The sequence below is a fragment of the Oncorhynchus nerka genome, linkage group LG16 (assembly GCF_034236695.1).
Source record: "Oncorhynchus nerka isolate Pitt River linkage group LG16, Oner_Uvic_2.0, whole genome shotgun sequence".
NCBI classification, from domain to species: domain Eukaryota; kingdom Metazoa; phylum Chordata; class Actinopteri; order Salmoniformes; family Salmonidae; genus Oncorhynchus; species Oncorhynchus nerka.
Window position 1 is genome coordinate 18,793,485 of NC_088411.1, and position 72,089 is coordinate 18,865,573.

At 42.1% G+C, this 72,089-nt stretch overlaps 2 protein-coding genes across 3 annotated transcripts; both read left to right on the forward strand.

Moving 5' to 3' along the window:
* Nucleotides 1–3,013: 3,013 nt before the first annotated feature.
* abcc3 (ATP-binding cassette, sub-family C (CFTR/MRP), member 3) lies at nt 3,014–58,652 on the forward strand. Of its 2 annotated transcripts, none has more exons than XM_029684952.2 (31): nt 3,014–3,262; nt 24,535–24,711; nt 25,035–25,160; nt 26,803–26,940; nt 27,617–27,742; nt 27,825–27,886; nt 28,156–28,287; nt 32,570–32,809; nt 35,353–35,530; nt 35,624–35,785; nt 37,864–37,956; nt 38,637–38,840; nt 39,036–39,182; nt 39,387–39,474; nt 39,982–40,048; nt 40,135–40,261; nt 40,448–40,624; nt 40,926–41,093; nt 44,529–44,712; nt 45,377–45,485; nt 46,675–46,831; nt 47,097–47,304; nt 47,693–48,003; nt 51,305–51,504; nt 52,959–53,085; nt 53,371–53,472; nt 54,083–54,229; nt 57,105–57,263; nt 57,341–57,507; nt 57,764–57,958; nt 58,127–58,652. In XM_029684952.2, exons 1-31 carry the CDS (start codon nt 3,227–3,229, stop codon nt 58,236–58,238), a joined length of 4,626 nt encoding a protein of 1,541 aa, XP_029540812.1. In that variant the 5' UTR covers nt 3,014–3,226; the 3' UTR covers nt 58,239–58,652. The 2 variants fall into 2 exon arrangements, with proteins under 2 accessions (XP_029540812.1, XP_029540811.1); XM_029684951.2 differs by lacking the exon at nt 47,693–48,003 and adding an exon at nt 48,950–49,263.
* Nucleotides 58,653–66,074: 7,422 nt separating this feature from the next.
* On the forward strand, nt 66,075–69,439 carry LOC115144159 (WAP, Kazal, immunoglobulin, Kunitz and NTR domain-containing protein 2-like). The gene is made up of 2 exons (XM_029684956.2): nt 66,075–66,661; nt 66,979–69,439. The coding sequence occupies exons 1-2, from the start codon at nt 66,464–66,466 to the stop codon at nt 68,509–68,511; spliced, it is 1,731 nt and encodes a 576-aa protein (XP_029540816.2). The 5' UTR covers nt 66,075–66,463; the 3' UTR covers nt 68,512–69,439.
* The last annotated feature ends 2,650 nt before the right edge of the window (nt 69,440–72,089 follow it).

Genomic DNA, 72,089 nt, shown 5'->3' on the forward strand with positions numbered 1-72,089 from the left:
TCAGCAAGGAAGAAGCCACTGATCCAAAACTGCCATAAAAAAGCCAGACTACGGTTTTGCAAATGCACATGGGGACAAAGATCATACTTTTTGGAGAAACGTCCTTTGGTCTGATGAAACAAAAATGGAACTGTTTGGCCATAATGACCATCGTTATGTTTGGAGGAAAAAGGGGGAGGCTTGCAAGGCGAAGAACACCATCCCAACCGTGAAGCACGGGGGTGGCAGCATCATGTTGTGGAGGTGCTTTGCTGTAGGAGGGACTGGTGCACTTCACAAAATAGATGGCACCATGAGGAGGAAAACTACGTGGATATATTGAAGCAATATCTCAAGACATCAGTCAGGAAGTTAAAGCTTGGTCGCAAATGGGTCTTCCAAATGGACATTGACCCCAAGCATACTTCCAAAGTTGTGGCAAAATGGCTTAAGGACAAAAAAGTCAAGGTATTGGAGTGGCCATCACAAAGCCCTGACCTCAATCCTTTTGAAAATATGTGGGCAGAACTGAAAAAGCATGTGCGAGCAAGGAGGCCTACAAACCTGACTCAGTTACACCAGCTCTGTCACGAGGAATGGGCCAAAACACACCAGCCAGCTGGTCTGCGCATGCTTTGAGGACGCGGCTAGGGATGCCGTCTCGGCCGGCAGCCTTGCGAGGCCACGGAGAAGGAGAGCCCACAGGCTTTGGTAGTGGGCCGTGTCAGTGGCACTGTATTGTCCTCAAAGCGAGCAAAGAAGTTGTTTTATTTGTCTGTTAGCAAGATGTCGATGTCCGCGACTGGGCTGGTTTTCTTTTTGTAATCTGTGATTGACTGTAGACCCTGCCACATACACCTCGTGTTTGAGCCGTTGAATTGCGACTCTGCTTTGTCTCTATACTGACGCTTTGCTTGTTTGATTGCCTTGCGGAGGGAATAGCTGCACTGTTTGTATTCAGTCATGTTTCCAGTCGCCTTGCCATGATTAAAAGCGGTGGTTCGCACTTTCAGTTTTGCATATACACACACATTCATTCAAATAAACACATACAAGAACACACACATACATGTAATAGTGCCAGACATGCACACAAACATATACAGTTGGCATTGCTGTTATGATTTTAATTGTCCTTGATGTCCTTTGTTTTAAATGTATTATTTTGTTTTATATATTTTTTTGCATTGTTGTTTACTTCTGTCTTCCTTCTCTTTAGTTCATTCTCTTGGATGTTGGTGCATTGGGGGGTTCCTGGGGGCGAGGAATGGAATTATTTGTGTTTTTAAATTGATTTTTTCTTGGGGGGGCTGTGGGAGGGGTCTTGAATGGTTGAGGGACAGCTATTGGGGAACTGTGTGTGTGTGTGGGGGGGGGTGTAGTTGTTGAGCAGCTTCACTGCAAGTATATTTTGTATGTTTCGGATATATTCATTAAATAACAAAAATTATGAACTCACAGAGTCAGCGCATACATCAACGTTGTGGTCTGAGGCTATCCGGAACACATCCCAGTCCACGTGATCGAAGCAATCCTAAAGCGTGGAATCTGATTGATCAGACCAGCGTTGGACGGACCTGAGCACGGGCATTTCTGGTTTTAGTTTCTGTCTATAGGCTGGGAGCAACAAAATTGAGTCATGGTCAGATTTGCCAAAGGCAGGGCGGGGAAGGGCTTTCTATGCAGTGGTTAGAGTAGCAATGATCCAGAATGCTAGCAGCCCGTGTCGCGCATTCGATATGCTGATAGAATTTAGGAAGTCTCGTTCTCAGCTTTGTTAAAATACACGGGATATACACGAGTGTGACTATAATCGAAGAGAATTCTCTTGGAAGATAATGCGATCGGCATTTGATTGTAAGGAATTCTAGGTCAGGTGAACAAAAGGACTTAAGTTCCTGTATGTTGTTGTGATTACACCATGAGTCGTTAATCATAAGTCATACATCCCCGCCCTTCTTCTTACCAGAGAGATGGTTGTTTCTGTTGGCTCGATACATGAAGAAACCGGGTGGCTGTACCGACTCTGACAACATATCCCGAGTGAGCCATGTTTCCGTAAAACAGAGAATGTTACAATCTCTGATGTCTCTCTGGAAGGCAACTCGTGCTCTAATTTTGTTCACCTTGTTATCTAGAGATTGGACATTGGCAAGTAATATGCTCGGGAGCGGTGGATGGTGTGCTCGCCTTCTGAGTCTGACCAGTAGGCCGCTCCATTTGCCTCTTGCGGCGACCGCGTTGTTTTGGGTCAGCCTCTGGGATAAGATCCCATGTCCAGGGTGGAGGTCCGAACAAAGGATCCGCTTCTGGAAAGACGTATTCCTGGTCGTAATGTTGGTAAGTTGTCATCGCTTTTATATCCAATAGTTCTTGCATCAAGAAGAGTGCATGCATGCGTGTGTATGTGCAGTGGTGTAAAGTAAAAATACTTTCAAGTACTACTTAAGTAGTTTTTTGGGGTGTGTGTACTTTACTATTTATATTTTTGCCAAATTGTACTTTTACTGCACTACATTCCTGAAGAAAATAATGTACTTTTTACTTCATACATTTTCCACGGCACCCATAGGTACTCGTTACATTTTGACAGGAAAATTGTCCAATTCACACACTTGTCAAGAGAACACCCCTGGTCTGCCTCTGATCTGGTGGACTCACTAAACACAAATGCTTTGTTTGTAAATTATGTCTGAGTGTTGGTGTGTGCGTGCCCCTGGCTATCCATCAATAAAATACATTTTAAAATGGTGCTGTCTGGTTTGCTTAATATAAGGAATTTGTCATGGTTTATACTTAAGTATATTTAAAAACAAATACTTTAAGACTTTTACTCAAGTAAGATTTTACTGGGTGACTTTTACTTGAGTCATTTTCTATTAAAGGTATCTTTACTTTTATGCAATTACCTTTTCCACAACCGTGTGTGTGTGTGTGTGTGTGTGTGTGTGTGATGGGAGGGACCTAGGCTACAGCCAGGGAGTGGGCGGACTCGTCATATCATCATAACAACCTCCTTATAATTTTTCCTCTCTCTTACAACTCTCTGGAGGCAGAAGAGGAGAGAGAGGAGGGTTCTTCGAAAGCAGGGACAAACTACTAATCCAGATTGAATAAACTACGAGCTCCACTAGTGTGTTTGTTGAAAGTCTCTGTATGTGCAATAACAAAAGAAGGTAAAAGAGAGGGAGCGACCTGTTAACGCCGGGAAAAAATCATTCGTTCGTTGTACGGAAGCCCCGTGGACATGGAGCGTTTATGCGGACCAAAGCTCCCGTTCTGGGTAAGTAGGGCTTGTCCGTGGCAGTCAGTAGAGTTCGCGGTTGTGATCACCTCGTGCATATCACAAGGATCTGAAACAAGGCCATTGCCTTGGCCTCAGTGTTTTCTCTGTGTTCCTCACATTAGATATAATAATATTTGTTTCACTTTGTATAGTTGACTATTCTAGCAACGTTTCATGGTTCTTGGGTTTTTAGCCTACAGTTAGAGTATAATAGCCCCATGTTGGCGATTTAAACATGACAACGAGCGCAGCTGAAAAATATATATATTATAAGACAAGGAAATAAATATTCGGTCCTGGAGGCTTTCATCAACTCAACCTGGAGCATACCCAGTAAGCAAAAGTATTTTGAAAATACGTATTTTGCAGACATTTACTTTGGTCTTTGTTTCTAGGGCCAAATGTCAACAGTTTTTTTAATGTCCTATTTAAACAGCAGAATTTAGTTAATATTCCAAGTTTGCTGACACAAACAGAACACTTTAACTACAACAACATTTTCAGTAATGGTTACAGAAATGTTTTACTTCCTATGTAGTTGTTGGTCTACCAGAGTTAAATCCATTGACTGTAAATCAGCCTGAATAAAAACGTCTGTTAAATGACCAAAATGTACAAATGAACACTTGCAAAGCACAGGGGTATTATTTAAATTGGATCCGCCCCCAAACAAGACCAAATTTGAACCAAACATATTTGGACCAATTATAGATGTCTGTTAGGTCCATATCAAGGCCTGTCCAGAGCAGACCAAAAAACGGAATATCAAAATGTAATTGTTACAATGTTGATGAACATGTAACCTACCCTTTTAAATCCATTAATCTCTGTGTGAAACCACACAGTGACCTCAGTCAACCTGACCTTTTTAAAGTTCACAGCGCATGAGCACATTAGGTCAACTGTGCTTGTCTGTTTTGGTATTATACTAGGCACCTGATTTCCCTCACTCTGGTGCGTATTCCACAAAAATGCCTTGTTTACGAGGTCACGAGAGGTGAAGACCTCAAGTATTTGTGCTGCCTGACTTTGCTTGGTCTAGGTTACTTAAAAATGTTTGGTAATCCCCCTGAACTCAGGGTCTTAGCTCTCATGGTATGAGAGCAACACATCACTAATAGATCTTCACATTCAAGGACACATCCATCTTACATTTGGTTCCTTAAAATGTTTTGGGTCTTGGCAGTTGGTTGCCAGTGTTCTGCTCCCCAAAGTCAACAGGAGAACAGGCCAACACATTTCTGGTCCAGAGATTGTGGACTTTAGAGGTCTCAGTCAAGGTTAGGACTCTAATACTGTACCTTACAAGTTCAACTAGTTCAACCTAAATACCCCCAGCCTATTTAGACTCTTTATTGGTCTGTGTGTGTCTGACAGGCAGTGGCATTGACGTTTCTTGGACTACTGTGCTGAGGGACAGTTTTTTGCATATGTTGGTAATGCTCCAAAAGGCCATTTTGAAATACCTTGATTGCCTCTTTCACACAACTCAATTCATTATACCCATCAGCTGGGTTATGCTTTATAGGAGTAAGAGAGAGAGAGGCAGACTTTTGTTTATTATCTACTTCACTTGCTTTGGCCATGTTAACATGCCAATAAAGCCCTTGAATTGAATTGACGGACAGGGAGAAGGAGAGTGAAAGCGGGATGGGGTTGGCTGGGAAGTGAGAGAGAGGGATTTAGAGAACATGATTTCGGGCCTCGATCACACATACAGCATCATTGCGTTTAAGTACACCAGATGTACATTCATTTCCAATGGAACGCTGCGTTTGCCTTGCAGCATTGCAGAGCGTTCAGTGTGGTGCATACAGGGCATTTGGGAAGTATTCAGACCCCTTCACCTTTTCCCAATTTTGTTGCTTTACAGCCTTGTTCTAAAATGGATTCAATTGTTTTTTCCCCTCATCAATCTACACACAATACCCCATAATGACAAATTAAACGGGTTAAGACATTTTTGCAAATGTATTAAAAATAAAAAACAGATACTTTATTTACATACGTATTCACACCCTTTGCTACGTTACTCGAAATGAGCTCAGGCGCATCCTGTTCCCATTGATCATCCTTGAGATGTTTCTACAACTTGATGGAATTTACCACAGGGGGACTCCAATTAATTGGACATGATTTGGAAAGGCACACACCTGACAGTGCAAGTCAGAGCAAAAACCAAGCCACGAGGTCTAAGAAAATCCTGTCTCTGAGCTCTACGGACAATTATGTCAAGGCACAGATCTGGGGAAGTGTACCAAAAAAGGTCAGCAGCATTGAATGTCCCCAAGAACACAGTGGCCTCCATCATTCTTAAATGGAAGAAGTTTGGAACCACCAAGACTCGGGCAGGATCTGGACAACCAGTCAAACTGAAAATTCGGTGGAGAGGGGCCTTCTTTAGCCACTCAGTAAAAGGCACATGAAAGCCCGCTTTTTTTGCACACATATCCAGATGATGCTGTGTACCGTTTTGCCCGATAACGCTGTAGGTGTGTTTGAGGCGTTAGATTAACACAGAAGCACACAGGGCATATAATGTTCCCCCTGTCCCGCGCCCCTCCCCTTAGCTTCCTTCTCTCGGCTTTCTCTGCTCTCACTCTCTATCGATCTCAGATCTTAGATGGAGTCCTACAGAGTGTGTAGCATGTGGCATGTGCTCATCATATCAATGATGTTTTCAGCAAACAAACAAGTATGATGTCTGACCAGAGTATGTCTTTCTCTCCCACCACTCTCCCGTTCTCTCTCTCTCTCTTTTGTGTGTGTGTGTGTGTGTGTGTGTGTGTGTGTGTGTGTGTAAAGTCAATATACAGTATGTTACCTCCTTTTTTTCAGTAGACTAACCTAGTTCTTAAGAAACCTTATGCTGTGAGAATAGACAGACGGAGAGGAAAGAAAGAGAAATAGAGTGCATGTGTGTGAGAGGGAGATCTGAAGGGCTTTAGTGCAGTAGTGGCTAAGGCCTAATTTGAAACGAGTTCAAGGTGGTTTTAGGCTCGTAGGCTAGGAAGGATTACAGTAATGTCTTTGACACAGGAGGACAGCGTGTAACTCCACCCCTAAAGCTTTATTTTACAGATGCGCAGTCTGGTTTCAGTTTTTCACCACTTTAATTCCCTATATACTGCAACAGGTGTACTGTTGACATGCGGTAAAGCTAATCCTTTGGTTCACTCCTGTCACAAATCGTAAAATTGTGAGCGTTAAAGTAACTGTCCAGTGAAAATCTCACTTTTAAAAGTTAATATTTTGTTAATTCATACACAGATCATTTGTTGACTCATCCTATACTTGTATTTGAGGGAAAACTTTTTAAAACCCATTTCAAACATACCGTTAAAAAAGTTTGCCATTTCCTCAGGAAGATGATGTGGATGAGCTGGCAGATCAGCGGTATACTCACATTAATATTTTTAATGACCGGTATACGCCCACACCATTCCAACCAGGGTTTTGACTGGCAACATTTTAATTTACCGGAAATTTACCGAACAGATATGCATTGGGTATGTAACCTGATCAAATCAAATTTCACATACACATGGTTAGCAGATGTTAACGTGAGTGTAGCGAAATGCTTGATGCAAATGTTCATTCCATAATGCAGTTAGCGAGTGGTTTCATGTGACAGAGATTAAAATATCCGTTAGATCTCCTCTTTCTACATTTCTATTAGGCAAATTTGAAGCAAGGTAAGGCCTCGTGTATGTATTAAAACGTCCAGGTTTCAAACAATTAATTATGCGTTTCAAAATGCATACTTCCTCCAGCTCATTGGGGCGGCAGGTAGCCAAGTGTTTAGAGCGTTAGACTTGTAACCGAAAGATTGCAAGATCGAATCCCTGAGCTGACAAGGTAAAAATCTGTCATTCTGCCCCTGAACAAGGCAGTTAACCCACTGTTCCTAGGCTGTCATTGAAAATAAGAATTTGTTCTTAACTGACTTGCCTAGTTAAATAAAGGTAAAACTTTAAAAAATGTAATTAAATTACAAAGTGTTCTGGGACGTGTTGATGAAACCTGCCTTCCATCGCGGTTTGATGCCGTGTTCAGAACAACAGGGAACTCGGAAATCTGACTTCTCTATTTTTGGGGGGACAAAAGACAGCCATTACCGGCTCACGGAAACCCTGATTCCAACACAGAAAATCTGCGTTTTAACATAAGTGTTGGGGAAGCTTTTCTGAAAATATAGTTTACCAAGCTACCAATTACTTCACACTTTAAGTAAGCTCTACTAAAGTTACCCTTAAGAAAAATACAGTTTACTAAAGTAACTTTGAAAAAGTAGTTCACAACATCCATACGTTTTTGGAAGGATAACAATTTCACTCGTATTGTAATTAAAGGCCCAATGCTGTCACATTTTATATACACTGCTCAAAAAAATAAAGGGAACACTAGAATAACACATCCTAGATCTGAATGAATGAAATATTCTTATTAAATACTTTTTTCTTTACGCAGTTGAATGTGCTGACAACAAAATCACACATATTATCAATGGAAATCAAATTTATCAACCCATGGAGGTCTGGATTTGGAGTCACACTCAAAATTAAAGTGGAAAACCACACTACAGGCTGATCCAACTTTGATGTAATGTCCTTAAAACAAGTCAAAAGGAGGCTCAGTAGTGTGTGTGGCCTCCACGTGCCTGTATGACCTCCCTACAACGCCTGGGCATGCTCCTGATGAGGTGGCGGATGGTCTCCTGAGGGATCTCCCAAACCCGGACTAAAGCATCCGCCAACTCCTGGACAGTCTGTGGTGCAATGTGGCGTTGGTGGATGGAGCGAGACATGATGTCCCAGATGTGCTCAATTGGATTCAGGTCTGGGGAACGGGCGGCACTCATCCATTTCGTCAGGTATAGCAAGACTGCTGGTCTATTAGGATTATGTATAACGCAATCTTACTGTAATCTTTTGTAATTCTAAAGTGACCCAATTATTCAGTCCTGACTGGCAATTTGTAGTTGTTGAGTTATTGAATAAATATTGTGTCATGAAGGGCCAGTTTCTGGTTTTTAGTCCATAAATAGAGGCTTAATCTGTGTACAGGAAACCGTCCCGAAGAGTACACCATGGACACCTTACTTTGATAAAAATATTTTGTCAAGGATGCATCTTGTCATGTAGACACCGTCTTTGGTTAATTAATGACCAGTGAAACATCCATGGTTGTGTCCAGTAAACCTGGCCTTTATTACACAATGGGGACCAAGAGGTAATATTTCTATCGCTAGGACCCTGTTAATGTTGCTCACATCTATATTTTATTTGTGTTATTTTCATTAATTAATTCATCCATCGTTTCTGTCTTGTGAGGAAGTCAAGCACTGATAATAAAGCACTGATAATAAACTAACAAAGGATGTTTTCTAGAAAGGAAATCAGCCCTGTGCTGGATTAGCTCAATGACTCATCTAATAACTGCCAGCTCCATGCTCCTAACCTTTCCCTTACGTACGGATCTTATTATTATTCAGTCACTGTATGTAATGTAAGTGTGCTATTTTTCCTTTGTCATCTATTGATGTCCAAACGCTAATGTTGTCTATAATTATATTTTCACATTTATTTCCTATTGTTGAGAAATGTCGGCTTTTCAGTCTTGCTGTTTCTGTAACTTTTTTACCCCCTCAGTTTACACTTCCTCACCGTGGCTTATTTTCTTTCCTCAATAGCAATGTTTTCTGAACTCTTGAGATTCTGCTGATCTGGAAAAACCTCAGGAAATGAGATTCGCTGACTGTACGGTCATACTCATACCTCCAGAATGACCACAGTTTCACTGGGGCATCTTCTCATGAAAATCAATATGAAACACACTTACATATGTTTTACTATCCTTGTGGGGACCAAACAGTTGATCCCTATTCAGAATGCTATTTTCCCTAACCCTAAGTCTAACCCTAATTGCCCTTCTAGCAGTTGTGCCTCTTCTCCACGACCCCTACTGCATGCCTGCCGCCAGCTCTCAGACCCAAAACATACAAACAGGCAGCATGGCGACAGGCACTTCCTCTTTTATCAGGGCCTATGTATAGTGGTCCTCCTTAGACATACAGTTGAAGTCGGAAGTTTACTTACACCTTAGCCAAATACATTTAAACTCAGTTTTTCACTATTCCTGACATTTAATCAGAGTAAAAATTCCCTGTCTCAGGTCAGTTAGGATCACCACTTTATTTTAAGAATGTGAAATGTCAGAATAACAGTAGAGTGATTTATTTCCGTTTTTATTTATTTCGTCACATTCCCAGTGGGTCCGAAGTTTTCATAAACTCAATTAATATTTGGTAGCATTGCCTTTAAATTGTTTAACTTGGGTCAAACGTTTCGGGTAGCCTTCCACAAGCTTCCCACAATAAGTTGGGTGAATTTTGGCCCATTCCTCCTGACAGAGCTGTCAGGAGTCAGGTTTGTAGGCCTCCTTGCTCGCATATTCTTTTTCAGTTCTGCCCACAAATTTTCTATAGGATTTAGGTCAGGACTTTACGATGACCACTCCAATACCTTGACTTTGTTGTCCTTAAGCCATTTTGCCACAACCTTGGAAGTATGCTTGGGGTCAATGTCCATTTGGAAGAACCATTTGCGACCAAGCTTTAACTTCCTGACATTTTTTTAAATGATCGAATTTATAAACTAAACTAAAGATGTCTTGAGATGTTGCTTCAATATATCCACATAATTTTCCTCCCTCATGATGCCATCTGTTTTGTGAAGTGCACCACAACATGATGCTGCCACCCCCCGTGCTTCACGGTTGGGATGGTGTTCTAAGTCATGCAAGCATCCCCCTTTTTCCTCCAAACATAACGATGGTCATTAAAACAAAAAAGTACAATCTTTGTCCCCATGTGCAGTTGCAAACCGTAGTCTGGCTTTTTTATGGAGGTTTTGGAGCAGTTGCTTCTTCCTTGCTGAGCGGCCTTTCGGCCTTTCATGTCGATATAGGACTCGTTTTACTGTGGATATAAATACTTTTGTACCTGTTTCCTCCAGCATCTTCACAAGTTCCTTTGCTATTGTTCTGTGATTGATTTGCACTTTTTGCACAAAAGTATGTTCATCTCTCGGAGACAGAACGCGTCTCCTTCCTGAGTGGTATGACGGCTGCATGGTCCCATGGTGTTTACTTGCGTACTATTGTTTGTACAGATGAACGTGGTACCTTCAGGCGTTTGGAAATTGCTCCCAAGGATGAACCAGACTTGTGGAGGTCTACCATTTTTTTCCTGAGGTCTTAGCTGATTCCTTTTGATTTTCCCATGATGTCAAACAAAGAGGCACGGAGTATGAAGGTAGGCCTTGAAATACATCCACAGGTACACCTCCAACTGACTCAAATGATGTCAATTAGCCTATCCGAAGCTTCTAATGCCATGACATAATTTTCTGGAATTTTCCAAGCTGTTTTAAAGGCATAGTCAACTTAGTGTATGTGAACTTCTGACCCACTGGAATTGTGATACAGTGAATTAATTATAAGTGAAATATTCTGTATGTAAACAATTATTTGAGAATTACTTGTGTCATGCACAAAGTAGATGTCCTAACCGACTTGCCAAAACTATAGTTTGTTAACAAGAAATTTGTGGAGTGGTTGAAAAACGAGTTTCAATATCTCCAACCTAAGTGTAAACTTCCGACTTCAACTGTAGATCATGGATCAATTTACCCTAGCCAAGTCTTACCCTTAACCATTAAGGGATGGAATGTAAAACTGACCTTAGGTCAGTGTCTACGGGCAACTCCCGGTACAGTAGTTAATAGCCCATTTCCCCAGCAGAGAGCTCTCTGGTCTAACACGGAACAGATGGTGCCATTAACATTTATTTACAACCTCAGACTATTTCATAACATCCAGCTTCCACTTTTTCAGATGAATGACTTCAGACGAATTCTGTAAGGAACCAGAGTACCACATCCATTGGCGTGTTCTACTTTAAGTAGAAAAGTGAGCTTTAAAGACACAATTCAACATTCTTTGATTCTAAACTCTGAAAAACATAATCTGTGAACTCCACCTGACCGTGGTTGTCAGTGTTTACGGTGTAGTGCTAACCATCTGGTAGGGCTTACAGAACCCCCCACACAACACATCTGATTAACAAAACGTCTCCGATTTACTTACTATCTGGTTATAATGTAGGGAGGGGGGAGCGTGAGTATAGTCTGTACAGACATGCTGGCTCCTTTTAATAACTTTTATGCCAACGTTAAGTTCATACACCAATCATTATGTTCATGCAACATCATACAAAGTAATTAGATGCCTATTGTTCATAACGTATGTTGAATGCTCATTAGATGCTGTAGAGACAATCCCTCTGATTGACAGAACTCATAAGGGGCACATTTAACTTGAGTCGAGACCGAGATGCCGATTAACAAGGCAGCGTATTGCTGTACTTCACGTCAGATTCCAATCACACACATATCAGACAAATCAATGCTTTCTTCCAATGCCAACAAAACAAATACACTGAGTGTACAAAACATGGTATTTGCACGAGACTGACCAGGTGAGTCCAGGTGATAGCTTATTGATTTCACTTGTTAAATCCACTTCAATCAGTGTAGAAGAAGGGGAGGAGACGGGTTAAAGAAGGGTTTTTAAACCTTGACACAATTGAGACATGGATTGTGTGACATCCAGAGGGTGAATGGGCAAGACAAGAGATTTAAGTGGCTTTGAACAGGGTGGTATTGTTCTGAGGGCAAAATGAGAGCAAATCAATATTAGGAATGTGTTCCTAATGTTTTTTGTACACTCTGTGTAGATAGCTCATTACTTTTCGAAGCATCATGGGGAAATTGCACACTTACCATAACCACTGATTAAACTTGACACCCAGAACCAAATCAGCTACTGTTAAAGGGACATTTCTAAATTGTTCCACTTCATATTCGTCATCTCCAACTCCACCCCAACATCGACATCGTGAAAATGGCTTGTTTCTATATTTCGTAGTAAAAAAGATAGAGGAAGATAAGTGTTTCCATTCCAATGACATCATCAACCAATTAGTAGGCAGTTAGTGGGCAATGCCTACTCATAATTGGTAGAAGAAATCGGCACGATGCGCACCGATGATGTCATTAGGAACACTTACAGTATCTCCCTCGATCTTTTTTTTTAATACAAAACATAAACGTGCAATTTTCACAATGTTGATGTTTGGGTGGTGGACATGAATATGTAGTTCAAAATTGAAGGCTTTCGTGACAGATTGGCTATTGAGTAACAGTAGGGAACTTGCCACAACTTGACTGCAGGAATTGCCAGGCATTTCACAATATGATATTATCAAAATACTTAAGTGCCTGTACCATATGTATTGCAATTCGATACTGTGATTTTATTGTGATTCGATGTTCCAAAAATATTGCTCACCATTTGTCTGGGGCAGAGGGATAAGAGATAGCTATGAGAAATCATTTTGATCAGTAGCTAGGTTTCCATCCAATTGGTGACCAGATCTTCATTAGGGCTGGACGATATATCAAATTCATTTGATATATTTGAATGGATGTTTTTGCGCGATATTCCAAATACTTGTATCGTAAGAATCAAGTTTTTGTTATTTTTTCTTTTTATGGGCGTTTATGCCCGCTTGTTCTCATGTTCTATTTGTGGTCTCGTCTCCTTCACTCGTCTGCTATGTGCACCTTCCCATTTTACAGCAGAGATCTGTATATATTGAGAGATGCACGTCTCCTCCCTAATAATGGGAGTCCTTGTCCCAAAGGCGGGAAGACGGGCAATGAGTTTACGTCCAAAATTATCCCATAGAAACGCATTGGCCTTATATCTTGGACAGATTTGAGCTCTTTTAGATCTTTCGTCTCTTCCTCTATGGTTTACACACACACCAGGCCCCTGCCTCTCTCGCCAACAAAGTTGAGAGAGATCACATCTTCCTCTCTGACGAGTGGTTTCAACTCGCTGTTTGTATTTGAGGTTTGAGCCAACAGAATCGGTCAAATGGACACAAACACATTGAGACATTATTTTACTGTAATGGAGGAGAAGTTAACCTTTCCAACGATACCCTTTTATGTGTCAACTACTCAAATTGCACACAGAGCAGAGACACTACTAAAACAAGAGTATCAATGAACATTGATACACAGTTTATCGCTCAGGGCATTGGGATACCACGTACTGCTAGCAGCATTTTAACCAAATACTGTTAGACTAGCTGTCTAGTTTGTGTTTTATAAATGTGCAATAAGCATAAAACACAATTGTATAAGGAATTGGCAACTTGTTTTCAATTGGCAACTGATTTCAACATCTGAACAAAGTGGACAGGCTAACATGCTTTTCAAACAGTCGTAGACAGACAGAAGGGTGTGTTCATAACAATTCAACTGTTCAACCTTGTTAGCTAGAAAATACTGTAGATCCAAGTTGGCTAAACTTGAAATATAAAGATTAACTGGCTAATCACTAGCACATGGGCTTGAGAGATTGTTGATGAAACCTGTGTTAATTTTCTATAGCCTAATGCCTGCTACAAGAAGTTATCATTAGTGAATGTGCATTATGCATGGTTCTAGTTAAATTTATAAGACAAAATGGCATTTTCATAGACAGACTGCCAGATCAGCGATTATTGCAACAAAAGAAATGCAGGTGAAACCTATTTGGATAAAATCATTGAATTATTAGTGGGTCTTATGGTTGTGGGATGCTTATATTAAGCCTAGGTGTAACTTCACAAGCCCTGAATTCATTAGATCATTGCTGGCTGTTTGAAATGCAGTGTATGTGACCTTTAATTGTACAACAATGCTTATTTAGAGAGAACATTAAAAAAAAGAGATACACTACATGGCCAAATTAATCTGGACACCTGCTTGTCGAACATCTCATTCCAAAATCATGGGCATGAATATGGAGTTGGTCCCCCCTTTGCTGCTATATCAGCCTCCACTCTTCTGGGAAGGCTTTCCATTAGATGTTAGAACATTGCTGAGGAGACTTGCTTCCATTCAGACACGCGCATTAGTGAGGTCGGGCACTGAAGGTTGAGGGATTAGCCCTGGTTCGCAGTCGGCGGTCCAATCCCAAAGGTGTTTGATTGGGTTGAGGTTAAGCCTCTGTGCAGGCCTGTCAAGTTCTTCCACACTGATCTCAACAAACCCTTTCTGTGTGGATCTCGCTTTGCTCACGGGGGCATTGTCATGCTGAAACAGGAAAGAGCCTTCCCCCAAACTGTTGCCACAAAGTTGGAAGCACACAATCGTTTAGAATGTCATTGTATGCTGTAGAGTTAATATTTCCCTTCACTGGAACAAAGGGGCCGAGCCCGAACCATGAAAAACAGGCCCAGACCATTATTCCTCAGGTAGCGTTCTCCTGGCATCTGCCAAACTCAGATTTGTCCATCGAACTGCCAGATGGTGAAGGGGGATTCATCACTCCAGAGAACGCGTTTCCAATGCTCCAGAGTCCAATGATGGCAAGCTTTACACCACTCCAGCCGACGCTTGGCATTGCGCATGGTGATCTTAGGTTTGTGTGCGGCTGCTCGGCCATGTAAACCCATTTCATGAAGCTCCGAACGATCAGTTCTTGTGCTGATGTTGCTTTCAGAGGCAGTTTGGAACTCTGTAGCGAGTGTTGTTACTGAGGACAGACAATTTGTTACCCGCTTCAGCACTCGCGGTCTCGTTCTGTGAGCTTGTGTGACCTTCTACTTCGCGGCTGAGCTGTTGTTGCTCCTAGACGTTTCCACTTCACAATAACAGCACTTACAGTTGACAGGGCAGCTCTAGCAGGGCAGAAATTTGAACTGACTTGTTGGAAAAGTACCATCCTATGATGGTGCCATGATGAAAGTCACTGATCTCTTCATTAAGGCCATTCTACTGCCAATGTTTCTCTATGGTGATTGCATAGCTGTGTGCTCGATTTGATACACCTGTCAGCAACGGGTGTGGCTGAAATAGCTGAATCCACTAAATTGTCTCCACATACTTTTGTGTGTGTATATCCTGAATCGCACATGTTTCACATTTTTTAAAAGATATTTAGTCCATGTCGCTCAGCCCTAATCTTAATGCGGATTTTAGAATATGCGCATGATGAAAATATGCACATTTTTGCTTAAGTTTTCATGTACTGAATAAAAATCTAAAGTTCAATGTTTTTCCATCACATTTTCAAATATAGTAATACTTTTGTCACAACTGTTGAATTAAATATAGCATGTGCCTACTCAGGTTTTGGCACGTACACTCCCAAAGTTGGTCCTAGGGCCCCCAATGGAGCACGTTTTGGTTTTGCCCTAACGCTACACAGAGGATTCAAATAGTCAAAGCTTGAGGATGAGTTGGATGTTTGAATCAGCTATCAATTTTGAGCTCTTTTCAAATAACTGTGGTTGTGTCCTGAAATGTATTTTCCACTTCATAGATGTGAAAAAGCTACTCATGATATGTGGTCTCATTCAGGATGTTCACATGAGAAGCACACTGCTCAGTGATCATAGCTATTTCTTCTGGGCTTATATAGTATGCTTAACTTATTTTGTCATGTTTTGAAGATTGTGGTGTCATTGTGAGGTTCAAATACATTTTATCTCTCCATGAAACACCTTTAGTGTACTTATCAAAGGCCCATTATCAGTGTACAGAGGCCCATTATCAGCAACCATCACTTCTGTGTTCCGATGGTGCGTTGAGTTAGCCTTTTTAAAATGATCAACTTCGATTAGCTAACTCAACGTGCCATTGGAACACAGGAGTGATGGTTGCTGATAATGGGCCTCTGTACGCCTATGTAGATATTCCATTAAAAATCTGCCGTTTCCAGCTACAATAGTAATTTACAACATTAACCATGTCTACCCTGTATTTCTGATCAATTTGATGTTATTTTAATGGACAAAAAAATGAGCTTTTCTTTAAAAAACAAGGACATTTCTAAGTGACACCCAAACTTTTGAGAGTGTGTGTGTGTGTGTGTGTGTGTGTGTGTGTGTGTGTGTTACTCCGCAAGCATTTCACAACAAACTCAACACCTGTTGTATTTGGCAATATTTTTTAACCTTTTATTTTACTAGGCAAGTCAGTTAAGAACAAATTCTCATATACAATGACGGCCTAGCCCCGGCCTAACCCGGATGACGCTGGGACAATTGTGCACCGCCCTATGTGGGGTTTTGATTTGGTGTTGAAACCACACAGTGAATATCGGAGATAAAAGCTTTGGGAGATAAGTTTCACATTCCATTTAGATGGCTTGTGTGTTTAGATTTTAAAGTTGAAATCCATTAGTTCTGGAATGCCCTGTACTTTCCAGTCATGGGCCCAAGAGAGAACAGAATACTCATTCATATATTCCTTCCTTTCTAGTACTAGTCTACTGTATCTCTATTCATCATCCCATGACACGATTAACCTGTTGGGGACAAATTAACTACAAATATAACATCTTAATTTGATCACTCTGTTGTCACAGAGAATTTTCCTGCACAACATTAAATGCAAATTGTAGTGTATTTGAGGTTCAAAGTCTTCTAAAGTTTTAAAGTAACTGTCCAGTCAAAATCTCACTTCAAAAGTTCATATTTGGTTAATTCATACCAAAATAATGCTATTGACTCATTCTATACTCATATTTGTGGCCAAAACATAAATAGAACCCCCCCCTCCCACGGTATACGCCCACACCATTCTGTTGTTGGGGTACGCCAACACCATTCCACACAGAAGAGGGGGGGGGGGGGGGGGCAAATCTGTCATCAGCATCTAGGAGACGAGTCCTTCCCCAAACTATTCAGTAAAATTGCATTCTGTCTCTGTCATTCAGTTAAGCCTGTACTTGATTGAACTTTTTTTTATTTTATTCAATGGAAAGAACTATTACACTCATGGGTAAATTATAGGTCATATTTCATAGAAATCTGGAAACACTGGACAGTCCATAGATACAGAACAAAAAGACTGAACGACTGGGTCGTGTCTCTGGCAACAGATAGCATGAACGACCAGCCAGCTTGGGTACCAAACCTAGATTTGTGTCGGGACTATATCTTGTGGAAGGAAGAAATGGTATGAATAAATTCATCAAAATAATGTTTTTAATGAAAACATGTCAACCATTATTTGAATATGTTGGTAACCCGTTGTATATAAGTGATAATGCCCTCAAAGCCGGTGTTTGGAGGATATATTGGCATGGTTTACTGGCCCTCGACTTCAGCTCGGGCCTAATAACACCTGTGCCAATATCCTCCAAACAGCGGCTTCTCGGGCATTATCACTTAAATAATCCACATAATCTTTCACATTTGCTGTTGCTGCAGGATTATTTTACCCATCTCTCTCACGTTTGAGATATTTAGCAGATTCTCTTGTCCAGAGTGACTTACAATAGTGAGTGCATACTACTCTTATCTGTTTCCACCCATTCTAGCCATTTGGGAGATGAGACTCGTGCTCCGTAAAAAGCAATTCTAACCGCTACCCTTTTTTCCTCCCTATCTCCTTTGCTTTACTTGTCAGCCCATGATTTATTTGCATACACTGCCTTTGCAATGCAAAATTATCAATCATGCTCACAGAGGGTGTTCCATACATTAATTTCACTGGAGGGGGATGGGAGAAAATAAGCTAGTTTATAGACTCACCATGACACTGCCAAGCTATAACTCTTGACATTGTGATGTGTTGATGTCAAAGGACTATTAATGTTAATTACTACACAAAAATGTAAAGAGTTTGATTCCAGAAATGGTCCCAATGATATAGTGAGTAACAATGACCGGCCAAACATTTGCATTCATTCTCAAACCAGCCTCGTCACTGGCATCAAAGAAAGGTGACCTTCCTTGGACAAACAGCTAATTATTTACATAATTCAGTATCACCCCCATAATGTAATATTTGTTCTCCTGGACAGGGACGCTAAAGTCATTAGCAGAGCGATGGCTGCTAGCTACCTCCCTCAAACTGGTTAACACAACCCAGCAGGCCTGATTTTTAGATGCAAAACATACAGTAAATACTGACTAGTGCTGCTAACCATCCGCCATCTGTACTGAAGGTTGATGAGACAGGCAGACTCTACAGAAAGGAATGGCTGGTGTGTATCACACACGGACCAGCCAGTTACACACCGCAAACCTACCATCCAATCATAGCTTCTACTCTACACACCACAATCTACCATCTAATCATAGCTTCTACTCTACACACCACAACCTACCATCCAATCATAGCTTCTACTCTACACACCACAACCTACCATCCAATCATAGCTTCTACTCTACTCACCACAATCTACCATCCAATCATAGCTTCTACTCTACACACCACAACCTACCCACAGACCTGGGCATTGTTCTCATCACGTAGAGTGGAAAGGCGAAGGCCATGCTTTGTGACTCGCTGAGAGCAAAGTCAATGCGTTTTTTGTTTTCTAATGCTCAGGGTGTGTGACTGTTCCCTAGTGTCATATTTATTTGAGCCACTGTAGTGATGCAGCTAAATAATGACCACACTGGGGAGGCGCCTAGCCTGATGCAACATACCACGTGGTACAATGGAAAACTAGTAACCTGGTTATACAGAGTTTGGGTTGTTAGCCAGGCTAGGGGGCAAACCTTCACTTTATTTAGTCACACTTCATTCAGTTCAGTCCCTTTTTGATTTACACAACCATACTGTGTATTCCCGTGTCCCGTCACACTAATATGATTCAGTCATGATGCTTTGCTCTTTCATCCTGGCCATTAAGCAGATGGGCCAAATGTAAAGGCCAGTCATTCTATGTATAACTATAGGCCTACTGAAGACCAAAGTGCCACCTCTGTTGTTGTCAACTGATTTATACTGGTTTAATTGGAAGGAATGGTATGGTTCTAACATGTGTCTAACTGTATGTGAGTTCTTTGGCTTTAAAAGGGCATCTGAACAAATTAACCTTAATCAAGTCTGGCAACGTGAATATGTACAAATAAATGATGTCTTGCTTATCATATTCACACATTTTTATAAATGTAGCTGTATAGCTGTGGTCTCACATTATCCATGTTGTTCTGAAGACTATTAGGAGGACACCTGGGATGTTTATGCACGTACATTACAGACATGGAAACTGACAGATGGGATGGATCAGCCCCCCCACATCATACAGACACACGGCATGCACACACGTCCACACATACTCCCCTGATGGGTGCCGACAGGCATAAACATGGGCAGCTGTGTTTATCTAGCCAAGTATCTGGGGTTGGGCCTCTTCTACTCTGTTCCACCACTGCCTGGTCCGGTCCTTAAAAGCACATTCACCACTGGCCGCCTGCCACACTGCCGATATGACGTTTGATACAATATGCTTTCCCCTCATGCCATTGAGATATGGCTGCATCCTTTAGCTATTCATGGTAAATACTTCCATAGATACTCTCACTGGCTTTTGGGATTGTTATCGGGCCTCACAAAACTGGTAGCACTTTAGTTGTGTTAGTGCCATGAAGGCATTATAGCACTGTCATAAGACTGTCATAGCAGCTGTCATTAGGAGTTATAACAGCTAATGTCTGTTTATGAGTATGATGACTTACCGGGTCCGGTAACTTTACTGGGAAATAACCTTATTTGCGTACTGTACATATGCTAACCTGGAATATTATCTATTCTCTTTTGATCCCTAAAATGATTTAAAAGAAGTATGCCCTAACATAAATGTAACTAGCAGTCATTTCTCTTCATTAGGAGTCCCTGGCTTGCTCTCCAGTCTCACTGGCTGGCTAAATGAAAGCTCCAGTGCAGTCATAAATGAGATGGTCCTGTGTTTTGTAAATATTTCCACACTACTGTATGAGGTTGGAATTATATTGTTAAAACGACAATGCCATTTTAGTGTAAGAGCTGTTTGTAATTTCAGCCAGTCTTTTCAGTCTGTTTTGGTGGGATGGCGTTTTGGTCTGCCTGGTATCATCAGGCGGTAAATTAGTTAATACACCAATAAGAAAGAGTTCCAAACCTCTCTGCCAATAATAGCTAGTTTTCAGTTCTCCCCTCCTACTCAGACCACTCCGACAGTCCTATCAAATTCTTGCTTGAGAAATGGCTCTTTGCTCAGAAGCTATTTTGATATTGAGCCGCATTGGACCTTTAACTTAGCTTTATTGATGTAGAATGGAGAAAACTACGACCATAAGCTATAAATATATGCTAAATGGCATATACACAGAGTATACCAAACATTAGGAACACCTTCCTAATAATGAGTTGCACCCCCATGGACTCTATAAGGTGTTGAATGCGTTCCACAGGGATGCTGGTCCATGTTGATTCCAATGCTTCCCACCGTTGTGTCAAGTTGGCTGGATGGCCTTTTGGGTGGTGGACCGTTCTTGATACACACAAACTCTTGACACAGACCGGTGCACCTGGCACCTACTACCATACCCCGTTCTAAGGCACTTAAATATTTTGTCTTGCCCATTCAGCCTCTGAATGGCACACATACACAATCCATGTCTGAATTGTGTCATTGTTTAAAAATCATTCTTTAGCCTGTCTCCTCCCCTTAATCTACATTTACTGAAGTGGATTTAACTAGTGACATCAATAAGGGATCAGACTGACCAGGTGAAAGCTATGTCATGGAAAGATCAAATAACATGTATTAGTCACATGCACCGAATACAACAGGTGTAGACCTTAGTGAAATGCTTACGTACGAGCCCCAAGCCAACAATGCAGTTTAAAAAAAATATGGATAAGAAAAAAAAGTAACACTTAGTTAAAGAGCAGCAGTAAAATAACAATAGCGAGACTATATACAGAGGGGTACTGGTACAGAGTCAATGTGCGGGGGCACCGGTTAGTTGAGGTAATATGTACATGTAGGTAGAGTTATTAAAGTGACGATGCATAGATGATAACAACAGAGAGTAGCAGTGGTGTAAAACGGGAGGCAATGCAAATAGTCTGGGTAGCCATTTGATTAGGTGTTCAGAAGTCTTATGGCTTGGGGGTAGAAGCTGTTCATAAGCCTCATTGACCTAGACTTGTCGCTCCGGTACTGCTTGCCGTGCGGTAGCAGAGAGAACAATCTATGACTAGGGTGGATGGAGTCTGACAATTTTTAGGGCCTTCCTCGGACACCGCCTGGTATAGAGGTCCTGGATTGCAGGAAGCTTGGCCCCTGTGATGTACTGGGACGCACGCACTCCCCTCTGTAGCGCCTTGCGGTCGGAGGCCGAGCAGTTGCCATACCAGGCAGTGATACAACCAGTCAGGATGCTCTCAATGGGGCAGCTGTAGAACCTTTTGAGGATCTGAGGACCCATGCTAAATCTTTTCAGTCTCCTTAGGGGGAATAGGTTTTGTTATGCCCTCTTCACGACTGTCTTAGTGTGCTTGGACCATGTTGGTGATGTGGACACCAAGGAACTTGAAGCTCTCAACCTGCTCCACTGTAGCCCCGTCGATGAGAATAGGGGTGTGCTCGGTCCTCTTTTTCCTTTAGTCCACAGTCATCTCCTTTTGTCCTACCACTGTTGTGTCATCGGCAACTTAATGGAGTTGGACTTGTGCCTGGCCTTGTAGTCATGAGTGAACAAGGAGTACAGGAGGGGACTGAGTTGATCCTGTGTTGAGGATCAGCATGGTGGATGTGTTGTTCCCTGCCCTTACTCCTGGGGATGGCCCATTAGGAAGTCCAGGATCCAGTTGCAGAGGGAAGTGTTTAGTCCCAGGGTCCTTAGCTTATTGATGGGCTTTGATAGCACTATGGTGTTGAACGCTGAGTTGTAGTCAATGAATAGCATTCTCACATAGGTGCTCCTTTTGTCCAGGTGGGAAAGGGCAGTGTGGCGTGTAATAGAGATTGCGTCATCTGTGGATCTGTTTGGGCGGTATGCAAATTTGAGTGGGTCTAGGGTTTCTGGGATAATGGTGTTAATGTGAGCCATGGCCAGCCTTTCAAAGTCTTACTCACATCGGCTGCGGAGAGCATGATCACACAGTCTTCCAGAACAGCTGGTGCCCTCATGCATGTATGTTTCAGTGTTATTTGCCTCGAAGCGAGCATAGAAGTAGTTTAGCTCGTCTGGCAGGCTCGTGTCACTGGGCAGCTCTCGGCTGTGCTTCCCTTTTGTAGTCTGTAATGGTTTGCAAGCACTGCCACATCTGACGAGCGTCAGAGCCTGCGTAGTACGATTCGATTTTAGTCCTGTAGTGATGCTTTGCCTGTTTCATGGTTCGTCAGCTGGCATAGCAGGATTTCTTATAAGCTTCCGAGTTTCGCTCCTTGAAAGCGGCAGCTCTAGCCTTTAGCTCAGTGCGGATGTTGCCTGTAATCCATGGCTTCTGGTTGGGGTATGTACGTACTGTCACTGTGGGGACGATGTTATCAATGCACTTATGAATGAAGCCAATGACTGATGTGTACTTGAATGGTTTCGGAGGAATCCCGGAACATATTCCAATCGGTGATAGCAAAACAGTCATGTAGCGTAGCATCTGCTTCATCTGATCATTTTTTTATTGATCTGGTCACTGGTGCCCCCTGCTTTAATTTTTGCTTGTAAGCAGGAATCAGGAGGATAGAATTATGGTCATAGTTGCCAAATAGAGGGCAAGGGAGAGCTGTGTGTGGAGTAAATGTGATCCAGAGTTTTCTCTCTCTGGTTGCACATTTAACATGTTGATAGAAATGTGGATTTAAGTTTCCCTGCATTACAGTCCCCATCTACTAGGAGCGCCGCCTCTGGGTGAGCATTTTCTTGTTTGCTTATGGCAAAATACAGCTCATTCAATGCTGTCTTAGTGCCAGCCTCTGACTGTGATGGTACGTAAAACAGCTATGAAAAATACTGAAACTCTCTAGGTAGATTGTGTGGTCTACATTTTATCATGAGATACTCTATCTCAGGTCGAGCAATAGCTCGAGACTTCCTTAGATATCGTGCACCAGCTGTTATTTATAAAAATACATAGTCCACCGCCCCTTGTCTTACCAGACGCTGCTGTTCTGTCCTGCCTGTGCAGTGTATAACCAGCCAGCTGTATGTTGATAGTGTCGTCATTCAGCCACGACTCTGTGAAGGATAAGATATTACAGTTTTGAATGTCCCGTTAGTATTTAATCTTCTGCGTAGGTCATCGATTTATTCTCCAAAGATTGCACGTTTGCTACCAGAATGGAAGGAAGTGGGGGTTAATTCAATCGCATACAAATTCTCAGAATGCAGCCTGCCCTCTGGCCCCTTTTTCTCCACCTCCTCTTCACGCAAATCACAGGGATCTGGGCCTGTTCCCGATAAGCAATATATCGTTCGCGTCGGGCTCGTCAGACTCGTTAAAGGGGGGAAAAGAGGATTCTGCCAGTCCGTGGTGAGTAATCGCAGGCCCGATGTCCAGAAGTTATTTTTGGTCATAACAGACGGTAGCGGCAACATTATGTACAAAATAAGTGAAAAAAAGTTACAAACAACGCAAATAAACAAACAAAAAACACAATCGGTTGGGGACACGTAACATGTATGCCGCCCTCTCCGGCGCAGGTGTTCTTAATATTTTGTATACTCAGTGTATTCGTTTTTGTTTTAACAATTTCTATTTGATCTTTAATGCACTTTGAGATTATTCTTGTATAATGAAGTGCTTTAAAAATGCAATTATTCTTATTATGAAATATGATGTTTGAGAGTAGTGCAGTTTGTTTCTGTGTCACAAGATGCTTCCCACTCTCTCGAGTTTCACTACTCAGTTCTTAGTGTCTGTGATTCAACTCATCCCCCAAGCTGTGGTTTTCTCCTCTACATTTTCATTGGAAGTTTACAGTATGAACACTGTCCCTTCTACGTAACTAGGCTAAGTACAGCAACAACCTATGCTGTGCGTGTCTCCCTCTCGGCCCCTAAGCCAGCTGATGTCATGCGACATTCCACACAGCTAGACAGCCCCAAATTACCTGGGGTCAGACAGGAGCAAGTGGCTTGACTACTGATAATGTTCAGTACTAATTTATATACACTACTGGTGTTCTGTGAGAACAAACACTAGAGCTGAGTATGTTCATAATTACACACTATTCCCTAGACCTATATAGGACACCACTTCGGGCCATATTGATGTCATGGGTTCTGTCCAAAAGTAAAGCACTGCACAGGGACTATAGGGTACAATTTCAGATAGGCCCCACTGGATATGTGTTTGATGATTTGACATTTAAAGTGTATTGGTCTCAACCCATTGGTCTCCATCTTTATTTGATTCTAGGTAGCCAATCAGACGCTCCACACGGACAGTCCAGACCTGCCGGAATGTTTCCAGCTGTCAGTGCTGTCATGGCTGCCTTGTGTGTACCTGTGGCTTGCTTGCCCTCCCTACCTCTTCTACCTCCAGAGGAACAACAAGGGTTATATCATGATGTCCGTCCTTAACAGAGTGAAAACGGTGAGGGACCACACCACGCACTGGGCTGCTGTATGTGGCCGTCTGTCCAGTTGTCTCTCTGTCTCCGTCTCTCTCTCGATGCAATACTGTTTGTTGGCTGAGATTCATACCCTGTTTCGTGGCCCTTTATTAGATTAGTTAATTGATGCACGATAGGGGAATAGTGGAAATGTTTATCAGACAGGCTAATGACAAGTACTGGGAAACGTACCAGACATTCAAGCTGGTTCAGACGGTTTAGATGGGTTTTGATCAAATTACTCCTACTCAGTTTTGGGTTTATTTCTTTCTCTCTTTCTCGCCCCTCCCCGTTCCTCCTCTAGGTTTTTGGGTTGGTGTTGTGGATTGTGTGTTGGACAGATCTTTTCGGCACCTTCCATGAGCTGCAGCAGGGGGACTCAAAGCCACCCATCTACTTTGTCACTCCGCTGGTGGTCGGCATGACGATGGTACTTGTACACAACCAACAGGGCGTGGCGTTGTAAACATGCAGTACAGTCATACAGTACAGTGTTCAACCCACTTCCTGAAAAATATCTTATTTTTGGGGTCTTGTTGCTTAGTGACCAGTATTTTGAATCCATAACTTGTCAATCAATCATGTATGTATTGTTGCAACCTGAACTCAGGGGTAGACGTAACATAGTAACCGGAAATCTAGGACACTCAAATTAGTAATGTATGTATTAATTTGTGGATGTCCATCATCCATTTTGTATGATAAGTTACGATTTACAATTCAAGTTTTATTAGTCATGTGGGAAAGGCATGGTATACATTGTCCAATGAAATGCTTTCTTGCAGGTTCCTTCCCGAAAATGCAACAACCATAAGAAATAGTTAAAAACAAGAATATGAACATGAAGTGAATGGCAGTAGAATAGATTAACAATTTTAGTATAAATGTAATACAGGAAGGCACAATTTATAGTAAAATATTTACATGTGTTTGGGGGAAGGGGGGATGGAGAGCAAGTGTTTAACTTGAGCGGTATAATAAGAGTCTGGTAGCAGTAGTTGTAATGTGTGCTAAGGTGAAGAGAATCAGAGCAGGTGGTCAGTCCAGTTCAACTCTCTGATGGCTTGTAGATAGAAACTGTCTCTGAGCCTTTTGGTATCAGACCTCATGCTCTGATACCGTCTGCTAGACGGTAAGGGAGAGAACAGCTTGTGGCTGGGTTGTGTGGGGTCCTTGATGATGCTGCGTGCCTTCCTCAGGCACCATTTTGTATAATGTTCCGGATGGATGGAAGCACAGCCTCCGTGACGACCACGTTTCGAGTAGATGTACTGGATGGGTGGAAGCACGGTCCCAATTCGTATGACATGTTACGAATTGCAATTAATACAATATGTTACAAATTTGCAATGTATGATATGTTACAAATTCTCATTTGTTGTAGCTAGCATTAACTAGGTTGCTAGGTGGCGAACGCTAATGTTAGCTAGGTGGCTAACATTAGCTAAGTTGGGGTTAAGGTTAGGAGTTATGTTAAAGGGTTATTGTGAAGGGGAAGCTAAAATGCTAAGTAGTTGTAAAGTAGATAAAAAAGTAAGTAGTATTTGCTAATCAGCTAAAGTTGTCCTTGATGAGATTCGAACATGCAACCTTTGGGTTGCTAGACATTCGCGTTATACGCTCATCCATCCATAACGACCAACCACCGTTTTTGCCTTAAGTAACCTTCCCTGTTATGTAACCATACAAAAGGTAACATATACTAAGTTGAGTGTCCCAGATTTTTGTTTACTATGTTACGTCTAGTCTATGAGACCAGCCTGATTGTTGTGTTTGTAGATGATTAGATTGTCATTGTATTCCATTAACCTTTACTGTATGTTGCACGCTCTGAGGTGTAGAATAAGCCTAGTGAACATGCTGTTATTCACAGGCAGTTGCTATGCTGGTTCACAAGTTGTTGTTTTTTCTTCTCACATTTCTCTCTCTCGTGCCCTATGCATGAGTGAGAGAGTAGAGCTGAGATGCATGTTCACCTTTACATGCCCTGTGTGTTTCTGTGCTTATCTAAATCGTGATCACTTTAACGCCTCACTCCCTCACCCTCCCTTTTTCCCTCCTCTCTTTCTCAGCTGCTAGCTTTGTTTCTGATACAGTTTGAGAGGTTGAGGGGGGTCCAGTCTTCAGGGATTCTATTTATATTCTGGTTCCTGTCAGTGCTGTGTGCCATAGTGCCTTTCCGCTCCAAGATCCTACAGGCCAAATATCAGGTGAGATCAGGGTTTCCCCTAATGTGTACTGTATAGGCGGAGGTGAAGGAGATGTTTAAAATGTATAGATGTCTCCATCTCCCTCAGCTCTCTCCTTCTTTTCCCTCTCTCAAAACATGGTTACCACCCCCCTCTTCCTCCTCCTTCCCTCCCTCTCCTTCCCTGGCTAAAGAACTTACGGTTGGTTGTTTTGGGGGTTAGGCAGGGCCCAGGTTGGGAGAAGAGAGTGAGAGAGAGGAGAAATAGTAGGTCTGTTGTCCTAGCGACCTGCAGGGCCTTAGCCGTCTTATCTAACCTATCCTACTGAGGGCTGTCTAATACTCTTAACATAATAAAATGCCCTAACAGCTAGCCAGAGCTACACTGGGGCCAAGCCAGGTCAAACCATGCCAACATCAGTCCTGTGGTCTGCTCTGGTTATTTACAATCCCATTGATCCTAACAATTAGCCCCTAGTTGTGTTTTATATATTTGATTTAAAATGGCTTGTGGTCAGGGAGACAAAGGAATGATTTTGGATGACTTAGTTGTTTTTAGCTCAGCAGGGTTTGGGGGGACTGATCATCGATATGTAAGAGAGCATTTTAGGAGACTAGGACAGTCAGTGCATTGTCTGTCAGCCTCCTTAAGAAATGGCTTTCATAACAAAATGTCTTTCTCTGTTCTTGTGTTTCAGAGTGAGATTTCAGACAAGTTGCGTTTCACCACATTCTATTTCTACTTCAGCCTGATCGTAGCCGAGCTTATCCTCTCTTGCTTCAATGAGAAACCTCCACTTTTCTCCAACATAGACACAGACCCCGTGAGTCAACCAGACACACAGACCCTGTGAGTCAACCAGACACACAGACAGACAGTGACCTCTTCTTACTCTTTCTCCTCAGAATCCTTGTCCTCAATCAACTGCTGGTTTCCTCTCCACTATGACCTTCTGGTGGTTCACTAGGTAACATGATTTCCCCCATACAACACATACTGTACAAAAATTATACCTTGGTGCAGGATTGCCTTATCCTGTACATTTGTATGGCTTGTAGCTATTTCATGTTCAAGTATGTTATTCCCACAAGTAATCAGTACATTTGATCAATAATCAATGGAACCGCAAACAAGTCTTCTCTCTGTGCCCTGGTTTCCTGGACACGGATCAATTATTTTCCAGGGTCTTGCACTTCATGGAGTTCCACCAATGTGTTGTGTCCCTCTCTGTCCCAGCATGGCCATCAAGGGCTATAAGAACCCTCTGGAAGCCAAAGACCTGTGGTCACTGAACAAGAGGGACAGCTCCGAGGTGGTCGTCCCCAAGCTACTGCGGGAGTGGGAGGTGGAGCAGGCCAAGGCTCACAGGTAGGGAGGGACGGAGATGGAGGGAGGGAGCAAAAGAGGGTGGGGGGGTCGGGGAAGAATAGGAAACTGAAAACTATTATTATACTGAACACAAATATAAACGCAACATGCAAAGATTTCAACGTTTGTACTGAGTTACAGTTCATATAAGGAAATCTGTCAATTGAAATAAATCAATTAAGCCCTAATCTATGGATTTTACATGACTGGGAATACAGATATGCATCTATTGGTCACGGATACCTTTTTTTTTTTAAGGTAGGGGCGTGGATCAAAAAACCAGTCAGTATCTTGTGTGACCACAATTTGCCTCGTGCAGATCGACACATCACCTTGGCATAGAGTTTATCAGGCTGCTGGTTGTGGAATGTTGTCCAGTCCTCTTCAATGGCTCTGCGAATCTGATTGATATTGGCGGAACTGGAACACACTGCCAGTACACGTCGATTCAGAGCATTCCAAATATGCTCAATGGGTGACATGTCTGGTGGGAATGCAGGCCATGGAAGAACTGGCACATTTTCAGCTTCTAGGAATTGTGTATAGATCCTTGCAACATGGGGCCGTGCATTATCATGCTGAAACCGGTGATGGCGGTGGAGAAAAGGCACGACAAACAGGATCTTGTCACGGTATCACCGTGCATTCAAATTGCCATTGATGAAATACAGTTGTGTTCGTTGTCCGTAGCGTACACCTGCCCATACCATAACCCCACCGCCATCAAAGGGCACTCTGTTTACAACGTTGACATCAGCAAACCGCTCGCCTACACAACACCATCTACCTGGTACAGTTGAAACCGGGATTCATCTGTAAAGAGCACACTTCTCCAGTGTGCCAGTGGCCATTGAAGGTGAGCATTTGCCCACTGAAGTCTGTTACGACGCTGAACTGCAGTCAGGTCAAGACCCTGGTGAGGATGACGAGCACGCAGATGAGCTTCCCTGAAACGGTTTCTGACAGTTTGTGCAGAAATTCTTCAGTTGTGCAACCTCTGTGTCATCAGCTGTTTGGGTGGCTGGTCTAAAACTGCACATTTTAGAGTGGCTTTGTATTGTCCCCAGCACAAGGTGCACCTGTGTAATGATCATGCTGTTTAATCAACTTCTTGATATTCCACACCTGTCAGGTGGATGGATTATCTTGGAAAATGAGAAATGCTCACTAACACAGATGTAAACAAATTTGTTTACAACATTTTAGCGAAAGCATTTCTGGGGATCTTTTATTTCAGCTCATTAACACTTTACATGTTGCGTTTTATATTTTTGTTCGGTGTGTATTTCTAAGAAATTTAGATTTGAGACCAGCATCCACATTTCCTTTAATCTTTCCTGTAATGGACATATTCTATTTGGTGCTTCTTATCTCAAAGGCTTCCAATGTTTTCGCAACTTTTTTTGTTATAATACATTTTTTCACAGTTTGAAAATCAGTACCCTTATTCCCTTATTTTACTTGTTACAACAACATTGACCGAGCAGTACGACTGTGTAGAGAATGGTTTCCCTTGTTTAAGGTTACACAGCCAAATGACACCGCCTAAGTCAACAGTAGTTTGCCCTTTCACATCTTTCCCAGGACTGTGGAGAGCTGAGGGGGGTTTGTCTTTATGGGATCTGAGTGTGCACGCTTGTGTTTGTACATGTGCATGTATGTGTGAGAAAGATAGTGTTTTTCATGTGGCGCCAGCCAGTATCACTCATATCTGTTAAAAAAAATGTGTTAGCATAGTAACCACTGGATTGTGCAGCACCTTTTGAGCATTTAATATGTTGAGTCAGTGTCTCCATCTCTGGTCTTGGGTGGAAAAACACAGTAGTAAAGCTAGTATCAAAGACAGAAATAGCACCACAGATCAGTAAGATGAGTTGGCGAGAAATTGTTACAAAACACACAGATGAAACATTGTGTGTTTTGATGATGTGTTTACATCATACAGAGAATTTTAAAAAACTGGAATGTGACTGGAAAGCAGTGCAGTGAAAATCTGGCTGGCATAGCCTTGCTGATAGCCATATTAAGCCTGCTTTCTGCCTTGAACACAGAGCACCTGCTTTTTCTCTGATAAGAGACAACAATTTTTATAATTCATCCCAATCCTACGATATTAATAATTGATAGGATTTATATAAAGTTTCTCTTTGAAAATGTATGCTTTAACTTATCAAAGCAGGTGGCTACCACAAAAAAAACTTCTGCTTAAACTTGTCAAACAAGCTTTCGAGAGCAAAAAACTATTAGCTGAAACTGCTTTCTGCTTCAGCTTATTAAACTGGACATACACTACCGTTCAAAAGTTTGGGGTCACTAGTAATTTCCTTGTTTTTGAAAGAAAAGTTTTTTTTAAATTGTCGATTTTTAAATAACATCAAATTGATCAGAAATACAGTATAGACATTGTTAATGTTGTAAATGACTATTGTAGCTGGAAACGGCAAAATGTTTATTCTCTGTTGGGCTCGTAACTGGAAAGTACAGGGCACTCCAGAACTAAAATCTAAACACACAAGCCATCTAAATGGAATGTGAAACTTATCTCCCAAAGCTTTTATCTCCGATATTCACTGTGTGGTTTCAACATCAAATCAAAACCCCACATAGGGCGGTGCACAATTGTCCCAGCGTCATCCGGGTTAGGCCGGGGCTAGGCCGTCATTGTATATGAGAATTCGTTCTTAACTGACTTGCCTATTAAATTAAAAGGTCAAAAAAAAAAAGAAATACAACCGGTGTAGAGTTTATTGTGAAATGCTTGCTTGCAAGCAAGCATGCTGAGTTATATATAACACACACACACACACACTCTACTGTTCAAAGTTTTGGGGGTCACCTAGAAATGTCCATGTTTTTTAAAGAAAAGCACATTTTTTTGTCCATTAAAATAACATCAAATTGATCAGAAGTACAGGGTAGACATTTGTTAATGTTGTAAATTACTATTGTAGCTGGAAACGGCAGATTTTTAATGGAATATCTACATAGGCGTACAGAGGCCCATTATCAGCAACCATCACTCCTGTGTTTCAATGGCACGTTGTGTTAGCTAATCCAAGTTTATCATTTTAAAAAGCTAATTGATCATTAGAAAAACATTTTGCAATTATGTTAGCACAGCTGAAAACTGTTGTACTGATTAAAGAAGCAATAAAACTGGTTATAAAATAGTTGAGTATCTGGAGCATCAGCATTTGTGGGTTTGATTACAGGCTCAAAATGGCCAGAAATAAAGACCTTTCTTCTATTCATGTTCTGAGAAATGAAGGCTGTTCCATGTGAGAAATTGCCAAGAACCTGAAGATCGGGTTCTACTCCCTTCACAGAACAGCGCAAACTGGCTCTAACCAGAATAGAGAGGAGTGGGAGGCCACGGTGCACAACTGAGCAAGAGGACAAGTACATTAGTGTCTAGTTTGAGAAACAGGCACCTCACAAGTCCTCAACTGGCAGCTTCATTAAATAGTACCTGCAAAACATCAGTCTCAACATCAACAGTGAAGAGGCGACTCCGGGATTCTGGCCTTCCAGCTACAGTAGTCATTTACAATATTAACAATGTCTACACTGTATTTCTGATCGATTTGATGTTATTTTAATGTACAAAAAATGAGCTTTTCTTTCAAAAACAAGGACATTTTTCTCAGTGACCCCAAACGGTTGAACGGTAGTGTATATCTTCCAGGCTACATAGCCATGGGCCCCACAGTACCGTTGTAATTGTTGTTTCTTACCTGCACTGACTTTGCAGAAGGCTGCTTTATTGAGGAAAGTTTTGAAAACTGTGAGATGTGGTTGTTGAATGTAGCTACCTTAAGGTGAATACACTGTAAACTGTAAGAGCGTCTGGGAAATGACCAAAATGTCAATATAAATCTTGTCCAAACACGCTTGGGAGTGTCTGCTGAATGCTGATCTCTAACCTCTTGTCATTGTTCCAAGCGTTCTCTTTGGCTCTCGCTCGCTCTCATGTTCGCTCGCTCTTTCGCTACTCTTCAGTTTCTCTGCCAAGTTCTGTCTGGTTTTCCTTCAGTGAACAAAATAACCAGTAAAATGATATGAAAGAGAGACCTAAGCCTGTAATTGCTCAAACCTGTTTAGAGGTGTGAGGGAGAGTTGCGTTTCATTGACTTTTGGAATCCAACCCCTCCACATTCCGATTGTGTGAGAAAATCATGCGTAAATATACAGTATATCGGTTAACTTCATGTTCAAGGGTAGAAACTGGATGTGATGAATGCTTCTTCTACTTGGAACCTATTTCTACCCCTTCTCTCCACAGTGCTGTGGACCAGTCCACCCAGGCTCATTTCTCTAAACCTCCGCCAGCGGGAGAGACCAACCATGTAGGGGGGGAGAGCAGTCCTGAGGAGGTGGAGGTGTTGCTGTCCAAACAAAAAGACCCCAAAAAGCCCTCCTTCCTCCGTTCCCTCATCAAGGCCTTTGGACCCTACTTCCTCATCGGATCTGCATTTAAACTCCTACAGGACCTCATCACCTTCGTCAACCCACAGCTCCTCAAGTAAATAGAGCACTACGCAGCATTATATACCCTTATGAAGCCTTACCAAGTCTATATGTCAAATGCAGATGAACATGCTGAATGTGGTCTGAATAAAGATAACGTTCTGAGTAAAGATAAAGATCAGAATATAAAGCTAATTTAGGACAGCAGCAGTATTTCCTGTATCAGACCCATCATAGGGGTGGGGTGTTTGTTTCCTTGTAGCGTTACAGAGTGACAGGACAATATTGTTCTTGTTTGTGGTGTGTCTTTGAGCAGCTAGCAAAGCCCCTTTTTAATGAGTGTTAAAATACAGTATTTTAAAAGGAAAAGCTGCACACTCTAGTAGCTCCGATGTAATATATTATTTTTACCAACATGGGCTGGGTAGTAGTCTAGCGATGAAGCTTTTGGGCCAGTAACCCAGAGCTGTCTAGTTGAAATCTGTTGATGTGCCCTTGAGCAAGGCACTTAACCCTAATTGATTCTGTAAGTCGCTCTGTATAAGAGCGTCTGCTGAATGACACAAATGTTTAAACAAATATTCTCACTACCACCGTGTTTCCACTGGACAGGATTCACCTGGACACCTATGTGGTTTATGGAAGGACAACATTTACCTACATGAACATGTGTCATGGTCTCTTATTTCCAGGAAAAATATTATTTGCATGTTGATTGGTCTACGTCCTTATGGTCCTCCTCGGCTGTCGAGTTGTTTTATTTGTTTGCGATGTAAAGCCGACGTGCAAATGTGTTCCCTCTAGGTTGTTATGAAAGTGTGTTTGAATGATGGGAGGCGTTCTGTGAAGCATAAACCCATCTACAGTACCAGCCAAAGTTTGGGCATGCCTACAAGGGTTTTTCTTTATTTTTACTATTTTCTACATTGTAGAATAATAGTGAAGACATCAAAACTATGAAATAACACACATGGAATGTAGTAACCCAAAAAGTGTTAATATTTTAGAATCTTCTAAGTAGCCACCCTTTGCCTTGATGACAGCTTTGCATACTGTTGGCATTCTCTCAACCAGCTTCATGAGGTAGTCACCTGGAATGCATTTCAATTAACAGGTGTGCCTTGATAAAAGTACATTTGTGAAATTTCTTTCCTTAATGTGTTTGAGCCAATCAGTTGTGTTGTGACATGGTAGGGGTGGTATACAAACTCTTCCTGACCCGCCCCCTATCTATTTGGTAAAAGACCAAGTCCATATTATGGCAAGAACAGCTCAAATAAGCAAAGTGAAATGACAATCCATCATTATTTTAAGACATGAAGATCAGTCAATCTGGAAAATTTCCAGAACATAAGAAAGTTTCTTCAAGTGCAGTCGCAAAAACCATCAAGCGCTACGATGAAACTATCTCTCATGATGACCGCCACAGGAAAGGAAGACACTGGTACCTCTACTGTAGAGGATAAATTCATTAGGGTTAACAGCCTCAGAAATTGCAGCCCAAATAAATGCTTCACAGAGTTCAAGTAACAGACGCATCTCAACATCAACTGTTCAGACGAGACTGTGAATCAGGCCTTCATGGTCAAATTGCTGCAAAGAAAACACTACTAAAGGACACCAATAAGAAGAGACTTGCTTGGGCCAAGAAATACAAGCAATGGACATTAGACCGGTGGTCATCTGTCCTTTGGTCTGTTGAGTCCAAATTTTTCATTTTTGCTTCCAACCGGCTTGTCTTTTTGAGACGCAGAGCAGGTGAACGGATGATATCCGCATGTGTGGTTCCCACCGTGAAGCATGGAGGAGGTGTGATGGTGTGGGGGTGACACTGTCTGTAATTTATTTAGAATTCAATGCACACTTAACCAGCATGGCTCCACCTCATTCTGCAGCGATACGGCATCCCATCTGGTTTGCGCTTAGTCCCACTATCATTTTGTTTTTCAACAGGACAATGACCCAACACACCTCCAGGCTGTGTAAGGGCTATTTGACCAAGAAGTAGAGTGATTGAGTGCTGCATCAGATGACCTGGCTTCCACCATCACCCGACCTCAATCCAATTGAGATGGTTTGGAATGAGTTGGACTGCAGGGTGAAGTGAAGGGAAAGCAGCCAACAAGTACTCTGCATATGTGGGAACTCCTTCAAGACTATTGGAAAAGCATTCCAGGTGAAGCTGGTTGGGACAATGCCAAGAGTGTGCAACTCTCTCAAGGCAAATGGTGCATACTTTGAAGAATATCAAATATAACATACAGTTTGATTTGTTTAACACTTTTTTGGTTACTACATGATTCCATATGTGTTATTTAATTCGTTTTTATTTCTTCACCATTATTCTACAATGGTAAAGATAAAGAAAAACCCTTGAATGAGTAGGTGTGTGTGTGCACATTTTTGACTGGTACTGTATGTCATGTTTAATGTGCTTGTTTTACTCATCAGTCTACAGAATCTATGTATTTTATATATACAGTACCAGTCAAAGGTTTGGACACACCTACTCCTTCAAGGTTTTTTCTTTGTTTTTACTATCCCATCTTTTTCTCTCCTCCTGTTCCGCCCCCGCTTCTTCCTCTCTTCTCCCTCCAGGTTATTGATCTCATTCACGAAGCAGAAGGGAGCTCCCACCTGGTGGGGATACGCCCTGGCCTTCCTCATGTTCTTCGCAGCCTTCCTCCAGACTCTCATTCTGCACCAACACTTCCAGTACTGCTTCGTCACTGGAATGAGGCTCCGCACCTCCATCATAGGAGCCATCTACAGGAAGGTACACACAAGTAGAAGCACACACACACACACACACACAGTGGGGAAAATTGCATTTTTGTCTTTCTCGTCTGTCCTTTCTTTCTCTCTCTAGTCTCTGATTATCACTAACGCGGCCAAGCGTACATCTACAGTGGGAGAGATAGTCAACCTGATGTCAGTGGACGCTCAGCGCTTCATGGATCTCACCACCTTTCTCAACATGCTGTGGTCCGCCCCACTTCAGATCATACTGGCACTATACTTCCTGTGGCAGGTGGGTGGGTTCTTTCCATGGAGGTGGCTTTATTAGTCCACCATAGCCAAAGTAGTGCACTGTATGGGGAATAGATCTAAAGAGATGAGATCCAGAATGATTGTGCCTGGAGTGTATTCATTAGTGGGATTCTGTTTCCAACAGAAAATGTTTTGCAAGGGAAACCGTTTCCTTCAAAAGGGAAAACATTTAGCAACAAAAACTAGTTTCTAGGTCCCTCCCTGTTTCATTTCATTCCGTTTGCTTCCGTTTGGCTCCTAAAGTTAACGGTAAATGTTTTTCCGATGCAAAACATTTTGTAACAGACTAAACATTTTGCAACTTTATCCGACTAATGATTACACCCCTGCTCTCTGCGTTGATTAGTCTTACGTGGTCTTTCTGGGGTCCATCTCTGTTGTGTTGATTAGTCTTACGTGGTCTTTCTGGGGTCCGTCTCTGTTGTGTTGATTAGTCTTACGTGGTCTTTCTGGGGTCCCTCTCTGTTGTGTTGATTAGTCTTACGTGGTCTTTCTAGGGTCCGTCTCTGTTGTGTTAATTAGTCTTACGTGGTCTTTCTAGGGTCCGTCTCTGTTGTGTTGATTAGTCTTACGTGGTCTTTCTAGGGTCCGTCTCTGTTGTGTTGATTAGTCTTACGTGGTCTTTCTAGGGTCCGTCTCTGTTGTGTTGATTAGTCTTACGTGGTCTTTCTGGGGTCCATCTCTGTTGTGTTGATTAGTCTTACGTGGTCTTTATAGGGTCCATCTCTGTTGTGTTGATTAGTCTTACGTGGTCTTTCTGGGGTCCATCTCTGTTGTGTTGATTAGTCTTACGTGGTCTTTCTGGGGTCCATCTCTGTTGTGTTGATTAGTCTTACGTGGTCTTTCTAGGGTCCATCTCTGTTGTGTTGATTAGTCTTATGTGGTCTTTCTGGGGTCCATCTCTGTTGTGTTGATTAGTCTTGCGTGGTCTTTCTGGGGTCCATCTCTGTTGTGTTGATTAGTCTTACGTGGTCTTTCTGGGGTCCATCTCTGTTGTGTTGATTAGTCTTACGTGGTCTTTCTAGGGTCCATCTCTGTTGTGTTGATTCGTCTTACGTGGTCTTTCTGGGGTCCATCTCTGTTGTGTTGATTAGTCTTAAGTAGTCTTTCTGGGGTCCATCTCTGTTGTGTTGATTAGTCTTACGTGGTCTTTCTGGGGTCCATCTCTGTTGTGTTGATTAGTATTACGTGGTCTTTCTAGGGTCCATCTCTGTTGTGTTGATTAGTCTTACGTGTTCTTTCTGGGGTCCATCTCTGTTGTGTTGATTCGTCTTACGTGTTCTTTCTAGGGTCCATCTCTGTTGTGTTGATTAGTCTTATGTGGTCTTTCTGGGGTCCATCTCTGTTGTGTTGATTAGTCTTATGTGGTCTTTCTGGGGTCCATCTCTGTTGTGTTGATTAGTCTTATGTGGTCTTTCTAGGGTCCATCTCTGTTGTGTTGATTTGATCCTGCCTTGTTTTTTATTTTGATTGCTAATACATTGTCTCTCTCTTCTAGAACCTTGGTCGGTGTCTGTTGATTGTTCGTGCCTTGTCTCTGTTGTAGAACCTGGGTCGGTGTCTGTGTTGATTGGTCGCGCCTTGTCTCTCTCTTCTAGAACATTGGTCGGTGTCTGTTGATTAGCTGTGCCTTGTCTCTGTGTTGTAGAACCTTGGTCGGTGTCTGTGTTGATTGGTCGTGCCTTGTCTCTGTGTTGTAGAACCTGGGTCCGTCGGTGCCTTTGTTGATTGGTCGTGCCTTGTCTCTGTGTTGTAGAACCTGGGTCAGTCGATGCTGATTGGTCGTGCCTTGTCTCTGTGTTGGAGAACCTGGGTCAGTCGGTGCTGATTGGTCGTGCCTTGTCTCTGTGTTGGAGAACCTGGGTCAGTCGGTGCTGATTGGTCGTGCCTTGTCTCTGTGTTGTAGAACCTGGGTCAGTCGGTGCTGATTGGTCGTGCCTTGTCTCTGTGTTGTAGAACCTGGGTCAGTCGGTGCTGATTGGTCGTGCCTTGTCTCTGTGTTGTAGAACCTGGGTCAGTGTCTGTGTTGATTGGTCGTGCCTTGTCTCTGTGTTGTAGAACCTGGGTCCGTCGGTGCTGGCTGGTGTTGCTGTGATGATCCTCCTGATCCCCTTAAATGCTGCCATCGCCGTGAGGACACGAGCCTACCAGGTATGCACACCTCCCTCTGCTTTTCTACAACGGCTTAATATCTGTGGTATGGAGGTTTGAAGTTGTGGTGATGGTGATGATCGCGATTAGAAGGATGGTGGTTGTAATTACGACCGAGAAGAGTCTCGTCGATTTGAACAAGCGGCTTCTCGTTCAAGTGTGTCAAGGTAGAAACGTGTGCAACTCTTTACCACAACAACAAAATGCTCATGATCAAACACCAGAGCACTGTAAAGATCTCCTGTGAGTTTGTACTATAGCAGGTCTTTTGCTCTTTAAACTAGTTGTCTTGTGGGTGGAAAGATGAGTGAAATGTTCTTTACCTTTTTTTTTTGCGCCTCTGTACTTCAAAAACTCTGTTTGTGGTGTGTCAGTTTGCTCGGAAATGTTTGTGCTTTTTTGTCTTTGAGCAGCTATCAAAGCCTCTTTTTTTAATGAGTGTTAAAATACAGTATTTTAAAAGGAAAGGAAAAGCCGCACCCTCTTAGATCCGACGCATTCATTTATCTACCAACGTTTCGACAGCCAAGCGGTCTACATCTCTAAAGTAGCATTGTTTTGACATGGACAGAGGATATCTTCCACCCCCCCTCCCACCTCGCTCTCTCCACCCCCTCCCTCTCTCCCACCTCCCTCCCCCTCCCTCCCTCTCTCCACCCCCCTCCTGTTGTCTCTTAAAGGTGGAGCAGATGCAGTACAAGGATGCTCGCATCAAACTGATGAACGAGATTCTGAACGGGATCAAAGTGTTGAAGCTGTACGCCTGGGAGAACTCCTTTAAAGAGAAGGTTCTGGAGATCAGACAGAAAGAGCTCAATGTGCTCCGCAAGACGGCCTACCTCGGTGCTCTGTCTACCATGGCCTGGACCAGTGCACCATTCCTAGTACGGGACACACACACACACCTATATTATCCTTGTTGTATACGCTATATCACTTTGCATGGAGGAAGGAAGGTTAACTCTGACTATTAGCTAGCTATTTTAGATGGACAGAGTACAACTTAAAGCTGCAAATCAATGAGCTGTCCAGAGGATCTTTTTCCAAGCTTTTTAAAAATATTTTTTATGTCTCCTCAGGTTGCCTTGACAACGTTTGCAGTGTATGTGACTGTGGATAAAAATAACATTTTAGACGCGGAGAAAGCCTTTGTATCTTTGTCTCTGTTCAACATCTTACGGTTCCCTCTCAATATGTTGCCCCAAGTCATCAGCAGTATCGTACAGGTAGGCTCTTCTCCTCCTCTGTCATTCTCTTACTCCTTCTTGTCTCACTCCTCTCAATTTTTTCACCCTGTCACTCTTTCTTTTCCCCCTACTTCTCTCATTCCTCTTTCTCTCACTCCTCCTCTTATTCCGTCTGTCATTCCTCCTGTGGATGTTGTGCATGCTTTTGCGCTGTGTGTGTGTTGACTCTGTTGCCACTCCAAGGCCAGCGTGTCCCTGAAGCGTATCCAGGACTTCCTGAGTCATGATGAGCTGGACCCAGAGTCTGTGGACCGGACTAACACTGCCACAGGTGAGCATTGAACCAAACTTGGCTGGGCTGGTTTCATTTCACCCCCTAAGGCCCTTCCGACACCCCTTAGGTTTTCACTGACATGAAGGATGGTAGAGAATAAAGCTAATGGGACGGGGCCTCTGAGGCATTCTAATTGTCTTATGTTTCTGCCATAGAGATCCTATTAAATTATTATTCAAATTCCTAGTTCTATGGTTACTGCTGAGTCAGGCTTACATGGGCCTGTTGCCATGGCACCACTGCCTGCCATTTACTGTAGGCGGTTAGGTTTTATATAGAAACTATGAGGGATTATGTAATCAATTTCACTTTTGCATCGTCATTACTCTTGGCTTTTGTAATAATAACGTTTTAGACTCTTAAGTTGAGGTGACTTAAGGTATTTAGATGGACGGATTCCCACAGTCATTGCTTTCTCTTCTGTAACTCCCTCTGTTTTTGCCAGTTTGGGAATGCTGTGTCATGGTTCCTGTTTTTGTAACTGCAATGCATTCTCCCCTTCAGATAGCTCAGTGACTGTTGTCAACGGGAAGTTCACCTGGGCAAAACAAGATCCTCCTGCTCTACACAAGTATGTTGGCAAGTTGCATCATGCAAAGGACAATAACTATTCAAGGGAAAGAATGCACTGACTGTGTGTGTGTGTGTCCGTCCCAGTATAAACCTGATGGTGCCCCAGGGCTCACTGCTAGCGGTGGTAGGACATGTCGGCTGTGGAAAGTCTTCTCTGGTGTCAGCTCTATTGGGAGAGATGGAGAAAATGGAAGGAGACATCTCTATACAGGTATGTCCACTGAATTAAATTATGCTAACTGAAGGTTGATTTGATTTTATTGGGGCATTTGCTCGATTGAGTAATTGATTAGTGGGTCAATTGCTTTATTGATTGATTGAACGATTGATAGACTGATTGTTTGTGTCCAGTTGTAGTTTTCAGCTGTACTGAGTTTTCTCCCTCCTCTCCTTTCAGGGTTCGGTGGCCTACGTCCCGCAGCAAGCCTGGATCCAGAACGCCACTCTGAGAGACAACATCCTATTTGGCAAGGCCTACAACGAGCACAAGTACCGCTGTTGTCTGGATGCCTGCGCTCTGACCCAGGACCTGGAAGTACTACCTGGAGGAGACCTGACCGAGATCGGAGAGAAGGTAGGGAGATGGAATAGAATCTAACCTGGTTTGTTTTTTGGGGCTAAAGGTCACGTTAGCCCACAACTAAAGGCATCCGTTCTGGGAGCTAAGATGAGTCTTTGAGTCTCAAACAAAGCAACTTATTTTGAGATCAGTGATTTGCTTGTGTTTGTCTCTCCCTCTCCTCTCTTTCTCTCCTCTCTTTCTCTCTTTCTCTCCTCTCTCTGGCTTTCTCTCCTCTCTATTTCTCCTTTCTCCTGACTTTCTCTCTTCTCTTCTCCCCTCTTTCTCCTCTTTCTCTTGCTCCTTTCTCTCTCAGGGAATCAACCTCTCAGGTGGTCAGAGACAGAGGGTGAGTCTGGCCAGAGCTCTGTACAATGAGGCAGACGTCTACCTGCTGGACGACCCTCTCTCTGCCGTGGATGCCCACGTGGCCAAACACATCTTCGACCAGGTCATTGGCCCAGAGGGGGCGCTGCAGGGCAAGGTGAGTAGAAGAGTCACTCTGCTCTGTTCTCCATACACTACAGAAGAAGAGAGACATTCTGAGTGGTAGCTGAGAGACATTAACTGGTTAGATATCTTGTCCATTATCAACCATATTTGGTGGTATGGCACTACATGGCCATGTTAAAAAGGACAACAGTGGGAATCTCCTCATAACTGACAAGTACATGAGCTATATTCTGCCTAGTTCACATAGTAAAACCCCATTTTAAAGAGTCCTCGCCTACAATAGAGGAAATGGTAGCTCTTATCTGTGGTTTATAGTTTTCAATCCTCTACTTGTTGGTTTAGTATCAAATGTACGACTTTAATGCTCTGATAAGAAACTTATGTACAGACTTGGGTGTGTAGTGTGTTTGGTTGTTTCATTATTTTATAGTGAGTGTCACTTCCTATATTTGAATGTTCACTGTCCTGCTGCATATGCAACACTAAGAATAATTGAACTAACATGACCGTAAGTGACAGTATCACTATTTATTTTTGAAGATGTTGTATATAGATTCTATGACTCCGAATGTAAATTCTCTAGCTCAGGTATTTCTCCTTCTATAGTTTGTTCTCCATCTTTTTAAATGGTGAGTCAACATGTTTTAAGCAGATTTATTAGAACATCGAATTGCAATAAAATCTCAGTATCGAATCGCAATAACAATATAGAATAGTGAAGCATATAGAATCGCAATAACAATATAGAATAGTGAAGCATATAGAATCGCAATAACAATATAGAATAGTGAAACGTATAGAATCGCAATAACAATATAGAATAGTGAAGCATATAGAATCGCAATAACAATATAGAATAGTGAAGCATATAGAATCGCAATAACAATATAGAATCGTGAAGCATATAGAATCGCAATAACAATATAGAATAGTGAAGCATATAGAATCGCAATAACAATATAGAATAGTGAAGCATATAGAATCGCAATAACAATATAGAATAGTGAAGCATATAGAATCGCAATAACAATATAGAATAGTGAAGCATATAGAATGTAATAACAATATAGAATAGTGAAGCATATAGAATCGCAATAACAATATAGAATAGTGAAGCGTAATATCGCAATAACAATATAGAATAGTGAAGCGTAATATCGCAATAACAATATAGAATAGTGAAGCATATAGAATCGCAATAACAATATAGAATAGTGAAGCATATAGAATCGCAATAACAATATAGAATAGTGAAGCATATAGAATCGCAATAACAATATAGAATAGTGAAGCGTAATATCGCAATAACAATATAGAATAGTGAAGCGTAATATCGCAATAACAATATAGAATAGTGAAGCATATAGAATCGCAATAACAATATAGAATAGTGAAACGTATAGAATCGCAATAACAATATAGAATAGTGAAGCATATAGAATCGCAATAACAATATAGAATAGTGAAACGTATAGAATCGCAATAACAATATAGAATAGTGAAGCGTATAGAATCGCAATAACAATATAGAATAGTGAAGCATATAGAATCGCAATAACAATATAGAATAGTGAAGCATATAGAATCGCAATAACAATATAGAATAGTGAAGCATATAGAATCGCAATAACAATATAGAATAGTGAAGCATAGAATCGCAATAACAATATAGAATAGTGAAGCATAGAATCGCAATAACAATATAGAATAGTGAAGCGTAATATCGCAATAACAATATAGAATAGTGAAGCATATAGAATCGCAATAACAATATAGAATAGTGAAACGTATAGAATCGCAATAACAATATAGAATAGTGAAGCATATAGAATCGCAATAACAATATAGAATAGTGAAACGTATAGAATCGCAATAACAATATAGAATAGTGAAGCATATAGAATCGCAATAACAATATAGAATAGTGAAACGTATAGAATCGCAATAACAATATAGAATAGTGAAGCATATAGAATCGCAATAACAATATAGAATAGTGAAGCATATAGAATCGCAATAACAATATAGAATCGTGAAGCATATAGAATCGCAATAACAATATAGAATAGTGAAGCATATAGAATCGCAATAACAATATAGAATCGTGAAGCATATAGAATCGCAATAACAATATAGAATCGTGAAGCATATAGAATCGCAATAACAATATAGAATAGTGAAGCATATAGAATCGCAATAACAATATAGAATCGTGAAGCATATAGAATCGCAATAACAATATAGAATCGTGAAGCATATAGAATCGCAATAACAATATAGAATCGTGAAGCATATAGAATCGCAATAACAATATAGAATAGTGAAGCATATAGAATCGCAATAACAATATAGAATAGTGAAACGTATAGAATCGCAATAACAATATAGAATCGTGAAGCATATAGAATCGCAATAACAATATAGAATAGTGAAGCGTAATATCGCAATAACAATATAGAATAGTGAAGCATATAGAATCGCAATAACAATATAGAATAGTGAAGCATATAGAATCGCAATAACAATATAGAATAGTGAAGCGTAATATCGCAATAACAATATAGAATCGTGAAGCATATAGAATCGCAATAACAATATAGAATAGTGAAGCGTAATATCGCAATAACAATATAGAATCGTGAAGCATATAGAATCGCAATAACAATATAGAATAGTGAAGCGTAATATCGCAATAACAATATAGAATCGTGAAGCATATAGAATCGCAATAACAATATAGAATAGTGAAGCGTATAGAATCGCAATAACAATATAGAATAGTGAAACGTATAGAATCGCAATAACAATATAGAATCGTGAAGCATATAGAATCGCAATAACAATATAGAATAGTGAAGCGTATGGAATCGCAACCGATATAGAATAGTGAAGCGTATAGAATCGCAACACATATAGAATGGTGAAGCGTATAGAATCGCAACACATAGAATAGTGAAACGTATAGAATCGCAACACATAGAATAGTGAAGCGTATAGAATCGCAACACATATAGAATAGTGAAACGTATAGAATCGAAACATATAGAATAGTGAAACGTATAGAATCGCAACACATAGAATAGTGAAGCGTATAGAATCGCAACACATATAGAATAGTGAAACGTATAGAATCGCAACACATAGAATAGTGAAACGTATAGAATCGCAACACATAGAATAGTGAAGCGTATAGAATCGCAACACATATAGAATAGTGAAACGTATAGAATCGCAACACATATAGAATAGTGAAGCGTATAGAATCGCAACACATATAGAATAGTGAAACGTATAGAATCGCAACACATATAGAATAGTGAAGCGTATAGAATCACAACAGATATAGAATAGTGAAGCGTATAGAATCGCAACACATAAAGAATAGTGAAGCGTATAGAATCGCAATAACAATATAGATTGGCAATTGCCAGCCTTAATGACAGATTCTCTTTTCTTTTCTCTCAAGACGCGTATCCTGGTGACGCACGGCATCAGCTTCCTGCCGCAGGTGGATAACATAGTGGTGATGGTGGAGGGCAGGGTGTCGGAGATGGGCTCGTACCAAGAGCTGCTCAAACAGAATGGGGCATTCGCTGAGTTCCTCAGGAACTATTCCCTGGAGGACATCATCGAGGAGGACGAGGCAACAGGTACAACTACCTGTTACTATAGCACAGGGGTATTTGAATCTTACCCTACGATGTCTGTAGCACTGCTGGTTTTCTGTTCTACTGCCACCTCGTAATTAATTGCACCCACTTAGTGTCCCTTAAAGGAAAACCACATACATTTTTGGTCACTTGAAATCGTGTCTTTGGAATACTTCAAATGTTTTCTTATGTATCGTTATATGTTATCATATTAACCCCCCACCTCAATGGACATTTTTACCCTGCCCCCACCCCAATGGGCATGTATCATGCTGAATTGCCACCACTAGTCAGCGACCTGTTCCCCGGTCCCAGGTTTAAATTGGTCTCTGATTAGAGGGGAAGAATGAAGAAAAGCAGTGAAACTGGTTTCAAGGTCCAGATTTGAATTTGAGGGCTAAAGCAGAAGGGCGGATTCTATTGATGTTAATCCCCTTGGGGTTCCACTGTTCCCCTTACACCAGTACGTGCCAACATGTGTCCTTGAAGGCTACTGGGTGTGCAAGCTACTAGCTGTTTCAGGTTTGTTAGTTGGGTTGGAACAAAACCCTAAATACCCAGTAGCTCTCTAGGAGGAGAGTTAGCTGTCCCTGACTTACACCTATAGGAGTGTGTACACCTGCTACATAATTACCACGGTAACGCTGTAACTCAACACCCACAGAGGCTTTGATTGACGAAGAAGAAAACTTCCCTGACGACGCCCTTAGCAACCATACAGACATGGTGGACAACGAACCAGTGGTCAATGAGGCAAAGAGACAGTTCATAAGGTACTTATAAGTCTCTGTAACCGTTCATAAGGAAGTCCCTCCAGGATTCTTCTGTTTTTTTCTTTGTAACAGTTGCGGGCCAAAATGTCTGATTTTGCTCTGGCAATTCGGACATTTTGCATGCCAATTTGCAATGTTTTTATAAAATGTGTCAGTAGAGTCATTTAAAAAAAACAAATGCGGGTCATCGGGGGCACCTCCCCCGGACAAAAATCCCCCTCCCCGCTGCACTAAGCGAATGAATTGAAGCGCACCTTTTTTGCCTCATGTAAAATGTGGTGATGCAGAAATGAGAGACCACGTGTGGTTGTTATGAAAATCTAGGAATATTTGTCCAGGGAAATGTTTCTGGTTGGTCTCAGGGAATGTACAACAATTAGGAAGGGAGACTTTTAAAACGGGATTGAGTGAAGTGGCAGCAAATATGTTGAATGAGCAACTAATGAGCATGGAGACTCTCACAAGTTAACTTACGTCTTTCTGTCTAATACAGCTATTGACTTACTTTTTTAGCTTTTTATTAGAGGCACACTTTTTGTAAGTAGTTATAACTGTCCGCTGGAATTTAGCCTGAAAAGATTTGACAAATGTGATTGGTTGACCATATCACATTGGCGTCTCATCTTGCACTGCGCAGAGTATCAGATCTCAACACAGATTGGAGACGTGTTTAACATCATCAGTACCACATCCTTATGGTATATATCTTGTCAGAAGTGCAATGTGACTGCAAAAGAGACAGGTTGGAATGTCAATTCTTATCAAATGAATGGGAAGTCTGATAGAAATATGGGCCAAATCAACCTATTTTTTGTAAATTAGTGGCGTTTTAATTTGTTTGATAAAATGCAGGACATGATTGTTTGGTTGCGGGCCAAAGGGCCCAAATGCAGGACTGTCCCGTACAATCCGGAACATGTGGTCACAGGGGGAAAAGTTTGTTGAAGTGTTGTTTGATTGAACCATTTTATCTGGTAAAAATGCAGTGTTTCAAACTGCAAGCCCTCGCTTAATATGCAGGGGATTGTTTATTTAGCTAAAAGTTCTATGGTATGTTTTACCTCTTTTTAATAGATAAATGTCATATTTTATGGGGCTTTGGACTTGAGTTGCTGTCAAGCACTTTTTTCAAATGTATGATATACACAACGATTGATTGACCGATCAATCACTTCCTCTCTCCCTGCAGGCAGATCAGCATCATCTCAGGGGACCTGGAGAACCCAAAGAGCAGGTCTGTCCGGAAGCGTCTGTGCAGCGAGAGGAAGCATGCCGAATCTGACTCCGAGAAGAAACTACCCAAGGTGGAGAAACTCATCCAAGCAGAGACCGCTGAGACAGGCAGGGTGAGTAGAGCTATGGGGATACATAGTTTAGTGAACTTGATTGAAGATGTAGACTTCTACTCTCTCCTACCCCCAGGTGAAGTTGTTCCGGGTGTATTCCGAGAGAGTACGGCCTCTGATGTCTAACCTCTTACCCCTGACCTTTAACCTCTGTCTCCTCCCTGTCCTCAGGTGAAGATTAAGGTGTTATGGGAGTATTCCAAAGCTTTAGAGCCACTGATCTCTAACCCCTGACCTCTAACTGCCCTTTCCTCCCTGCCCTCAGGTGAAGAGCAAGGTGTTCTGGGAGTATGCCAAGGCAGTAGGGCCTCTGCTGTCCCTCTTCATCTGTTTCCTGTACGGCTGCCAGAGTGCTGCCTCCATCGGAGCCAATGTCTGGCTGAGCCAGTGGACCAATGACGCAGCTCAGAACATGACCCAGGAGAATGTCAGCATGAGGGTGGGGGTGTATGCTGCTTTGGGCATGGCACAAGGTGAGGAGACCTGCTGTCCAGTACCTTTAGGATAACAATACCTATCCACCTTAAGATGACTGAAAGTACTCAATATTCAATAATACAATTTGTCTGTGGTGTTTGGGTCATTTGTGCCGAAGAGGTTTTGTTGTTGTAGATTTTGCTGTGTATATGACAATTGTATGTTTTACTTTAGTACTGTATGATGCTAACTATGAGTGGTTGGTCTTGTGTGAGGACCTTGGCCTCAACACCTCAGGTCCTTTTCCAGTAACACTGTGAGCTTGATTTGAATGAAATTGAAAAGGGTCTCTGCATTCATGAGAGCGGACACATACAGAACCCACTGCCTCCTCCTCCCTCATCTCCCCGCTCCCTCCCTTTCTTCCTCCTCCCTCCATCTCAGGGCTCCTGGTCATGGTGTCCTCCTTCACCCTGGCCATGGGGAACATCGGAGCAGCCAGGAAGCTCCACTATGCCCTCCTGGACAACAAGTTTCACACCCCCCAGTCTTTCTTTGACACCACCCCCATAGGCAGGGTCATCAACCGCTTCTCTAAGGACATCTACGTCATCGACGAGGCACTGCCCTCCACCGTTCTCATGTTCCTTGGGACCTTCTTCTCCTCTCTCTCCACCATGATAGTCATAGTGGCCAGCACCCCCATCTTCGCCGTGGTCATAGCCCCGCTGGCTTTCATATACATCTTTGTCCAGGTATTGGTTCTGTTCTGAAGAGCTAATGGTTCGTTGCTCTACTCTCCAGGGCAGGAGTTTATGGTGTCAAGTAATACTTATTCCCCCCCCCCCTCCTTTTCATTTCAATTTCTGCCAAAGTGGGTTGTTTACCTTCCTGAATGCAGCATGCAGCACCCTGATTGTTGGAGCAGTTTCTGTGACCTTTGGCTTTTTGTTTCTCTGCAGCTTTTTGTGTTCCTGTTATCTGTTGAGCATTTGCTCTCCTCCCTGTCTCCTCTCCCCTAACTATGCATTCACATCCTCTCTCTCCCTCTCAGCGGCCCTATAGCACTTCCTGCCCTGCCTGCAGCCTGTTTACCCACACGCGCAGACACACACAGCAGGGTTGGTTCACCCACAGCCGGTGCTGTGTACACACAGTAGTGAAGGAGGCTTCAGTTCAGCTGATCTTGTTTGTTTGTTTGTTTACTCTGGTCCTCTTGAGGCGATCAAGCTGAGAGCTCAGAACACTACTGTGCTTTCTTTACCACCCAACGTCCTTCTCAGGGACACAGTGGAGAATGTATTGTAGCTGGAGAACATAGATTTAGACTAGAGTGGCGTAGGATGAAGTTGCCCCTAGACCTGATCTAAAGGTGAGGGTTTTAGGTTTGTGCTTACAGGAAAGATGAGAACTCTGGTGTGCTGCTGCCCTCTGGCGGTGAATTAATGGAAAGACAAGTAGTAGTCTGACGCTACAGGTGTCCATCCGCACATTAGAGAGTTTGAGGTTCTTTTATTTCTTGTCCGACTCTATAGGGTATTGGTATGCAGGGTTTCCATGCAATGCCTTTAGTTTTTGACCCAGGAAGTTAATATTTGGGTCATTACTCTATACTGCCAAAGGCTTCTATACCAGTGGGAGGGAGAGAGATCCAATTAACAGTAGTGTGGTTGTCACCTGTTCCCCTCCCCCCTCTCCCAGGTGTGCTGTTGCTGGCCAACTGTCTGCTGTCCAAGGCCTACAGCATGCTGCGGGCAGCCGAACTCATGCACCTCCACATGCTCCAGAGGTTGCTGAGGGCACCCCAGGGCTTCTTCGAGAGCACCCCCACGGGGCGCGTACTCAACCGCTTCAGCAAAGACGTGGACATTATAGACTCGCACATCCCAGACAATATTGATATATGGATGCGCACTTTCTGGTACACACTGAATGTGCTGATCGTATGCTCTGCCCTCACCCCTCTGTTCCTACTAGTCGTAGTGCCGTTAATGGTGTTCTATTGGTGGGTCCAGGTAAATAGGACACAACTCATTAATAACTCTAATACAGCGTGTGTGTGTGTGGGCTGGTAGATTGCTGCTGTTGTGTGTACAGTTTGCTGTGGTAGATGTGACCATCATTCTCGTTGTCTTAGTGTTGCAGTGGGGTTTGCTTGGTGGGTAGACACAGTAGCAGACTAGCGAGTGGAGGTTTAGTGTGTAGCCTAAGGCTCCAGTCTCTAGTTGTTTGGTTTGTGTGGAACGGCTGTTCTTCTAGATCACACCACCCCAAGGTATATGGATGTAGAACCTCAGCATATGGCATTATGACCAAGATTGTTGATATTCCATTGACTTGGCTTCACTATGATAATTCGATGCACTGAATTTTGAATTGGACTGAATCCGTGCCGGTTAACAACCGGGGGTAGATGGTGAGCAGCCGTTCGGTATCTGTATTGAATACTGTTGTGTGTGTGTGGGGGGAATAGGCATTATCGTGTCATCATGGTTACTGAATGTTCATTCCGACGTTTATAACTCATCCTAATCAGTTAAACTTCAAATCATCCAACATCCATTTAGCATCCATTTGTTGTGAATAACTGTTTGGCTATCTACTACTAACGCACTAAGAGGATTTGGCTTCTTAAGGTCCCTATGGCTTTGTAATGTGTGTTTTTTATTTTTTGCGTCTGGAGATTTGACCCACAAAATTACGACACTTGATAGGAGCCACAAGGTTTCTTCAAATTGCTGGTCACTGATAGAATGTGTTGAGCATCAATTGACATGACTGCTCTTGATCCGATTTTCATCCGTTTGAAATGTCCACGCACCTGCAGCACACTGATTTCATTTCAAGAAATCGACAAGCAATCACCTCCTTTCAACCTTCCAATCAGTCTAATTGAGAAGGTCTAAAGAGAGTACGTGATCCCGAGCGAAAAATAGTTTCGTTTTGTAGTATCTGCATTTGGATGTTTCGCTGAGGGCCATTGGGGCTTGTGCTTTCCAGAAGTTGGAAAACTGAAATATTTCTGGAGCCCGACCGATATATCAGTTCACCAATATTATCGGCCGATATTGGCCTTTTACCACTATATCGTTATCAAGATGATAATCCAACCGTTAACCGATATTCAGTAAAAAGGATTTTTAAATCTCATGCTTTTCTGAACAAATGCGGCCATTCTCAGAACGAGGGGACATATTTGCATACATTCTTGTCACAATGTATGAAATCAACATTTGAAGCATAGTTATTGGACAATTGCACTTTTGAATGGCAATTTATGCAAATTCAGTGAGTAAGACATATCAGTATGTTTTGTCCCCTAATAAATCAGAATCTGACCCCCAAAAAAACCATTGATCGGGCTGGGCTCTATATAGTGAATGTAAACAGGGTTCTGTGTGTTCACATGTGCCTCTGTGAGATGCCTGCTAACTGGAGCTGCAGCGCTGTTAACTGGGTCGCCATGATCTAACATCCGCATATATTCCTTCTCCTTTTTGATTTATCTGCATTGTCTTTTATTTACATTCTCTGTGTGTCTCTCAATCATTGAAAAAAGGGCTATTTCTTACTCACTGGGACTTTAATTATTCTATATGTATGAATTTGACCTTTAATAATGTGTTAGTGTTTAAAAGCCAACCCGTACACTGCAATATTATGATGGCATTTAAGCACTAATGGACATTGAAGTGTTGATTTGATCAAAGTGTAATCAAATGTGTTTAGTACTGGATGATTTATACATTGATTTGATAATCAAATTAAATATACCTTATTTCGTAGACTGGGCCGGGTGGAAAGAGTATCCGCAGAGTTCAAGAACTGGCATTATCATAATTAATGTAAACGCTAGCTAAATCTATCACTATGAAATGAATCTATTACTCTATTAGTCTGTCAAAGGAACTCTGCAGATGTTTTGTGAACCCTGACCTTACTATATATAGTGTGTTACTGCAGTGTGCTCTTCCTAGTTGCTTACTGTCACAGCTTGTATCCCCGTGTTCAGTTACTATATAATGTGTTGTTCGTCTCTCTTCCCCACGGCTGTAGAGATTTTATGTGGCCACATCTCGGCAGTTAAAGCGTCTGGAGTCGGTCAGCAGGTCTCCTATATACTCCCATTTCTCTGAGACCGTCACTGGCTCTAGTGTCATCAGAGCCTACTGCAGACACGATGCCTTTGTACTAATGAGTGACATGAAGGTGGATGAGAACCAGAAGAGTTACTACCCTGGTATAGTGTCCAACAGGTAGGTGGTGTCTAAATCTTACTGTACATTCACTATGGACTCTGGAGGACAGTGGCTGTGTTCCAATTGTCTTTGGGGCGGCAGGTTGCCGTGTTGGGTCAGTAACCGAAAGGGCGCTGGTTTGAATCCCCGAGCTGACTAGGTGGAAAATATGTTGATGGGCCCTTGAGCAAGGCACTTAACCCTAATTGCTCCTGTAAGTCTCTCTGGATAAGAGCGTCTGCTAAATGGCTTCAATGTAAAATTCTTAATTTGCTCCCTTTTTTGGCTACTGCTCTGAAGGGTCTTGGTAATAGTCCCAAGTGGGCTAGGATTCTCTCTTCAGTACAGTATTTGACTGTCCATTGCATTTTGAGAATTGGAACATAGCCACTGACTGGTGCTCATATTGAAAGCATGCTCAACAGGCACACGTTCCATCGCAAAGTACATAAAACATGAGTGTCCCACTTTACAATAAGTGCTCCTAATACTGTATCTAATCAATGTATTTGCATGGTAATGTATATTGAACAAAAATATGAGCGCAACAGTTTCAACAATTTTACTGAGTTACAGTTCATAGAAGGAAATCAGTCAATTGGAATAAATTCATTAGGTCCTAATCTATGGAATTCACATGACTGGGTAGGGGTGCAGCAATGGATGGGCCTGGGAGTGCATAGGCCCACCTACTGGGGAGCCAGGCCCAGCCAATCAGAATGAGTTTTTCTCCACTAAAGGGCTTTATTACAGACCAAAATATTTTTTAGTTTCATCAGCTGTCCAAGTGGCTGGTCTCGGACGATCCCGCAGGTGAAGAAGCTGGATGTGGAGGTCCTGGGCTGGTGTGGTTACACATGGTCTGTGGTTGTGAGGCTGGTTGGACACGTACTGCCAAATACTCAAAAAGACATTGGAGGCGGCTTATAGTAGAGACATGAACATTAAATTCTCTGGAAACAGCTTTGTTGGACATTCCTGCACTCAGCATGCCAATTGTGGTGTTTTGTGACAAAACTGCACATTTTAGTGGCTTTTTATTGTCCCAAGCACAAGGTACACCTGGCAAAGGAGAAATGCTAACAGGGATGTAAACAATTTGAGAGAGAAGATTTTTGTGCATATGGAAAATTCTATTTAATTTCAGCTCATAAATATGGGACCAACACTTTACATTAGTGGAGGCTGCTGAGTGGAGGACGGCTCATAATAATATCTGGAACGGAACGAATGGATTGGCACCAATCACATGGAAACCATGTTTGATGTATTTGATACCATTCCACTGATTCCTCTCCAGCCATTACCATGAGCCCGTCCTCCCCAATTAAGGTTCCACCAACCTCCTGAGCTTTACATGTTGCATTTCATTTTTTTTTCTTTGGTATATTTACATAGGCAGGTTCAGTGTAACTACTGTGTAGAAAAACACTGTGCGTCAGCGCTGCTCTAACTGTGTCGTGTGTGTGTAGGTGGTTAGGGGTGCGTATAGAGTTCATTGGGAACTGCATCGTACTGTTTGCTGCTCTGTTTGCTGTGATCGGGAAAGACAAGCTCAACCCTGGACTGGTGGGACTCTCTGTGTCCTACGCTCTACTGGTAAAGTACAACATATCTACTGTCCGTTTAACTGTCTGCTGCAAATGGTGCCCATTGCTTGCCACTGTGATTCTGTAGTGCTCGTGTTAAGGACGTCACACTGCTTGCTTGGCGACTACCGTTTCTTCCTAATTGAGCTCATACCGAGGCTCGAACCCACCGAAAGCTAGTTATTCAGCAACGCAAGTGGGGACACTTCAGACTGATGGCTTAATGGCGTGTGTGTGTGTGTGTCCCCCCCCCCCCATAAGCATCTCTCATGCTACTGTGTTTTCCTTGTAACAGGTGACCATGTCACTGAACTGGATGGTGAGGATGACATCAGATCTGGAGAGCAACATCGTAGCCGTGGAGAGAGTCAAGGAGTACTCTGAGACCAAGACTGAGGTACAAAACAAATACATCCACACGGTGCTTACTAGAACGGTACATTACATATGGAAATAAACCAGGTCTAATCACTCATAAAGTACAAGGCAAAGCGACAGTGGAAATGTTGTGGCCTGCTGTCTGTTATTTACTGACCATCTTGTTGTCTCTCATAAATTGGCACTTGAAGTGTGTTTTATTTGCTCTTAATAGAGAAACATTGTTCATGCTGTTTTCCAGGAAAATAATCCATTAATAAAAAAATCTGGAATTTACACATTCCTTTGACTGTTTGGCTGCCAAATCAAACTCACAATCACAACCATAAAAGACTAAAAGTGACTACATCTATATCTTGGATATTATGTGCCGTATAAGGCCTACCTTTGATGTTGGGCGGCTGGGCACTAGTATACTGTACATTTCAGACCACTTTGTTTATTACACCCAACAAATATGCCACCCTCTTTACTGATCATGTGATTGAGTTTATAGTCTTACACTGTGCTACAGTAGGTGCATGTGTGTTTGTTTATGAAATGTGGCTGTCCTTCCTCAACCTCAGATGTGGACAGAATTTCAAGTGTGCATCAAGCTTATTGTTGTGTATAATTGCGTATGTTGCTAGGCCCCATGGGAGGTGGAGGACAAGAAGCCTTCGCCTGATTGGCCGTCCCAGGGAAACGTAGAGTTCAGTGACTACAGTGTGAGGTACAGAGAGGGACTGGAGCTGGTCCTTAAGAACCTCACCCTCAGTGTCAAAGGAGGAGAGAAGGTGAGCACAACAGACATACAGGCCTTGATTCTGTAGACTGATGAGGGAAAACAAGCACATTAAACATGACATACAGCACCAGTCAAAAGTTTGGACACACCTACTCGTTCAAGGGTTTTTCTTTATTTTTACTATTTTCTACAGTGTAGAATAATAGTGAAGACATCAAAACTATGAAATAACACATATGGGATCATTTAGTAACCAAAAACGTGTTAAACAAATCAAAATATTTTTTTGATTTGAGATTTGTAGCCCCCCAGTGCCTTGATGTCAGCTTTGCACACTCTTGGCATTCTCTCAACCAGCTTCATGAGGAATGCTTTTCCAATAGGAGAGCCCACATATGCTGAGCACTTGTTGGCTGTTTTTCCTTCACTCTGCGGTCCGACTCATCCCAAACCATCTCAATTGGGTTGAGGTCGGGTTATTGTGGAGTCCAGGTCATCTGATGCAGCACTCCATCACTCTCCTTGGTAAAATAGCCCTTTCACACTTTGGAGGTGTGTTGAAAAACAAAAGATAGTCCCACTAAGCACAAACCAGATGGGATGGCGTATCGCTGCAGAATGTTGTGATAGCCATGCTGGTTAAGTGTGCCTTGAATTCTAAATAAATCACTGACCGTGTCACCAGCACACCCACACCATCACATCTACATGCTTCACTGTGGGAACCACTCATGCGGATATCATCTTTGTGTCTCACAAAGACATAGCGGTTGAAACAACAAAAAATCTCACATTTGGACTCATCAGACCAAAGGACAGATTTCCACCTGTCTAATGTCCATTGCTCGTGTTTCTTGGCCCAAGCAAGTCTCTTCTTCTAATGGGTGTCCTTTAGTAGTGGTTTCTTTGCAGAAATTTGACCATGAAGGGCCTGATTCATGCAGTCTTCTCTGAACAATTGATGTTGAGACATGTCTGTTACTTGAACTCTGAAGCACATTTTTGGGCTGCAATTTCTGAGGCTTGTAACTCTAACGAACTTACCCTCTGCAGCAGAGGTAACTCTGGGTCTTCCTTTCCTGTGACGGTCCTCCTGAGAGCCAGTTTCATCATAGTACTTTATGGTTTTTGAGACTGCACTTGAAACTTTCAAAGCTCTTGAAATTTTCCAGAATGACCGACCGTCATGTCTTAAAGTTTTGATGGACTGTCAATTCCCTTTGCTTATTTGAGCTGTTCTTGACATAATATGGACTTAGCCCTTATTTGGTAAAAGACCATCTTCTGTATACCACCCCTACCTTGTCACAACACAACTAATTGGCTCAAACGCATTGAGGACAGAAATTCCACAAATGGACTTTTAACAAGGCAAACCTGTTAATTGTAATGCATTCCAGGTGACTACCTCATGAAGCTGGTTGAGAGAATGCCAAGAGTGTGCAAAGCTGTCATCAAGGCAAAAGGTGGTTACTTTGAAGAATCTCAAATGTAAAATATATTCTGATTTGTTTAACACTTTTTTTTGGTTATTACATGATTCCATATTTACAATGTAGAAAATAGTAAAAAAAAAAAATACAAATCCTGGAATGAGTAGGTGTGTCTAAATGTTGGACTGGTACAGCAGATACTGCAATAAGGCTTTCATTTCAGTCCCAAATGAACAGAGAAACTTGACACCACGAAAACACCTGGCAGACGTTCATTTTGGGGTGAAAAACATTGCTTCATATGCCAACCAGAACAAGTTAAATGCTTGTTTAACACACTATTTTATAGAATGTACCCCCATGAAAACGCTGTACTCCTGCCATCACATTTCATACACAGATAAAGTTCTGTTTATCAGAGCTGGCACTGATGTGTGTGTCGAGCATGCAGATATCCAGAAAAGTATGGAACCTTTATTTATCTGGAAGAAGTATTTGAATTGAGACTGGTGAACTACGATGAACAACACTGAGTATGGAACCTTTATTTATCTGGAAGAAGTATTTGAATTGAGACTGGTGAACTACGATGAACAACACTGAGTATGGGAGCATCTCCAGCGTACACTTTTTTGTTGCAGGGTTTCATTCAAATCAAATGCATTTATACAGCCCTTTTTACATCAGCAGATGTCACGCAGGAAATGTTCAAGTTGTATTGTCACATGTACAGTGAGTGGCTTAACTTGTTAGCTCTACCCAACATTGCAGTAATACATATCAAAATAGTGTAAAAATATATATTTTTTACAAAATTACATATAATAAAGAAAACGCTAGAAAAAGAGAGGAGGCTATATACATGTAGGCAGGGATTAGGAGAAAGTGACTGGTATCAGGATAAATAATAGTAAACAATATGGCTGCAGCATAAGTGGTGGGTGGGTGAGTATGTGTGCAAGAGTGACAGTGTAGATATGATAGACGGATATACTGCACAAAATAGCTGTGCAGCGACGCTCCCCGTCCAACCTGACAGAGCTTGAGAGGATCTGCAGAGAAGAACGGGAGAAACTCTCCAAATACAGGTGTGCCAAGCTTGTAGCGTCATACCCAAGACTCCAGGCTGTAATCGCTGCCAAAGTGCTCAACAAAATACTGAATATAGGGTCTGAATACTTATATAAATGTCATGTTTCTGTTTTTTTGTGTTGATTGATGAGGGAGAAAAAACAATTTAATCAATTTTAGAATAAGGCTGTAACGTAACAAAAAGTAAAGAGGTCTGAATCCTTTCTGAATGCACTGTATACATGTAAATGGGAGTAATAGTGACCAGTAGCAGGATAAATAGATACTGATGGAAAAAAGATGGACAGCAGCGTAGTGGTAGTAATACATCTCATCAATAATCATTATAGCAGCAGCGTAGGTGTGAGGGGGGGCAGTAGTTATTAGCCATTTAACAGTTACCTTGTGTATCCCTTACAGATAGGTATCGTGGGTCGTACTGGGGCTGGTAAGTCCTCTATGACACTGTGCCTGTTTCGGCTTCTGGAGGCGGCAGGGGGAGAGATCACCATCGACGGGGTCAAGATATCAGAGATAGGACTGCACGACCTGAGATCTAAACTCACCATTATACCACAGGTAAACACACACACCCACACCCCACACACCCTACACCGTCCTCACCTCCACCTTCACTACCTTCTCTCCCTCCCCAGGAGCCAGTGCTGTTCTCTGGCAGTCTGAGGATGAACCTAGACCCCTTTGCGAGGTACAGTGACGTTGAGGTATGGAAAGCTCTGGAACTGTCCCACCTCAACAAGTTTGTCAGCAACCAGCCGGCTAAACTGGAGCTGGAGTGTTCAGAGGGAGGAGAGAACCTCAGGTAACCTAATCCTAACCACTCAACAACTGCATGCTTTGATACCCATTTGCATTCACACATGTTTGCACCTGTACAAGGCTTTTTACCTGTATATTCAGGTGGGAATTAAACACTGAAAACATGTGGAATACAAACATGTCTTTATTAGGATTTTCTCTTAAGAACGTATTCCTTCTCTGAATATTTCTTTTAGCTTTTTATATCTTTCATGTTTTACTCTTCTGAAAAAGAATAATGCCTTTGTGTGTGTGTTCAGTGTGGGCCAGAGGCAGCTGGTATGTTTAGCCAGAGCTCTTCTGAGGAAGACGAGGATTCTGATTCTGGATGAAGCTACAGCTGCCATCGACCTAGAGACCGATGATCTCATCCAGTCAACCATCAGGACACAGTTTGAGGACTGCACCGTCTTCACCATCGCTCACAGACTCAACACCATCATGGACTATACTAGGTAATGTACAATACATAACACATGCACACACGCATAAACCGACAGACAGACATAGAAATACATATTTTGATCTAAGATGCCATGTTATTGTGTTGTTTGGTCTTATTCTCTCCAGAAACCTAATAAAGTTATGAGACATTCTACTAACCCCTCTTCACCTCTTTGCAGAGTGCTGGTCTTGGACAAGGGACAGATTGCTGAATTTGACACTCCTACAAACCTCTTATTCCGGAGAGGAATCTTCTATGGTATGGCTAAAGATGCAGGACTGGCACAATAGCACTGCCTCTCCTCTACACACACACAGTCCTGTACCTAGATAAAACCTATAGTGCCTTGTGTCAGATCACAGAGCGCCAGTGAATGTATCCTTTTATACTCTGCAGTCCACTGCAAAACCAGGATAAAAACGGTCGTTTTTTTAAAAAATGTTACTTTTTCTAAAAAAGAAAAGACAGAAAAACTGTGTCACTGTAATTTCCACGAGTGAGTTTCAGGATGAATCCAGCTATTTTTGTACTGTATCATTTTTATTATTTAAGCTATACTTTTTATTATTACGAGTTGTCTGATTGGGAAGTTTGCTCTGTTCAATGTGTGATTCCTTTGTGAACCAAATCTGTAAAAACTTGAATTCTGTACTACCAAAATATGAGAGATGGTAATGCCTTTATTAAAAAAAGTAAGACATTAAGACTGCCTTCTAGATGTTTTTGTGAAGCATTTTATTTTTATATACATTTATGATCATAGTACATGTTAACTACTCTGGTATAGCCTACGCTACAACCGCAACATAGTTAGCAATGTAGGAGGTAAACAATATTAAGTATGTAGAACGTTTAGCTGAATGATAGGAATTAACAGGATTTATGGTGTGGATTAAGGTTTGATAAATATGGCCTGTCAACACAACAGAGCATACATACATAGAACGTATGGCCTAGATCTATTCATCTATATTCTTACGTGGGCCAGAGATTATTATTATTTTGGAAGAACTGTATAAAGAAGCAACACACCAATAAATCAATTTTCTACAAATTAAATGTTGCTGAATGTTTTTACGGAAATCACAATTTTATCATAATTGAAAATGAAAAAGGTGCAAAGCTTGCATTATTTATTATTTCAACAACTATTAAATGTTTCTTACGATATTAGGTAATTATAAAATCATCTGAAAACTAAGCATCTCAATAAATAACAAAGATATGTCAAATCAGGTAATGCCAAAGTCCAGTCTTAAGGAAGTATGCTTTGATTTCATTTCCCTCAGTCATTAGGTGCATTTTGTTTGTCAACCTCCCTTCTAAAGAGTCCGTGTATCAGAGAGGGAAACAGAAGGCAGGTTCATGTTCCTGATAGTCATAGCTTTCAGAAATGGGGTCATAATATTTTGTAACTTACACCGTTCAAACGTTCGAGCCAAATGTATATGAAGGAAAATAATCAACATGCCACATGTGAAAACGCAAAGCACAAAGCTACAGTATAGACAACCAAAGTGCTTTTGGCACTGAATTTAGAATTTTGGCTGGGATTATTTTGCAGATATTTTATTAATGTTCAGAATTGATCAAAGGGCCAGTCTAAATTAATCAACGGGGCTGATCTGGCCACGACTAGCACAATGGCTGCCAGTTGAATAGCCCTGGCCTAGATTAATATTGACATTTTAGCGAACCTATAAGCCTTCTGCATGGAATATCTCACTGACTAGTACAATGGACCCCTTGTTAAAAGCAAAGTGAGAGGCCGTTGTCACTCAAAGGTGAGGTAGTGGTGCCAAAACCATCATCATAATTGATAGTTTGATTAATTTTCACGTCAAAAGGTATTATCCAAGGCTTCTCACCTTGTAGCTCTCCGGAACCAGGCTTGGCGACCCCCGGTGAGGTAAATACATTCATGCTAAAGTTACTGCATATAAGCACTAGAGGGGGATCTTAAATCACGCTGAATCATTCCTCACAGACTCAGGCTTCAGTACTGATGGGAGCTGGTGTTGTCTGAGTGAGGGAAAGGGGATACCTAGTCAGTTGTACAACTGAATACATTCAACTGAAATGTTCCCCTTTGGCATTGCTAGTGCCACGTGCTTACCAACTGAGCCACAAAGGACCACATTTACCCTTTAAAGACTTCACAGCAGTATTGTCTTGAATGCAGAAAATACCCCAATAAACATTAGTAATTTGAAATGTAAAGCATTTCATTAAGTATATTTGCGCAATGAAAGTGAATCTGTTCCACAATCATCCTGAGAGCTCAGCTGCTATTTTTACTTTTTTATAATTAACCTTAGTCATGACTGCTGCAGTGTGATGGGTGGTTGATGTGGTCACTCAGGATGAAGTTGCTTCCAGAGCTTCCCCCCCTAATTGTTATGCTAAAGATTTGGGGAGAGTAAACTAATCCTAGATCTGTGCCTAAGGGCAGAATAGCTGCACCAAACGCTGACAGGTGATTGGTTTAGCTGACGATGGATGAGCTCAGGGTGCCAGGAATCAGGATGCTGAGTAACGTCTCAGCCTATAGGGCAAAACCACATGAGAGAGAAGCTGGTTTGGAGCTCCACTCCTCGCTACCCACCACAGAGATTACACCTCAGGCACTAGAGTCAGAAGTGAGATCAAGATTGAAAACAACTCAAGTGAAGTGGTGACAAAGCAAGAAGTTTATCTGGGATCGAACAAAGCCAACCTTGTTTTTCTAAGGCCTTGATTTCTCTGCTTTGTCAGTGTATTGCCAAATTTAGGATGTCTGTGGTAGCAGAGAAATGCCAATATGTCAGTTTTGGCACGGTAGATATTTTCTGGGCTGCTTTTGGATCAAAGAGCTGCTTTCCAAAAGCCTCCCAGGTGGAGGTGGTGGTGTAAGGACACTGACAGTTGCAGACATATTTCTTTAGCAGGATCTGATATTGATAGGACTTACATTGCCAAAGGGGAAGTTGATGGATGAAAGTATTTATCAGAAGCTTGACAATTGAGTGAATTGTGCACCATTGTCTGTGATAACTTAATCAGGTGTTCCAAGTATAGATCACACGTGTACTGTGTAGAACTCTCGCTGTCAAGGGATGCAGTCAGTGTCTGTATTTTGATATTTTCTTTTATTGAGAGACTTAGTAAACCAGGTATATGCACGCTCTAGTCTAGGCAATCTGTCATTCATCGATCAATTTAGTTCAGGGAGAAACAAATTGTCAGGATTGCGTTTTAGATTTTAAATCAAGTGTTTGATATGAGGCAACAGTACAGAATGTCCTATTGCTAAACATATCTGTTTTACCGTTTAGAAATAAAAGCACTTTATGCATGTTCTCTCCCCATTTGAAAAGTATTTGGACAAATTCACCTATGCCTATAATGTATTAAAGTAGGCAAAAGTTTAGTATTTGGTCCAATATTCCTAGAAATGACTTCATCAGGCTTGTGACTCTACAAACTTGTTGGATGTATTTGCAGTTTATTTTGATTGTGTTTTGGGTTATTTTTTGCCCAATAGGAACTGAATGGTGAATGATGACTGAAGTCATTTTCTTTGAGTGGATAAGATGTTTCTCAACACATTTAAATGAATCCTAATAATGTCATGATTAAGAAAAATCCTGATTTTACTGGAATATAGAGCCACATTTTAAAGTATAGCCTCACTGTCCAAATGGAAGTGCATTCCGAAAGTATTCAGACCTCTGACTTTTTCCACATTTTGTTACATTACAGCCTTATTCTAAAATGGATTAAATTGTTTTTTTTTTCTCATCAATCTCCACACAATACCCCATAATGACAAAGCAAAAACTTTTTTTGTTGACATTTTTGCAAAAGTTATAAACATAACAAAAAACACTGAAATATCATATTTGCATAAGTATTCAGACCCTTTACTCAGTACTTTGGTGAAGCACATTTTGCAGTGATTACAGCCTTGAGTCTTCTTGGGTATGACACTACAAGCTTGGCACAGCTGTATTTGGGGAATTTCCCCCATTCTTCTCTGCAGATCCTCTCAAGTCCTGTCAGGTTGGATGGGGAATGTCGCTGCACAGCTATTTTCAGGTCTCGCCAGAGATGTTCGATCGGGTTCAAGTTGTTGGGCCACTCAAGGACATTCAGAGACTTGTACCGAAGTCACTCCTGCATTGTCTTGGCTGTGTGCTTAGGGTCATTGTCCTGTTGGAAGGTGATCCTCAAATCAAATTGTATTTGTCACATTTACATGTTTAGCAAATGTTATTGCGTGTGTAGCGAAATGCTTAAAATACTTATGACTTGAATCACCCCAGTCTGAGGTCCTGTGTTCTGGAGCAAGTTTTTAATCAAGGATCTCTCTATACTTTGCTCCATTCATCTTCCACTCGATCCTGACTAGTCTCCCAGTCCCTGAAAAACATACCCACAGCATGATGCTGCCACCACCTTGCTTCACCATAGGGATGGTGTAAGCATTCCTCCAAATGTGATGCCTGGTATTCAGGCCAAAGAGTTCAATCTTGGTTTCATCAGACCAGAGAATCTTGACCAGAGTCCTTTAGGTGCCTTTTGGCAAACTCCAAGCGGGCTATCAAGTGCCTTTTACTGAGGAGTGGCTTCTGTCTGGCCACTCTACCATAAATGCCTGATTGGTGGAGTGCTGCAGAGATGGTTGTCCTTCTGGAAGATTCTCCCATCTCCATAGAGGAGCTCTGTCAGAGTGACCATCGGTTCTTGTTCACCTCCCTGACCAAATTCCTTCTCCTCTGATAGCTCAGTTTGGCTGGGCGGCCAGCTCTAGGAAGAGTCTTGGTGGTTCCAAACTCTTTTAATTTAAGAATGGTGGTGGCCACTTTGTTCTTGGGAACCTTCAATGCTGCAGAAATGTTTTGGTACCCTTACCTGTGCCTTGACACAATCTTGTCTCGGAGCTCTACAGACAATTCCTTCAACCTCATGGCTTGGTTTTTGCTCTGACATGCACTGTCAACTGTGGGACCATAAATAGACAGGTGTGTGCCTTTCCAAATCATGTCCAATCAATTGAATTTACCTCAGGTGGACTCCAATCAAGTTGAATAAACTTCTCAAGGATGATTAATGGAAACAGGATGCACCTGAGCTCAATTTTGAGTCTCATAGCAAAGGGTCTGAATACTTATGTAACTAAGGTATCTGTTTTTTAGTTTGAATACATTTGCAGAAATGTCTAAACCTTATTTTGCTTTGCCGTTATGGGGTATAGTGTGTAGATTGATGCGACTTTAAAACATTTAAAAAAGATTTTAGAATAAGGCTTTAGCGTAACAAAATGTGAAAAAAGTAAAGGGGTCTGAATACTTTCCGAACGCACAGTTCTGAGCACCTTAAATAACCTCTTCTAGCTGCTAGAGCGATGTCTAATGATTTTTTATTCTATTTCGAGTTTCATTCCATTTTAAAGCAGCCTGTGTTGACTTTTTCATGTCTTATAAAGAATCACCCTATTATTATATACCTGTTTAAGCCTCAAGATCCATCCATCCTCACCTGTATGACAGGAGTTTATTAATTTCGGCTCCAAATGAAACATTGCATTTGTCAATGACAGATGGAGTGGAGGAGGGCATGTAAGGTAAGAGATCTTTCCTATGTGGGGTACGTGACAGATTGTACTATGTTGTTCCTTCCTCTTTATCCATCAATCACACTTTGAGTTGCTTTGACTGGTGAAAGTGGGTGTTTCAGCACATCTATCCCCCCATCCAAACACACACATACACACACACACCCTCTTGCTTCAGAAATGTACCATATCACTGCTTTAGGCCATTCTGGCCTGAACTTGAACCTGCAGTGCTAGATGTTAGATTACCCAGTGACTAGACAGTACCTGTGGCCAAACTCATTGAAATGATGTGACCAACATCAGACTGTAGATTATAATTGTTAATTGCTGAATTGGGAAAAACAACATATGTTTGTTGGTTGAAAACATATTGTAAACACAACAATCCATCTGAGAGGATTAAAATGGTTAGACCTAACTATAATTATTCATACTGGCACGCAGCTAAGGCTTGATTAAATACACAGTAGGGCCGACTTTTGTTGCAGTAAAATGCACTCATGTGGCCCCTGTATCGTTATTAGCATGACTGTGTAGAAATTCAGCCTGAATAGTCGATTCTTCTAAGGGAATTGAATGTGCATTCCCTAGAACATTTCTTTTACGTCAATGCCATTGTTGGTGACGAGCATTTGTTGGTTTGTGGGTCATCTATATCTGTGTTGTGACTTCCTCCACTGAGAGAGACCGAAACATTGTCCCCGTATCTTCCTGTTCGTAAATCAAGCTGTCCTGACGAAAGAGGTTCATCCAACTCAGCAAGTAGTCCATCGCATTTCCAGCCTCACCTGATGGCAATCACATTACCAAAGTACTATTCTACCTGATTCCGACAGTAGGAATGATAATATGTATTATGCAGACACCAGACTGCCTGATAGGATTATAGTAACACCTCAGGTGTTGGGCTGTCACTGTCCATGTGTCAACTCTGAGCATCACAGATCAGAAGTTTATATTTTCTCTCTGAGGTACAGTTAGCTGTTTTTCAGAAAGGTGTTAAGGGCAAGTAATGTTCCAGGAACCCCTGTAACAGGGACGGATGGTGTCATTTAGAAGCACGCCTGATCCACGGCACAAAGGCAGGTTTTGGAGGATGTGTGTGTGTGTACTGCAAATTGGAGGGAGCTCAATGTTCTTAAGGGAGTTGCATCTCAAACGGCTGGGCAACGTGAGTCACGTACGATCTGGCGCAGACACTAAACCCACAACACAGTACAACAAGTGCTATTTAACGGTACACAGCCGCACCTCCAATTAAACCCCTCAAATGATCACGATGATTCTTTCTATTCACATATAAGACACTTAAGACATTAAGGTTGTAGGAGAACATAATCATTTGCATGGCTAAACAGCAGTTACAAAACATTCAATATTACCTTATAAGGTCATGGATTGGATATCATAACCAATCCATCAATAAAGCAACAGACAGGACAGACACGGTGTACAAAGCACATATAATCCCTTTCAAAAGGAGAGTCTAAAGAATATCCATTAGTAACAAGTATGGGCACCATCCAGTGTCCTCAGCAGAACTTTGCCTGTGTTCCTCCAGCTGGCTTGTTTTACTATCGTTGTGTGTACCAGAAAACTCCACTAGTCCTCAGAAGGATGGTAAAACACAGACAATTATCCATCATGGGGACATTTCCCAGGTCTAAGGATAGTCTATTTTAGGGTTAGAATTAGGGTTAAGGTTGGATTAGGGAAATTTTGAATGGAAATACATTTTAGGTGTGTGTGTGTGTGTGTGTGTGTGTGTGTGTGTGTGTGTGTGTGTGTGTGTGTGTGTGTGTGTGTGTGTGTGTGTGTGTGTGTGTGTGTGTGTGTGTGTGTGTGTGTGTGTGTGTGTGTGTGTGTGTACTAATAATGCTAGCTCCTAGTGCTATACATGATCCACACACATTTGAGTGCTGATATCCACCAGCCTCATACTTCTAGGCTTGGAGATGACTGTGAAAAGCACTCAGGTTCCTCATTTAGATAAATGACAAGCACTATTAGTCCCTCTTCTCTCAGCAAAATAAATCACAGTAGGCCTAGTCGATGCATTAAAACGGATTCAAGTAATGCAAAAAGTATGTCAATTTGTTCTGTATTCAAATGGATAATTTACACTAAGGTCATAATTGCACATTGACAGTAATTGTTATCCAAATGAATAAACGAATTCGTCCCCTAATAATTTTATACAAAATAATTGACTATTCAAATATCGCAGAAGTATTGGCATTAACGGTTAGAGGGGATGACAGTAGTTTCATGTAGACTTAGGCTGCCTGTCATCAAAACTCATCAAAAGCAGTCACACGCAAGGAACCAATAGTCTGCAAAACGTATTAACAAAATGTATTTTATTTAGAAAATACATTTTTCACAGAGTGGATTATTGAAGTAGGCCTACAGTTTCAATCTCTCCAAGTAACTCGTGCGTCTTTTTTCCTCCAGTGCGCAAGTCTGTATCCCGGTGCATACAAGGCGCATACTGGGTTAAATGGGGATACCAGCTCAATCCTTCTAACATACAGGTGCCCCGCCAGTCCCAGCCCAGCTTTACCACTCTTTCAACATCTCACAAGCAATTCATAACTGTCACTTGCGAGCAAGGGCGAGTTATGTGGTCAGGAGATCGCCTGGGAAGAAGCCGATTGGATATTTTGGAGCAAAGTTCTGAAGTATAAATAGAGCATCTTCATCTCTCAAGACTTCAGATACCTGATCGAACAGGAACTCGACAGATTCATTTCATTTAACTTGTAGGTTACTGGAGACTTGTTTTAAATCTTTTGAACTTTGAATTTCAAACCTCAATAATCAGCGGAGACATTGAAAAATCTATATTTTTGCATCAATAAATAGGCTACAACATTTTTCTCTCTAAATTTTCTTTGAAACTGGTACACGCTGGCGATGTGGTGGATGCTGTTTCCCCGGTGGATCTGGTTCTTGTTGGGGCAGTGCCTGGTTCTGTGGTTGGACCAGCGGGTCAGGGCCATGTCTGTAGCCGGAGTAGCCTATTCCCATGCCGGCATCTGCCCCAACGAGATGAACCCCAACCTTTGGGTAGACGCCATGAGTACCTGCATGCGGGAGTGCGAATCTGACCAGGTGAGTGTTCCCTGTCATCACGTCCTACTCTACTCAGTGAGAAATAACATTGTTTTAATTCAAGCTGTTAAATTATAGGTTTTAAAATAATTAATTCATGATAGAATATGAGTAATTTGTAATTCTATATTATGTATAATTCAAAAAGTGCATTGCAATTTGTCACTCAACATCTGCTTTTGTATTAAATGAGAATAAACATTAAATTATTAATCTAATCATTTTAATACATCTTTTTTTTATTTTTTACAATTGCTTCTCTAACATGTAAAATTCTACAGTAACCAATCCTTTTAATCCCTCCCCTCTCCCTACAGGAGTGTGAGAAGTTTGAGAAGTGTTGTCCCAACGTATGTGGAAATCAGAGCTGCGTGGCGGCACGTTACATGGACGTTAATGGGAAAAAGGGTCCAGTGGGCATGCCCAAAGAAGCCACCTGTGCCAGCTTCATGTGCACCCAGCAGGGCTCTCAGTGTGACATCTGGGAAGGCCAGCCTGTGTGTAAGTGCAGGGACCGCTGTGAGAGAGAACCTCACTTCACCTGCGCCTCCGACGGCATGACCTACTACAACAAGTGCTACATGGATGCTGAGGCCTGCTCCAAGGGCATCGCCCTCTCTGTGGTCACCTGTCGCTTCCACCTCACCTGGCCCAACACCAGCCCCCCGTTGCCCCTGGAGACCACCCTCCGACCAACCACAGCCCCCCTCCAGGAGACGCCCCCACTCCTGACGGAACCCCAGCCGCCAGTCATGGCCAGCAGCTCATCACAACAGTTGGTTACCGTGGGAGACACGGCCAGCTTCCTGTGTGACGTCACAGGGCACCCGCGGCCCGAGATTAGCTGGCAAAAGCACCAGGTGGAGGGAGATGGAAGGGAGAGGGTTGTGATGAGACCCAATCATGTGAGGGGGAATGTGGTGGTCACCAACATTGGCCAGCTGGTGATCTACAACGCCCAGCCTCAGGACTCTGGTGTCTACACCTGTACTGCAAACAACCCCTCTGGCTCGGCCCATGCCCACCATGCCCTCACCGTGGTGCCCAGGGATCCCCTGAGGAGAGAAGAGCCCAGGAACATGACCCGCTGCCCGGCCGAGGAGTGCCAGAGGCCCCCTGACACGGTGGAGGAGTGTGGTGGAAAGGAGAGGGTGAGCTGGTACTATGAGCCCAAAAGGAACAGTTGCTTCTCCTTCACCCATGGCAGCTGTAACAGCAACAGGAAACCATTTGAGACGTATGAGATGTGTATGTTGTGCTGTGGTCCGGAGGTGTCTTCCCCCTGTGGCCTGCCCAGCCTGCAGGGTCCCTGTAAGGCCTACGAGCCCCGATGGGCCTACAGCAGCAGCCAGAGGCAGTGCCAGTCCTTCATCTACGGAGGCTGCAGTGGCAACGACAACAACTTTGAGTCCAGAGAGGCCTGTGAGGAGATGTGCCCCTTCCCTAAGAACCACCACTGTAAAACCTGTAAACCCAGAGGCAAGATGGTGACCAGCTTCTGTAAGAGTGACTTTGTGATCCTGGGGAGGTTGTCTGGACTGATGGAGGAGAGGGACTCGGGCCAAGCCCTAGTCACAGTGGAGGAGATCCTGAAGGATGAGAAGATGGGCCTCCGGTTCTTTGGCAAGGAGCCTCTGGAGGTGACCTTCACCAACATGGACTGGAACTGCCAATGTCCCAACATCAGCGAAGGTCAGGTCATCGTCATGGGAGATGTGAGGGATGGCATGGCCGTGCTGCAGGCGGACAGCTATGTGGGAGCGTCGAACACACGCCGGGTACGGAAGCTCAGAGAGGTCATCACTAAGAACACCTGTGACATTCTCAAAGAGTTCCCCGCCATTCAGTAGACCAGGGGGAGAGGGATAGGGGTGCTTTGAGGACAATTGCACACACACACACACACACACATACATTTATTTTTAATTTAAATCGTTTATCCTTTTTCCTACCCACAAGATTGCATTCAACGCAATGTCAAAGTTCAAAGCAGAAAGTAAATAAAACCGAAAAAATGTAACACAGCTCTGTACATAATGTACCTTGTTCTGAGAGTTTCACTTGAACAAAACATTCTTAATGTGCCCTGCCAACCTGTCTGTTTATCCCAATGCTCTCTGTTGTGGCCTGACTGTTGGCTTCTAATTGAAAAACCATGTATCAGAACAGAGGGGACATTCATCAAACCCTCTAGTTGTCTCATTCCCTATAGACTCGTGCCTTTTCCTCCTCCGCCTCTCCTGGTGCACCTGGAAATCGACCAAGCAGACTTTTGCTCGTTGGAAGCACCGCACAGAAACGACATGTTCTGATGTTTGTGTATATACTTTACTTTAAGATTGTTTTTGATGTTTGTTTTCGTGTTATTGATCTGTCACTGTGGATGATGAAGCTGTTCCCTTACCTCTCTGGTAGAACCGGTGACAGTGTGTCTGTGTAATATAATGTGTGATTAAGTTTTGTCAGTACACCGGATTTAAGTTGTAATATATTCTCTCAGTGGTTGATTGCTACATTTTCCAAGAATCAGAATGATCTATCAACAATAAGGCACGTTAATGCTTCCTTTTGATATGTTGCTATTTATTGTACCGTAAAATCTTTCTGCTCTGCTGTTGACTCGCTTTCATACCTATTCCCAAAGCACATTCTCTTCATTTGTTTTTCTCGTTGGAACGTATGTTCCTCTTTTGTGTCATATTTTATGATGTCTTGTATAAGATCAAACAGGGATATCCATATCCCTGCGTTGTCATGTAAATAAATAATAAAATATTAGATTGTCTCTACTTTGATATTTTACTGTTTCATAAACTGAAAGAAATGATTGGAATATACCGCAGGAAGTAAAGGGGAAAATTACAGGAGAGAATGAGGAAATACCTTCACACATTTCAGCTATAATTGTACTGAATAAAAATATAAAACGCAACATGTAAAGTGTTGGTCCCATGTTTCATGAGCTGAAATAAAAGATCTCAGAAATGTTCCATACGCACAAAAAGCTTATTTCTCTCAAATTGTGTGCACAAGGTTGTTGACATTCCTGGTAGTGAGCATTTTTCCTTTGCCAAGATAATCCATCCACCTGACAGGTGTGGCATATCAAGAAGCTGATTAAACAGCATGATCACGACACAAGTGCACATTGTGCTGGGGACAAAAGGCCACTGTAAAATTTCCTCATTGTAGAATAATAGTAAAGACATCAAAACTATGAATTAGCAAATATGGAATCATGTAGTAACCAAAAAAGTGTCAAACAAATAGAACTGACAGTCCAATACTTTAGGACAAGATGGTCGGTCATTCTGGAAAATTTCAAGGGCTTTGAAAGTTTCTTCAAGTGCAGTTGCAAAAACCACAAAATACTATGATGAAACTGGCTCTCAGGAGGACCGTCACAGGAAAGGAAGACCCAGAGTTACCTCTGCTGCAGAGGATAAGTTCGTTAGAGTTGCCAGCCTCAGAAATTGCAGCCAAGTCCATATTATGTCAAGAACAGCTCAAATAAGCTAAGAGAAATGACAGTCCATCATTATTTTAAGACATGAAGGACATTCAATGCAGAACATTTCAAGAGCTTTGGAAGTTTCTTCAAGTGCAGTCACAAAAACCATCAAGCGCTATGATGAAACTGGCTCTCATGAGGGCCAACACAGGAAAGGAAGTCCCAGAGTATAAGTTAGAGTTACCAGCCTCAGAAATTGCAGCCCAAATAAATGCTTCACAGAGTTCAAGTAACAGACATATCTCAACATCAACTCTTCAGACAAGACTGTGTGAATCAGGCCTTCATGGTCAAATTGCTGCAAAGAAACCACTCCTAAAGGACACTAATAAGAAGAGACTTGCTTTGGCCAAGAAACACATGAGCAATGGACATTAGACCGGTGGAAATCTGTCCTTTGGTCTGATGAGTCCAAATATGAGATTTTTGGTTCCAACCGCTGTGTCTTTGTGAGACGCAGAGTAGGTGAACAGATGATCTCTGCATGACGTTTCCCACCGTGAAGCATGGAGGAGGAGTGATGGCTTTGCTGGTGACACTGTCTGTGATATATTTAGAATTCAAGGCACACTTAACCAGCATGGCTACCACAGCATTCTGCAGCAATACACCATCCCATCTGGTTTGCGCTTAGTGCGACTATCATTTGTTTTTCAACAGGAGAATGACCCAAAACACACCTCCAGGCTTTGTAAGGGCTATTTGACCAAGGAGAATGATGGAGTGCTGCATCATATGACCTGGCCTTCACAATCACCCGACCTCAACTCAATTGAGATGGTTTGGGATGGGTTGGACCGCAGAGTGAAGGAAAATCAGCCAACAAGTGCTCAACATATGTGGGAACTCCTTCAAGATGGTTGGAAAAGCATTCCTCATAAATCTGGTTGAGAGAATGCCAAGTGTGCAAAGCTGTCATCAAGGCAAAGGGTGGCTACTTTGAAGAATCTAAAATAGAAAATATATTTTGATTTGTTTAACAATTTTTTGGTTAGTACATGTTTCATTCAAGTGTTGGTTCATAGTTTTGATATGTTCACTATTACTCTACAATGTAGAAAATAGTAAAAATAAAGAAAAACCCTTGAATGAGTAGGTGGGTCCAAACTTTTGACTGGTACTCTATATATACACTGCCACATGCATACATTGTAAAGGTGAAACAAGGTAGCAGTTAGACAACATTTCTCCAGTTGTTTTTTCTCCACCGCCATGAGCCACTCAGACTGTAAAGCAACAGAGACCGTGCGTGCGTCTATACAGTAAAAGTGCTGTACCTGGGTGGTTTGTCTGACAGGAGTGATGAAAGAGAGAGGGGAATAGCGTGTCCCAAGCCCACCCTGGTCGCTCCTCTCCTTCGCCCCTCTTTCCGCCCACTTTCCTCGACTCCCACCCTCCCCCTCAAACACACACACAGCCCCCAGTGGCATAGTAAAAACTCCACTGTGTTTTGTTTAGTCTCTCCAATTCCTGTGTAATTGGGTAGAGCAGCTCAGCCGTAAACCTCAGGTCCACTCCCATTCAGGAGTTATGTCTTTCAAGGTCTGCCAGAAGCCTGTTCTGGGCCTGGGGTTCGACAAGGGTGTTCCTCCACTGTTGCCTTCCTCTGGTTCTCCCATCTCAGCTCTGAGCCCGGAGAGGGAGGGAAGCAGTAGATATCCCCAGGTATGGTGCTCCAGTACAGGCTGAATCACCTGGGACCTCAGGCCTACTGTGGAACTGCTTTTGTTGGTTTAGAGAAGGACAAGGAGATGGTGAGCTTTAGAGCTATCTATCAGGAAGATATATGCAGGATCTATTACCTGTGGCTTTATTTCATTCTCACCATTGACTTAATAAAACATTGATAATTTGAGATGGACTGTGGTTCCTTCTATAATTATTCTGCACACTTTTCACAGCCCACTCAAATAGCTG

Coding starts and splice junctions, on each gene's coding strand:
- abcc3 (XM_029684951.2), top strand. CDS start 3,227: ATGGAGCGTTTATGCGGACCAAAGCTCCCGTTCTGG. Junction 27,887..28,155: donor ACCTTCTGGTGGTTCACTAG/GTAACATGATTT, acceptor TCTCTGTCCCAG/CATGGCCATCAAGGGCTATA. Junction 40,625..40,925: donor TGACCGAGATCGGAGAGAAG/GTAGGGAGATGG, acceptor TTTCTCTCTCAG/GGAATCAACCTCTCAGGTGG.
- LOC115144159 (XM_029684956.2), top strand. CDS start 66,464: ATGTGGTGGATGCTGTTTCCCCGGTGGATCTGGTTCTTGTTGGGGCAG. Junction 66,662..66,978: donor GGGAGTGCGAATCTGACCAG/GTGAGTGTTCCC, acceptor CTCTCCCTACAG/GAGTGTGAGAAGTTTGAGAA.